This window comes from Dendropsophus ebraccatus, chromosome 9, assembly GCF_027789765.1.
Source record: "Dendropsophus ebraccatus isolate aDenEbr1 chromosome 9, aDenEbr1.pat, whole genome shotgun sequence".
NCBI classification, from domain to species: domain Eukaryota; kingdom Metazoa; phylum Chordata; class Amphibia; order Anura; family Hylidae; genus Dendropsophus; species Dendropsophus ebraccatus.
Window position 1 is genome coordinate 63,405,781 of NC_091462.1, and position 60,948 is coordinate 63,466,728.

The 60,948-nt window shown below is 42.7% G+C and overlaps 2 protein-coding genes across 2 annotated transcripts; one reads left to right on the forward strand and one right to left on the reverse strand.

The window, feature by feature from the left end:
• Positions 1–3,788: 3,788 nt before the first annotated feature.
• On the reverse strand, positions 3,789–4,055 carry C9H2orf88 (chromosome 9 C2orf88 homolog). The gene has a single exon (XM_069984883.1). The coding sequence runs from the start codon at positions 4,053–4,055 to the stop codon at positions 3,789–3,791; it is 267 nt and encodes an 88-aa protein (XP_069840984.1).
• Positions 4,056–47,993: 43,938 nt separating this feature from the next.
• On the forward strand, positions 47,994–60,021 carry MSTN (myostatin). Its single transcript, XM_069985328.1, has 3 exons — positions 47,994–48,354; positions 52,288–52,655; positions 59,590–60,021. The coding sequence occupies exons 1-3, from the start codon at positions 47,994–47,996 to the stop codon at positions 59,968–59,970; spliced, it is 1,110 nt and encodes a 369-aa protein (XP_069841429.1). The 3' UTR covers positions 59,971–60,021.
• The last annotated feature ends 927 nt before the right edge of the window (positions 60,022–60,948 follow it).

Sequence of the window (60,948 nt, forward strand, 5' to 3'; positions counted from 1 at the left end):
GAAAGTCCTTTTGAATGCAGATAATGGCATATTTGCCTAATAAACCCAATTACAAAGTTTCATAACATCGCCTGGACTATTGATTTCTGCAAAAAAAAAAAAAAAAAAGAACAAAAAAAAAACCCCGACAGTGACAGCATAATTACATATAAAAAATTTCCCTCAGAATACTTGTGTGTAGAGAGGTGCAGCTTTCAGTCTGGAGTGGGTTGAAAACACAGAAGCTGTTAAAAATCTTTCTTTTATAATTCTCTGTCATAATTAGCATAATTTAATAAAAATATAATTCATGTACAATTTTTTTTTACCAATAAATAAAAAAAAGTTGAATTATTGGTAGAATGAATGTTAACATCTGGTATCAATAGGGTTAAATAATGAAAGTTCCTTCTAAAAGAATTGATACAAAAACAGGAAAACTTTAACTTTTCATTATACAAAAAAAGAGTTTGTTTGCTTTAACTTTGAAAGTAAGTAAAGTGCACCACGTTTCCAAATGTGAAGCATGTTGACTTATAACAATAACCAAGCAGCAAATCATGTGTAAAACAAGCCACTTCAGTTATTTGATGCCAAACAGGTCAGCCCTCTCTCTCACAGAGCTGTGACGTGCAGCAACATGGAGCAGTCACGTGAAGTGACCCAAATTAATCTGTTCCATGCTTGGAAACTTTTTCATGCTGTACTTAAGCAGCTCGAGCGTGCAAAGGAGCAGTGGTACAACTATTCCCAATGATGTGAGAGAAGAAAGAAAAAATATTGTTAAAGAATTTTTTTTTTGTGTGTGTGCATCTTATGCATCTTCAAAGAACAAAGAAAATGGACATGCCACTGGGCGTTTGTTTATACCACCTGTACAGTGGAATAAAATGTGACATCTTTATGCAAACAATGACAAATAAGCTTTGAAAATACAATGCAGAATGCACACAAACATAGGCCCCACCCCTTTTCTCTAGATTGGCCAACATGGTGCAAACAAAGCAAAATTTAAGAGTAATATATTTAGTATTACATATTCAGAGTGGAATTTTCATCCCACTGTGAGTTTGTAAATGCCACCCCACTTAACCCACGATGACCTGGTGAATACTTTACCAGTCCGCTCTCTGACCAATCAGTGACTGCAGCGGGACAGCACACCTTTGTCCCACAATGCTACGTTTATAGGATTGCTACACTTCTGTATGTATGTTATGTTCACACACTTGAAATTGAGTGGATGGTTATCATTTAACAGCAAATAACGGGCGTTATTTGAAAACAATGGCCATTGTTTTAAAATAACAGCAGTTATTTGCCATTAAATGATAGCCATCCACTCAATTTCAACAGGGTATGAACATAGCATTTCTGTGTTTTCAATCCACTCCTGGTTTTGGTTGCAAAACTACTGTGTGGGAAAATATAGTCATGAAGAGAAGAGGACTTGAGCACTTGTACTGTTTTAGCTTTTCAGCATTTTCAACATATTGTTTGCTGCCAACCACCAAGAAGATTTTACTTTCCTGGGCAGCAGTCCTGTACATATCTACTCCTGCTCTGGACTGTGAAATAGATACAGTGGTATCCAGCCTAGGCTACAGGGTTTTACCCTAAAGTCCAGGCTGTTTAGCTGAAAGATTTGTGTGGCTGCTGTTGGTGCGTTTCAGTTACAGCATATAGGCAGTACACTATTATACCAATTTCTCAGCTGAAAGCACAAGTAGGTCAGTACAGGTTTGTAATCCAGGGATTGGAAGGTTATTGTCTGTTTGTCTGGAACTCCATACTTTTATGTTTTCTTTATGTTAATAAGTGTGTATTCCATCCAGACCTTTGCAGAACGGCAAGAAAGTGTAATCTTGTAATAATAACAATAAAAAATGTTTCAGTTCACCTCCAACCTTTTGTTATACCATATACTGTACTGCTGGTTTCAGAGAATGTTGTGCATCTTTCTGATAAACCAGCAAGATATGGCTTAAAAAACATCTGATGTGGACTTAAATGTTGCCTTTAGTTTTTATAGTGTTTTCTTTTTGCAAATGGATAAAATAAGTGGGTATTATAATACGTAGATCTGATAAAGAACGCTTTGAGCTGTTTGAAGCACCATGACTTGCTTACTTGTAACTTACCAGTTGAGGAATCCTTATCCACAGAACACTCCCTAGATGAAGGTGTGCAATTCCATTTTTACTATAATCACTGTGGGGGAGATTTATCAAAGGGTGTAAAATTTAGACTGGTGCAAACTGCCCACAGCAACCAATCACAGCTCAGCTTTCCTTTCAGCACTGCCTAAAGCTGAGCTGTGATTGGTTGCTGTGGCCAGTTTGCACCAGTCTAAATTTTACACCCTTTGATAAATCTCCCCCTGTGTGTTTGTCTTTATCTGGTATTTGTTTCTCTGTGGATCCACTCCTCATATTTTTTAAGGCACCTGCCGTATGGGACCAATACATCAGAGTCAGATCTTGTGGCTTCTGCTTGCTTTTCTTGATTACAATAGGCCCATGTCTCAAGGTGGCAGAGAGTTAAAGGGAGTCTGTTGATTCTATATCATGTTCAGCGCTTAAATGTCAAAGAGGCAGTACCAGGCTGCAGCATGCATGCCTGCTCTCTCTCCCACCCCTCCTGCCTTGAGTCATTGACACTGCTATAGGAATCCCCATAGAAAACCTCTCCTGCTCTGGACATCTCCTGACTCGGCCAGAGATGTCAGCAGGGAGCACTGTGTCAGACTGAAAATAAAACAACATTTCCTGCATGACATACAGCAGCTAATAAGTGTGGAAAGACATGAGATTTTTTAATAAGAGTAAACTACAAATCTATATAACTTTCTGACCCCAGTTGATTTGAAAGAAAAAGATTTTCACAGGACAACCCTATAAAAAATCTTTCAGATAATCTGTTGGTGCGATATAAGACAAAAAAAAACCTCCCTTTAAGAGGATAAACCCTACATCAGCAGGTCTTCAGCACGTAAACTTTCTTTAGTTTCAGAGTGCAGGTCAAGCACTAAAGAAAAGAAAAGAAAAGCGCTTGTTATGAAACTGCATGAATTTGTGGTAGACCACTCACAGCGTTGCTGTGCCGTACTGCGGCTGAAACATGAGAACCTCGTGTAACTGACTGCAATGTATCTATCATGTTGCATCATCGCAGATCCAACAGATTTGTTAAGGACCCTGTAAAAACTTCTTCAACGAGTGTGTAGGGTCTTCGTGTTTTATTTGTTTAGTAAGACAGATATAAAAGAAAGCTAGTTTTTTTTTAACACAGATTTATTTTCTGTCATTGAAAGCTATTCTTGCCTGACAAAAAGAAGCGGCACAAAGGTGCAGTGCATGAAAATATACAGAAATAGGATATAAAAAAGGGTTGGCAGTGACAAATATACTTGTGATAAATCAGATAAGCACATATGCTGTGTCTTCTCTAACAAGAACAGAGATTATTTTTTGCCATCTGGTTTCTCTTGTGAATAAGAGTAAATTCACATGTGGAAGATTTATTGCAGAAGTCTGGAAATTAAAGGTCTGTTCCATACATGTGAATGAGGTTGTTGTTTCTACGGTATATGCATAGATTTCTGCAAACCCTATACAGGTGTATGGGAAGAAATTACTCTGTGCCTATAGACAGAGAATTATATGAAAACCTTTCTTACAGTAGCAGGAAGCAAACATCTTTGGATTTATATTAGAAAAATAGACTTGTTTCTGCAGATAAAATTATAATGTATAGTTTGTTGTGGTTGTTGGAACAGCGTATATAGCACACTTAAGGTTCATTGGATATCAAGGAATATCGCTCTCAATATAAGGGATGTCACTGTATTTGCTGTCCACTTCTGCCCATTGTTTAACAGCTTTATTTACAATTTCTTCCGACAAACGGTGAGCATATTCCAAGAGGACTGGATTAGCAGGCATAAACTCTGTACTTTCCTGAAGATCTCCGACCAAAGTAACGTTTTCTTCACCGTGCTTCGCTTCTTTGCCATGACTTTTCTTTAGGCGACTGGTCTGTACAGTATAGTTAGTTTTGGACTTAATGCACCCCATAATAGCACACAAAATGAAAGCATATACAGGTGCTCCGGGTGAATATCATGTCCATTAGAGAAATGCATGTGCTCCTAAAAAGACTTGTTTTTCATGATTTCTTCTTTTTGATAGTCTTTAATAGAAAAAAAACAGACAATGTACGTAAGCATGCATATTCAGTACCATTACATATCATCAGATAAGGGAGAAGTACGGCAAAGTTTTTTTATTTTATTGTATTGTATTGTCCCCCAAAAGTTATACAAATTACCAATATACACTTATTACAGGAAATGCACATAAAGTGTTATTTTCTCTGCACTTACTACTTCATCAAGACTTCACTTCCTGGATAAAATAGTGATGTCATGACCCGACTCCCAGAGCTGTGAGGGCTGTGGCTGCTGGAGAGTATGATGGCAGAGGGATGGTCAGTGTCCCTCCAGTGCCCTGTGTCCCTCAGTGTCCCCCTGCCATCACCCTCTCCAGCAGCCACAGCCTGCACAGCTCTGGGAGTTGGGTCGTGACATCACTATTTTATCCAGAAAGTGAAGCCTTAATGCAGTAGTAACTGTAGGAAAAAATAACTTTATGTGCAGAGACAGATGATCACTCCTGAACAAGAGGCAATCCTTTTGGATTCATAGAATTCATATTCTTGTTCTGGAGGGACTTAACGAATCAATAGAGCATGCCTGATGGGTAAATATGATTTTCATTATCTAATCTGTGTAAAAGATTATGGGGTGATATGTATGAGTGATAACAGGGAAAATGTGCATCGGTCCCTGAAAAGTTTATGCACTTTCTGTAACTCTGTGGCTCTGTAACTCTGTGAGATCAGATCCTGTCTAGGTCTAGAGGTCACACTTACGAACAGTGCACTTATGAATGTTCAATATAATAATATATTGGAAAACCTTTCCTCTTCTTCCTCCCTCTAGGTCAGGGGTGGGGAACCTCCGGCCCGCGGGCCGCATCCGGCCCCTGAGACCTCCCGATGCGGCCCGCGGCCCGCAGCTCCCCTGTGATGCTCGCCGCTCTGCTGGGGAAGAAGCCGGCATACACCGCATCCTCCGGTGTCTGTGACAGCTGGCGGACACCGGAGGATGCTGTCTGTGCCGGCTCCTTCCCCAGCAGAGCGGCGCGTGTCTTTAGTCTCCTGCGGGCCGCGCGCGATGACGTCATTTCATCGCGCGCCGCCTGCAGGAGAAGACCGGCACAGAGGACCTGGGACAGAAGAGGACCTGTACTGCGTGGGAGCGGAGGTAAGGTGAGTGGGATGTTTATTTTTTTATTTGGGGGTTAACTAGGATCCCAGGGACATGATTGATGGGGGGGGGGGGGGGGGGACAACTAGGCTACCAGGGACATGACTGATGGGGGGGACAACTAGGCTACCAGGGACATGACTGATGGGGGGGGGACAACTAGGCTACCAGGGACATGACTGATGGGGGGGGGACAACTAGGCTACCAGGGACATGACTGATGGAGGGGGGGACAACTAGGCTACCAGAGACATGACTGATGGGGGGGGGACAACTAGGCTACCAGGGACATGACTGATGGGGGGGGGAATAACTAGGCTACCAGGGCCATGACTGATGGGGGGGACAACTAGGCTACCAGGGACATGCCTGATGGGGGGGGGGGGAATAACTAGGCTACCAGGGACATGACTGATGGGGGGGACAACTAGGCTACCAGGGACATGACTGATGGGGGGGGACAACTAGGCTACCAGGGACATGACTGATGGGGGGGGGACAACTAGGCTACCAGGGACATGACTGATGGAGGGGGGGACAACTAGGCTACCAGAGACATGACTGATGGGGGGGGACAACTAGGCTACCAGGGACATGACTGATGGGGGGGGGAATAACTAGGCTACCAGGGACATGACTGATGGGGGGGACAACTAGGCTACCAGGGACATGCCTGATGGGGGGGGGGGAATAACTAGGCTACCAGAGACATGACTGATGGGGGGGGAATAACTAGGCTACCAGAGACATGACTGATGGGGGGGGGGGGGGGGAATAACTAGGCTACCAGGGACATGACTGATGGGGGGGACAACTAGGCTACCAGGGACATGACTGATGGGGGGGGGGGACAACTAGGCTACCAGGGACATGACTGATGGGGGGGGACAACTAGGCTACCAGGGACATGACTGATGGAGGGGGGGACAACTAGGCTACCAGAGACATGACTGATGGGGGGGGGGACAACTAGGCTACCAGGGACATGACTGATGGGGGGGGAATAACTAGGCTACCAGGGACATGACTGATGGGGGGGACAACTAGGCTACCAGGGACATGCCTGATGGGGGGGGGGGGGGAATAACTAGGCTACCAGAGACATGACTGATGGGGGGGGGAATAACTAGGCTACCAGAGACATGACTGATGGGGGGGGGGGGGAATAACTAGGCTACCAGGGACATGCCTGATGGGGGGGAATAACTAGGCTACCAGAGACATGACTGATGGGGGGGGGGAATAACTAGGCTACCAGAGACATGACTGATGGGGGGGGGGAATAACTAGGCTACCAGGGACATGACTGATGGGGGGGGGGAATAACTAGGCTACCAGGGACATGACTGATGGGAGGGGGGAATAACTAGGCTACCAGGGACATGCCTGATGGGGGGGAATAACTAGGCTACCAGAGACATGACTGATGGGGGGGGGGGGAATAACTAGGCTACCAGGGACATAACTGATGGGGGGGGGGGACGACAACTAGGCTACCAGGGACATGCCTGATGGGGGTTAACTAGGCTACCAGGGACATGCCTGATGGGGGGGGGGGAATAACTAGGCTACCAGAGACATGCCTGATGGGGGGGGGGAATAACTAGGCTACAAGGGACATGCCTGATGGGGGGGAATAACTAGGCTACCAGAGACATGACTGATGGGGGGGGGGGAATAACTAGGCTACCAGAGACATGACTGATGGGGGGGGGAATAACTAGGCTACCAGGGACATGCCTGATGGGGGGGAATAACTAGGCTACCAGAGACATGACTGATGGGGGGGGGGGGAATAACTAGGCTACCAGGGACATAACTGATGGGGGGGGGGACAACTAGGCTACCAGGGACATGCCTGATGGGGGTTAACTAGGCTACCAGGGACATGCCTGATGGGGGGGAATAACTAGGCTACCAGAGACATGACTGATGGGGGGGGGAATAACTAGGCTACCAGAGACATGACTGATGGGGGGGGGGAATAACTAGGCTACCAGGGACATGCCTGATGGGGGGGAATAACTAGGCTACCAGAGACATGACTGATGGGGGGGGGGGATAACTAGGCTACCAGGGACATAACTGATGGGGGGGGGACAACTAGGCTACCAGGGACATGCCTGATGGGGGTTAACTAGGCTACCAGGGACATGCCTGATGGGGGGGGGGGGAATAACTAGGCTACCAGAGACATGCCTGATGGGGGGGGGGGGAATAACTAGGCTACCAGGGACATGCCTGATGGGGGGGGGACAACTAGGCCACCAGGGACATGACTGATGGGGGGGACAACTAGGCCACCAGGGACATGACTGATGGGGGGGACAACTAGGCCACCAGAGAAATGACTGATGGGGGGGACAACTAGGCTACCAGGGACATGACTGATGGGGGGGGACAACTAGGCTACCAGGGACATGACTGATGGGGGGATAACTAGGCCACCAGGGACATGACTGATGGGGGAGACAACTAGGCTACCAGAGACATGACTGATGGGGGGGGGGGGAATAACTAGGCTACCAGGGACATGACTGATGGGGGGGGAATAACTAGGCTACCAGGGACATGACTGATGGGGGGGGGACAACTAGGCTACCAGAGACATGACTGATGGGGGGGAATAACTAGGCTACCAGGGACATGCCTGATGGGGGTTAACTAGGCTACCAGGGACATGACTTGGGGGTTAACTAGACTACAAGGGGCATCACTGGGGGTTAACTACAATAGCAGGGGCACTAGGGGAACAATACTATGCCTTGTCCTGGGTGCTGCAAACCCCCGCTACTAACTGCCGCGCACGGTATGCGGCCCTCGAATGATTTTATTAATGCCCGACCGGCCCTCGACATGGAAAAGGTTCCCCACCCCTGCTCTAGGTTATGCGGTAATAGTAACTTAGTTGTCTTGAGTATAGCAGACTATGTGAGACAAGAAATGGCTGGAAGTATAGAATCATGGATCATCACCTTTGTATAATGTAAAATACTATTAAATGTAAGTTGTCTTGGTGTATTGTATACTTACAGTCATGTGTTGGTGCTCACTTCTGACATGAAGGTGAGTATTTTTGCTGTGACTTCTGCACAATATCGGTTGTTGAAGTGCCACCTATTTGTTTAGTCATCTAGGCAGGCATGCGCTACAAGGATAACATATGTAAGGGTCCCCAAAGACAGGCGTGTTATGGACACCTCTTTGCGTCTATATTATGGCCTTAAAGGGGTAGTCCAGTGTTTAACATTTATTCACTAAATAACACACATTACAAAGTTATACATAGTTATTCTCAGCCTATCACGGCTGAGCAGCTGATGACGCAGGAGAGGGGGGCCGGTATGAGGGAGGGCTGGAGCGGTCCGGCCAACCTCCCGAAGATGATGTTGTCGACCCAAGATGGTGGCCGGGGTCGACAGCAATTGAGTAAGTATACTGCACCATACTTTCGGGGTGGGGGGAACACGGGGAAGGGGGCCATTCACTTAAATAACACACATTACAAAGTTGTACAACTTTTAATTGTGTGTTATTTAGTGAATAAATGTTAAATGCTGCCCCTTTAAGGCCCAGCCAGACTGGCCAGTCAGCTCGTATGATCCTGGCATAATATCTCTCAAGGGAAGGGATGCACTTTAAAGGGATATCCTGGAGAAAAAAAAGTTTTTAAAGCGATATTGTTACCCTCTTGCCATATAAGGAGTTCTTAGCTCCTTTCTTAAGCTTATATTTTGGACATTTCATATTTTACTTGATAAAGGATTTCTTGGTGGTCTCTCCCCTCAAAATGCATGTTATTGCTGGTGGACAGTGCCGAAGGGACAGGCTTAATGGCTGTCGTGCCCCATATCCCAGCCCACATCTGGGCCATAGACCACGCAATATTCATGGCATCATCACCATCTAGGCCCCTCCACAGTGTCATCAGAATGGGCTTACCTAGAGGCACAGCCTTCGCCCTCTCTGTGACAGCTGGATCAGAGGGGACAGAACCTAAGCCTCTCGGTTAGCCCATTCCAATGAGGCCTCCAGGGGGCAGAGCCTAGATGGCAATGACGTCATGAAGGGTGCGGGCCAATGGCGCCAATGTGGGCAGAGATACTGAGCATGACAGCTGTTAAGCCCCACCCCTACGGTACTATCCACCAACAATAACATGCATATTTGGGGGAGTACTAAGAAATCCTTTATATGGTAAAATATGAAATTTCCAGAATATAAGCTTAAGAAAGGTACTTAAAACTTCTTATATGGCAAAAGAGGGGACAATATCACTTTAAATGAACTGGTATGAGAATGTTATATAGATTTGGATCTTACTTCTATTAAAAAAACTCAAGCCTTCCAGAACTTATCAGGTGCTGTATGTCCTGCAGGAAGTTATGTATTCTTCCCAGTCCAACACGGTGTTCCCTGCTGCCAACCTGTGTCATGAACTGTTCACAGCAGGAGAGGTTTTATATGGAGAAACGACACGGACAGAGGTGGCAGCAGTGAGCACTGTGTCAGACTGGAAAGAACACAGCATTTCTACTGGGCATACAGCAGCTGATAAGTACTGAAAGGCATACGTTTTATTAAATAGAAAAAGTTATCTGTATAACTTTTTAGTGCCAGTTCATAAAAAAAATAAATCTCCAGAGCCATACAGTACAGTGGCACACAACACATCACCTATCTTTCTGTAAAGGAAAATACAGCCACCTATGCTATCCTATTCAACTGAAAAAAAGGAACATGCCAGGAAATACTACCCTGACAGATGTATAGAACCTACCCATCATCCTTCCTCCTTCCATCCATCCATCCATCCATCCATCCCCTTCTTGGGTGAACATGTCTCTTTTTTTCAAATGTACTAACTATGTAACTATGTAATCTCCAGCAAGTAAAAGTTTAAACTATTAATATCACAGAAATAGTGTTTTTTTTTGTGGTTATTTTAAAGTGGTTACCTTGAAAAATATTTTAATGTTTAAAACTGTTCAGGGTAGTGGGAATAATTAACCCCTAGGCGACTCTGGGCGTACCCGTACGTCCAGGGCCGCCTTCATGCGTTTAGAGCGGGGCCGCGCGGTCCTGGGTGCCGCTCGTAGCCCGGGACCACGGCTATTAGCGGGAACGGTCCGATCGCCGTGCCCGCTGATAAAGTAATCGGATGCAGCTGTCAAAGTTGACAGCTGCATACGATTACTTGATGCAGCCGTTCCCTGGTGTCTAGTGAGGAGGATCGCTCCTCCAGGACGTTGTCCCGGAGGAGCGATCCAAACATCTTACCCCGTCCGGGGTCAGCGCTGTAATGGCGCTGATCCTGGCTCGGCACTCGATTGCTTCCAGCTGCAGCAGCCGGAAGCAATCGATGTGCCTATCTCATCGATCTATGCTGCATATCTATGCAGCATAGATCTCAATGAGAGATCAGTGCACTTATACTAGAAGTCCCCCAGGGGGGCTTCTAGTATAAGTGTAAAAGTAAAAATAAAAGTTTTATTATTAATAAAAAGCCCCCTCCACTAATAAAAGTTAGAATCACCCCCCTTTTCCCATGTTATAAATAAAAGTAAATAAATAAACATGTTTGGTATCGCCGTGTGCATAATCGCCTGAACTATAAATTTATCACATTCCCGATCTCGCAAAAATTGTAATAAAAATCGATCAAAAAGTTGCGAATGCGCAATCAAGGTATCGATAGAAAGAACACTTCATGGCACAAAAAATGACACCTGACACTGCCCCATAGACCAAAGGATAAAAGCGCTATAAGCTTGGGAATGGAGCGATTTTTAGGAACATATATTTGTTAACAATGGTTTGAATTTTTTACAGGCCATCAGATACAATGGAGGTTATACATGTTACATATCGTTGTAATCATAACGACTTGAGGAACATATATAACAAGTCAGTTTTACCCCAGGGCGAACGGCGTAAAAACGACAAAAAAAAACACACTTTGAATTTTTTTCTGGTTTCGCAGTGTACTTTATGAAAAAATTCAGCCTGTAATTGCAAAGTACAATTAGTGGCGCAAAAAATAAGGGCTCATGTGGGTTTCTAGGTGAAAAAAATGCAAGTGCTATGGCCTTTTAAGCACAAGGAGGTAAAAACGAAAACGCAAAAATTTAAATTGGCCGGGTCCTCTAAGGGTTAAGGTCTGTACCTTTCTCACTGTCTGATTCCCTACTGGGTCATATGTTTTTCGTATTCCTCTATCTGAAGGCTCTGATTTACCTCTGCTCCCAAAGATGGAGCTAATATCGGAGCCCAAAGGAAGCTGCAGCAGTAAGGGCAGCATGATTTGGAGACCAGGAGCGCTAGCACTGTTGCCTTGCACTGCTGGAGTCTTTAGATCAATTCCCACCAAGGACAACATCAGTAAAGTGCTTGTATGTTCTTCCTGTGTTTGTGTGCATCTCCTCCCACACTCCAAAGCATAGTGATAGGTAAATGTGGAGTTTAGCTTGTGAATCCCCATTGAGGAAAGTGACCAATGTGAGGGATGACAATCTCTGTACAACACTGTGGAATTAGTTGGTGCTTTATAAATAAAGGAATTCATATTTTTATTGTTTTCATTACTATTATTTTTGCAAAGATCTACAATGGCGGGACAGTGATATCTGTTTGTAATATGGAGAGAGGTTAAAGGACAAGTGCCATGTAATTGAAGCACATTACAAAGTTATATAACTCTGTAATATGCTTCAATCACCTATCTGCCTCCCTTCCCTGTCTTTTCCCCCCTCCACCCCCACCAGGAAATGTCCTAACTCACACAGACCTAATTACTGCCGTCACCGTCACCAGGCAGCTCCTTCTTGTGAGGTTGAGTCATCAGCAGGAGGGCTGCTCTAGGTCCTGTTACACCAGCCCCCCCTCCCCAGTCCAAGTGATGGCTTGCAGTTGTTCAGCCAATGGGAGCTGAGCAAGCTGAGTCACCTGACAAGGCAGAGGAGGGGGGGCTGCTGTAACAGGAGAAGGAGATAAGAGAAAAGCTTGGTGACGGTGACGACAGTAATTAGGTCTGTGTGAGTTTCTTAGGGTCCTATTCCACAGGCCAAGAGGGCCCGATCAATGATGTAAATAAGTGGCGATCTGATAGATTGCCGCTGGTTTACTGGGCCTATCCCGGCTCATCTCTTCAGCCAATCAATGCAAGGCAGCACTGATTGGCTGAAGGGGATCCGTTTGAAATTCCCGACTCCCCTCTTCAGCCAATCAATGCACGGCAGCACTTATTAGCTGAAGAGGGGAGACGGGAATTTCAAACGGCTCCCCTTCATCCAATCAGTGCTGCCGTGCATTGATTGGCTGAAGAGGGGAGCCGGGAATTTCAAACGGCTCCCCTTCAGCCAATCAGTGCTGCCTTGCATTAATTGGCTGAAGAGATGAGCCGGGAATTTCAAACAGCGCTGAAGATGGGAGCCGGGGATGTCGGAAGACCTTCTGCGCGGAGCAGGTAACGTATGCTCTTGGCCACGGTGGCGATCGGAGCGGGGGGGGGGGCGATCGGAGCGGCGGCGGGGGGGCAATCGGAGCGGCGGGGGTAGCGATCGGGCGGCGCAGGGGGCTGCGGTTGAGCGGGGGGGGGCCGGGCTGCGGGCGTACGATCGCAAAACGATTTTTCCGTACGATATATCGTACCGTCTAAACGCTGATCATTTTTTAAAAAAAATCGTTACTTCGAAATCGTTAATCGTACGATCGGGCCAATAATCGCCTCGTGTAAACTTAGCATAATGGTGCGTTTATCTGACAGATTTTGGAAGCCAAAACCTGGAATGGATTAGAAAAGAGAAGAAATCTCAGTATTTCCTTTATGACCCGTTCCCAGTTTAGGTCTGTTTCTGGCTTTGGCTTAAAAAATCTGTCAGATAAATCTGCCTGTGTAAAAGCACCATAAGTTTGCACTTAGTTTGTATAAATGCAGACTATTGTAAATCGTAGTGATTTACTAACGTTGTTCCATCAGAAAAGTATCGGTTTTGTGCATAATTTTTCCTACCTACGGGTGTGTCAGGTCTGTGGCATTTTTGTGTCGCATAACATTAGTAAATAAGGCAGAACAGTAAACCGGTTCCGCCTTATTTAATAATGCTGTGTGACACAAAAAACAAAGTGCTTTTTTTTCCCTGCACTTACTACTGCATCAAGTCTTCACTTCCTGGATAAAATGGTGATGTCACGACTCCCAGAGCTGTGCGGGCTGTGGCTGCTGGAGAGGATGATGGCAGAGGGATGCTCAGTTTCCGTCCAGTACCCTTTGTCCCTCAGTATCCCTCTGCCATCATCCTATCCAGCAGCCACAGCCCGCACAGCTCTGGGTAAAGTGCAGGGAAAAAAGCACTTTATAAGCATTTCCCGTAATAAGTGTATGTTGGTGATTTGTATACCTTTTGGGAAGTAATACAATACTTTAACAAGTTTTCACCAGACTTCTCCTTTAAAGGCAATAGGACACATTAATAAATCTGTCGGTCTGGGAAACGAAAACTCTTGAAAGCCAGACAATTCAGCCCCAGTGTGTTTTAGTACATTTCGGTTGTATTTTTCCAGTTACAAATCATGGGACTCTTTAAAGCAAATGTACCATCAGGTACATCGCTTTAGGTTATTTACATGAATAGACCGTTGCCGGCGTGGGGATGCCGGTGGTGTAGTTTTTTTTTTTTAACCGTGGCCTGGTTCCCGCGCACATCGGTGGCCTATTCCCGGTCACTGGGAATGGAGCTGCATCAAAGAGGGGAAATGATTTTGTCACACAGGGGGCAGGTGGGCCCATCTCCAGTGCTTCAGGCTGGGCCGATGTTGTGTGCAGTAATCGTTTGCAGTTCAAAAAAGAACTGTGCCGGTCTATTTATGTAAAAAAATAAAGCAATGTACCTGATGGTACTTTAGCTGTAAATACGTGATTCTACGTTTTCTCATAAATCTGAAAAGAAAACACCACAAAACATGCAAATTTGTCACTGATCCCCCCCCCCCCCCCACACACACACATACAAATTGTAAAATTAGCATTATTTACTTATTAGCTGACTTCTAGCTGTATTTTTGCCCCAACATTTACAATTAGCTTTTTCTGGGAGTTTTTGTTATTGTTCTTAATAGACACCATTTGTAAGACCACCCTAAGACACACATTATTTCCCAGTCCTCATTGTACTTTATTAAGAAATGCCATCTAAGTAAAACTGGATATCATTGAAGTGTTGATGAACTTCACATTTACCAGATATTTCTCATGGATCATGAGAGATTTTTAGGAATGTATGTTAGACATCACACATGCCCCTTAGATAAAGTGGCACTGGGCCTGGTCTCCTGTGAATATAGCCTGTATATACAGCAGGCATAGACACTACATATAAAGATGTTTGGAGTACAGTAAATTGCATGTAGCCCATGTAAGTCATACTGTATATCAGCCATATAATCTTACAAGTTCAGAAAAAAAGGATAGTATAGTTGAAAAGTCCTAGTTTACCCCTATTTGAAAAGATAAATGCAGGTGATTTGTATACATCAAAAATCAATTATTTAAGTTTTACAACAATAAGATCTTACCTAGAAAGGATTGTCAGGTTGTCTCCACTGTAATAGAAAATTCCAAGCCAAGGCACTTAATTTTTCAGGATCAAAGAAGATTTTGTGAATACAATGCTATTTAAAACGGCATACACATTGCAGCTCGAAAAGGAATAACTGAATAGAGTCAGGAATACTGGTGGTTCAGTGATTTGGGTTAAAGCTGCATAGGTCCAGTTCTCTTTATCTTGGAAGAGACAAGGTGGAGTGCCAGGGTTGAATCTGGGGAGCCAGGTGTTTTGCTTGCTGCAAGACTTCTTCCTCTTCCTGCACCTGTGCCTTGTTTCTTGTTTCCACAGAAATCCTGTTTGGCATGGCTAGCAAACAATGATTGTACTTACTAGATTACCTCCAGAAGAATAATCTAATGCTTCTGCTCAGCTCTCTTGCCAAAACTGATACAGCTGACTGATTTATTTTGACTGGAAAGCTGCATCTTGTAAGCAAGACACAGAATAAAAAAATAAAAAAAATACAAAATGTCAGGGCTGTGCTATGTTTAGATGATACACGACAATGGGGCCACCTCCTGGACATAACAATTAATACACACTGTAATAGTTATAAACGTCAGGTCTCACATGTTAAATATTTTATGGAATATTTGATATATTATAACAAGTAATAATATCTACAATATATCATAAACATTCCCAAAATATGTGATATAAAAATTCTAAGAATTTTATTTTTATTTTTCAAATGAATAGGAACGGGCTATCATTTAGTGGGGAAAAGCGATCAAGATCATTATTCGTTGTCATTGTTATCAATAGACAGACGCCTTTTACCAATAAAATCCCATAGCCTTAAAGAGGTTGTTTTAAAGTATTAGTTTATATTCCCCAATAAGGGCCTGAATAGCATATTTAAACATTACATGGAGCACCGATTATGGTAAATAGACATATACGTCTGTTAAATGGGGGAAAAAATCCTACATTGCCAAAATAGACCTAAATTAGATTTGAGGTGCTGTATTCAAAATCTGGACTAACCATCTTTATTTCCCATAACTTCACCTAAAGGGGTATTCCTATATCAGAAAGTACACACCATTTCCCTTCTGCAGAGAGACTCGGCAGCTGATTTCCAGGAGTGTGAATGCAGTAACTCAAAGAAGAGGAGTCGACATGTGCACTTGGGTGGTATGTATTTGTATATGAATGACGACGGGCGTAGCTAGGATTCACGGGGCCCCATAGCAAAAAATTGTAAGGGCCCCCCCTCCCCTATGAACAACACAAAGCACTGTATATATAGCCACAAGAGTGACTGGCAGAGCAGAGACCCAATAGCTGCTTGTTTTGTCAGTCCACTGTTTTTACCTATAAGGGCCCTTTAGGAGCCCTTATGGTTAATTACATAGGTTAAGGAACAGACTTTGTTTTGCTTAAACCCTTATATACTGCAGTGTGTAAGTGACACGATGTTCGGAAGACAAGGAGATATCTGCTTTACTGCTGGTGCACTAATAACCCCTGACCTCTGCACGGAGCTCTGCATAATTTCCTACTTGATTGTGGCAGACATCTAGAACAGAGGTCAGAGGTTATCAGTGCAGTAAAGCAGAGATCTTTTTGTCTTCTGCTTGTTAACCCTTTTTTGTGTTGCAGCATGTAAGTAAACATTGGGTCACTTAAACACTGCAGTACATAAGTGGTTAAGCAGAAGGACACAGGACAGCTCTTACCTCCTCCCCCGGGCCCCCCTCCTGCGCGGGCCCCATAACAGCTGCCTACCCTGCCTTTATGGTAGCTACGCCACTTTGAATGACTAAGACTTTTTATACATTTATTCAGAATATTTGCAAAATACAGCTTGCAAAGTCACTCCTGTACCTAATTCGCAACAATTTTCAACAATGCAGCCAGCCAGAATGCCATGGCAGGCCTGCCAAGAGCCCACCAATTAACAAACTTTTGCTACTGAGAAATGTAACAAATCCACCACACATTTTAGGACTTTCCAAGAGTTTCAACCTACTTTCCTGCCAACCCCTCACACACTGAAATCTTTACATAAATGAACTCATTACATTGAAAATCAATGTCCTTGTGACTTTTCCTTGATCTCCTCTTTGTGCTGCATTATATCAAATTTGGGAAGATTTATCAAAGCTGCACCTTGAATGGATCCAGAAAATATATTTATGTCAAAATTTAGAATATCTTTTTGCCAGATCTGCATCATGCTTGTTAAATAGGTGACCATGTGGCTGCATGGCTTCCCCCTGTGCCAAGTTTGCTACAATGTGTAAGTCTATACCTGCCCAAAGCTGCTGTAGCTTTCTAAAGTTACTGCTCAGGAACCCTTAGATGCACCATTCTTTTGTTTCTGTGTGTAAACTAAATGAATTAGCAACATTTCTGGTGGAGGTGCATGCTCTGATGGACTATCTTTTAACTGCTACACCATCATTTTAGGCCCATCTGGCCTAGCCACACACACACACACACACACACACACAGAGATCTTGTAACTTAGGAGCCCTAGTTGCAATGACTGACCAGCCATGTTCTCTGGCCTTCCATTGCTAGCTGAAAGGGGTTGTCAGGGATTTTTCAATAAACTAGCATTACACTGACTTCAGTGAGTGTTGTATATTCTACATACACTTCTATTTTTTATTTACTAGCACTTATTGTGTTCTCAGGCTTAGTCACATGATCTGCCTGTGTTTTCTTTACGTCTTGTGATGTTACGTTCCCTTTTTGTTTCCTGTTCCTGCCAGTGAGGGAACAGTGAGTCATCAGGTGGGTGGGGTTATGCATCCACATTGATTTAGCCCCACCCCTGTAGGAGGAGCTACATCTGAGCCCAGTGCTGCAGCAGTAACAGCAGCATGACCTGGAGGAGACCAGGAGCTGTTAGCCATGCTGTGGGGCACAGAGGTTATCCATAATGTGGGGGCACAGAGGTTAGCCATGATGTGGGGGCACATAGGTTAGCCATGTTGCTTTGTAGTGTTGGGGTCCTGGGATAACAGCTTCATGTATGTCCCCTAATGTCTGCATACATTTTATTATACTCTCTAAAACATTGTGAGCTCCTATAGGGACAGTGACCAATATGAGTGACTACAATCTCTGTACGGCGCTGCAGAATAGGTTGAAGCTATATAAATAAACTATATGGGGGGGGGGGGGTGACTTATAAAAACTTGTGCAGAGGAACAGGGGAACAGTTGCCCATAGCAACCAGTCAGATTCTAGGTTTCATTTTTAGAGGACTTAAGAAAAAAATAAACAATCTATCGGACTTTGATAAATCTCCCCCTATATTGTTATTATTGTACTGTATGTACAGTGTTAGGGCAGTGCTGCTGCTGTTTGTAATATGGAGAGGAGAGAGGAGACTTCACCTCGTGTCAGCCACCATTCTATCTATTGCTGAGGTAAACTTGCCACAGATTTGATTTGATTTGATAATGTAATTGGCAGAAATTGAGCCACCATGCTGCTCACAAGACACTTGTAGTAATACAGACATTTCACTGCCTATTTGTAGAGGGGGTGGAGCTATATTTAGCGAGGAGGGGGTGGAGCTATAGGCTTGCAGAGCTGTGATGTCACTGCTGACCCCTGTGACCTGGAAGTTCTTTATGTAAACAAACAAACACAAATCCAAAAAGCAGCAACAAAGGAGGATGGATGCCCGGGGACACAGAGGCGAGAAATCAACTAAAGGAAAGGGACAGATTACATATGATTTCCTTTTCCAATAAGAAAAAATGTTGGAAACCTCTTTAACCCTTTCTGGACCAGGCTAATTTTCGTTTTTTGCGTTTTCATTTTTTCCTCCTTGTGCTTAAAAGGCCATAGCAGTTGCATTTGTACACCTACAGACCCACATGAGCCCTTATTTTTTGCGTCACTAATTGTACTTTGCAATGACAGGCTGAATTTTTGCATAAAAATGAAACTATTGAAACTAGAAAAAAATTATATGCGCGGTGAAATTGGGGGGGGGGGGGGGGGGGGGATTCGTTTTTACGCCGTGTGTCCTATACAGTAACTGACAAGTTATATATGTTCCTCAAGTCGGTACGATTAAAACAATATGTCACATGTATAACTTTTATTTTATTTGATGACTTGTAAAAAATTCAAACCATTGTTAACAAATATATGTTCCTTAAAATCGCTCCATTCCCAGGCTTATAGCACTTTTATCCTTTGGTCTATGGGGCTGTGTCAGGTATCATTTTTTGCACCATGATGTCTTCTTTCTATCGGTACCTTGATTGCGCATGTGCGACTTTTTGATCGCTTTTTATTACAATTTTTCTGGATTTGATGCGACTAAAAATGTGCAATTTTACACTTTGGGATTTTTTGCGCTTACGCCGTTTACCAAGCGAGATCAGGAATGTGATAAATTAATAGACCGGGCAATTACGCACACGGCGATACCAAACATGCTTGTTTATTTATTTATTTTTATTTATAACATGGGAAAAGGGGGGTGATTCAAACTTTTATTAGGGGATGGGGCTTTTTCTTAATAATAACACTTTTTTTTTTAAATACATATACTAAAAGCCCCTCTGGGGGACTTCTAGTATATGCACACTGATCTCTCATAGAGATCTATGCTGTATAGGCAGTGTCGGACTGGGGTATCTGGGGCCCACCAGAGGGAATGATCCTGGGGGCCCACCAATGAAGAACCAGTGAGAAACAACATGTCAGTCAGTGTTTTTGTAGGCTCTAAATCTGGGGGCCCATCGGAGGATTCTCCGGTGCTCTGGTGGGCCAGTCCGACACTGTGTATAGGATATACAGCATAGACCGATCTCCCCACTAGACCACCAGGAAACAGCTGCAGTAAGTCTTCAGATGCAGCTGTCAACTTTGACAGCTGCATCTGAAGACTTAATTAGCGGGCACAGCGATCAAGCGGAATTTACAACAGAGGCGCACACTCCTCCACAGCCACCGATCGTGCGGCCGGGGGCGATCGTGTGGCCGGGGGCGATCGTGTGGCCGGGGGCTGGTGGCGATCGTGCGGCCGGGGGCTGGTGGCGATCGTGCGGCCAGGGGCAACGGTGCGGCCGGGGGCCGATGGCAACGGTGCGGCCGGGTGCTGGTGGCAATGGTGCGGCCGGGGGCTGGGGGCGATCGAGGCTGCAGGGGGGCGGGCAGGATATACATTACCTGATCCCGGCTCCTGCTTGCTTCGGCGGCTCCCGGCACATTCCGCCCGGCCAATCAGTGCGCTGCCTCACCGCAGCGCACTGATTGGCCGGGCGGGCCGTGAAGACACCGGGAGCCCAGAAGCAAGCAGGAGCGGGGACCCGGTAATGTATAATGTCTGGCGGCTGGGGGGTTATTGGGGCGGGCTGCAGACAAAATCGCAGCAGGGATGTACATCCCTGCTGCAAGTTTCTCTGCTATTGAAAGTATAGGGCCGGGATCTGCAGCGAGTTTTGCTGCAAAAACGCAGCGAGGGGACTCGCTGCAGATCCAGCAGGTGGGTTTGTACCCTAATAGTGTGTTTTAATAAATAGTTTTTACTTTTGACACCTGTTGTGACCTGCACCCAACTTTACCTATGTTGTGGAGTGGAGTTTAACAATATTAAATATAAGGCCATGTTCACATGGCGTAAGAGACCGGCCAGATGATCTTTGCTGCTGCTGAATTTGGATGCGGACGCACGCTCCATTGTATGAACTGACAGGGTTTCTTTCAGGGCCGGACTGGCACTGAAAAGCAGCCCTGGCACACCAACCCCACCAGCCCACATATAAATCTCCCCGCACCCATTGCACCAACTGTGCAATGGAAAAATAGAACATTTTTCAGATACCAGGTGTACGCAGGTGCTGAAGAGTAATATCACCCAGCAGACTATAGAGAGTACAGCAGCGATCAGATGCAGAATATAGAACAATAACTTAAGATCTGTCTGCTCTCCTGTCATCTGTCATTCATAATAATAAAGGTATATTTGCCCTGAAAACTATTCAGTCCATTCTTCAGGAAAAACAGCACCTCAAGATCTTAAAGTTATAGTACTGAAATAATTCAGGGGCATCTTTTTTTCCTGCCTCCGTATTGTGCTCTTCCCCTGTTATTCCTCCTGGAAATCTATCTACTCCCATTATTTATAGTGTGCACCTCCTCACCAAACTATAGGGACTGAGAAGGTGATGCACCATTAAGGATGGGGGAAGTATATAATAAACAAGTATAATCCCACACATGGTACCATCATACTGACCATATCCAGTACACACAGACCAACTGTACAGTATATAAGGGTTAAATGATAACACCACACCATTACCAGATATTACCACCACATAATAACTATATGTTACCATTATAGTCTTACTAAATAAAAAGGTAATATTACCAATAACACTATACAGGGAGCAAATAATGCTGCCATGCCATGACCACACTTCACCACCACATAATGACTAATACCATCATACTGTGTATAAAACCCTTTATGCAGACCATTTATACCTCCATACATTGAGCACAGTTACAGTACATTCAGTGACTCACAAGGGACGTCTTCTCTGATTGGAGTCTTCCTCTTTTGTTATCTTCCCCACTTGGGCCAGGCCATTATGATGACGTCTTCTGATCACGATTAATCTCCACAGAATCTGTCAGACACACATTTTAGGCTCTACCATTTTATAACACCACCTACCCACCTCTATACAAGCTGCCCATCCATAGTGCCCCAAATGCTAATAATGCCCTCCTCTGTAGCCCATGCAGTATTAGCTCCCTTAACAGTATCCCTTATTACTGCCCCATACAGAAGTTACCCCATAATAGTGCCCCTGCACAGTAGTTATCCAATAGTGCCCCCGTACAGCGCCCAATATAGTAGCTAACTCCTCCCAGTAATGCCTCATAATTCCCCCCCCAATAGTGCCACCCATAGTAGCCATTCCCAAATAGTGTCCCATATAGTATCTATTACCCCATAGTGCCCCATATAGTATCCAATCCCTCACATAGTGCCCCGTATTATATCCAATCGCCCGATAGTGTCCCATATAGTAGCCAATCCCCCCAATAGTGACCTACGTTGTAGCCAATTCCCCAATAATGTCCCGTATAGTATCCAAACCCCCCCCCCCCAATAGAACCCCATATAGTATCCAATCCCCCAATAATGTCCCATATAGTATCCAATCCCCCCAATAGTTCCCTCATAGTAGCCAATCCCCCAATAGTCCCCCATATAGTAGCCAATCCCCCAATAATATTATTGCCCCATATAGTGGCCAATCCACCCCCCCCAATAGTCCCCCATATAGTAGTCACCCAATAGTAGTATTGCCCCATATAGTGGCCAATCCACCCCCCCCAATAGTACCCCATATAGTAGTCACCCAATAGTAGTATTGCCCCATATAGTGGCCAATCCACCCCCCACAATAGTCCCCCATATAGTAGCCAATCCCCCAATAGTATTATTGCCCCATATAGTGGCCAATTAAACCCCCCCAATAGTCCCCCATATAGCAGTCTATCACCCAATAGTATTATTGCCCCATATAGTGGCCAATCCACCCCCCCCAATAGTCCCCCATATAGTAGTCACCGAATAGTATTATTGCCTTATATACTGGCCAATCCACCCCCCCAATAGTCCCCCATATAGTAGCCAATCCCCCAATAGTATTATTGCCCCATATAGTGGCCAATCCACACACCCCAATAGTCCCCCATATAGTGGCCAATCCACACACCCCAATAGTCCCCCATATAGTGGCCAATCCACACACCCCAATAGTCCCCCATATAGTAGCCACCCAATAGTATTGTTGCCCCATATAGTGGCCAATCCCCCCCCAATAGTCCCCCATATAGTAGCCATTCCCCCCAATAGTATTATTGCCCCATATAGTAGCCGGTTACCCCCAAAAGTATCAGTGCCCCATATAATAGTCAATCCCCCCATAGTATTAGTGCCCCATATAGCAGTCAATCCCCCTCCCCCAATAGTGCCTCATATAGTAGCCATCATTGCCGCCCCACCCCCACAGTATGCAGTGCAGTGCCCCCACCAGAAAAATAACAAAACAGTAACTCACCTGTAATCCGATCCCCAGCAGCTCCTCTGCCGGCAGCCTTCTCCTCTGCCATCTTCCTCTCCACGTGTCCTCCTCGGTCTCTCTCCGCTGTCATCTTCCGGCGCAGGCAGAGAGGTACAGACACTCTGTCCTTCCCTGGAGGTCCCTGCAGCCTCTATTGTTTATCTGTGTCTGTGCCAGACACACGTGACACGTGAATGATAGAGGCTGCCGGGACCTCCAGGGAAGGACAGAGTGTCTGTACCTCTCTGCCTGCGCCGGAAGATGATAGCGGAGACCAAGGAGGACACGCGCAGAAGAGAAGGCTGCCGGGAGAGGAGCCGTGCTGCAGGGTGGCATAGTGTACGGCAGCCGGTGGCCCTCTCAGTTTGACGGCGGCCCTCAGCCGCCAATTAGTGGCCGGTGGGGGCGGGCCGTGTGGCCTCCAGGTAATCTAGGGACAACATTTTTGCAGTCCGGGCGGCCCCCGGACTGGCAATCTGGGCAGCCCAGCGGGCATTTGGCCGGCATGCCAGATTGCCAGTCCGGGCCTGGTTTCTTGTCAGTTTCTTGCGGCGCCGATATGGATCCCGGCCTAAGTGTATACTATGGGAGGCATTTCTCATTTGCACCTTTCTTTGTGAATATTTTTATCACTGTGCACTGACTTATGTGTTTGCTTCCTAGTCAAGTATTTATGAATATGCGCATGTTGGTTCATAAATCACCTGCCATAGCTTCCCTGGCGCTGTGCATTTTACTACAGGTATTCATGAATTGACCTTATGCTGCGTTTACACGGAACGATTATTGTTAGAATTTTCGCAATAACGATCGTATTTGAGTGATAATCGTACCGTGTAAACACAGCGAACGATCAAGCGACGAGCGAGAAATCGTTCATTTTGATCTTTCAACATGTTCTCAAATTGTCGTTCGTCGTTCACTGAAAATTCGCAGATCACTTCATGTAAACAGTCTTTCACCAATTTACCTTATGTAAAAGATGGGCTTAAGCGATCTTAAAAACGATCGCAATAACAATTTTTCTTATGAATTTTCAAACGATTCTTCTAACGATTTATTCGTCTAAATGCTGATCGTTATAAAAAGCAAATCGTTGCTTCAAAATCGTTAAACGATCGATTGGGCGAATTATCGCTCCGTGTAAACGTAGCATTAGTTAGGAAAATTCCCTGGGGCTGGAGTACAGATGCAAATGAATATGTGAATATTCCAAAATGCGCACATGATAAATCACAGCTAAGAAAATTCTTAAGAAAAACTACGCCCACATAAGTCGAGAAGGAAAAAAACAGGCGCAAGCTGTCATATTCACACATACATCGAGCTACACTGTTTAGTAAATCTGACGAAGGTCTGTGCACATCACACATATGCCAAAAAATGCTAAGGAGCACAAGGTACACTGCTTGATACATGTCCCCCTATGTGTATAAACTCCAGCTGGGATTCCAAAGAAGGCAGCACTACATAAGGTACGTACAGTAGCAATCAGTAGCTGTTGTTGCAAATATACAGCAATGGCCGTGATTACTATGTAAGCTACGTAGTGTGAACATAGCCTAAGGCTGTATTCAGGGCAGGTACAAAGGGTGAAGTCTCTGTTTTAATTCAGTCTATTCTGTATGCTAGAGAAACCTTTGTACCTTCATCCTTGTATGTAAATTACCCTCAACTAGTCATGTGGACGTTTCTCAGCGCCCACAGTTTCACAGGTGTCACGCTTGAGTTGGCTGTAATCCCACCTCTCTGAGAGCATTGGGTGCTCAGGAATGGCCCCTCTGTGCTGTGCAGCAGGATCCTGCATTGAGAATTATGCTCACAGAGAATTAGTATTACAGCCAATCCATGACTAGTTTAGCGATGAGGTTCCATCCAACATGACTAGTTAAGGGTGATTTCTTACGGCGTCAGACATTTACATATTCATAGGTGTCCCATACACAACTGGAAACAATGCAGGGGGCTTTATTACGCTGTAATATAGCTTCCTGGGCATTATGGCAGTGATTGGTTCCTTTTAAGTAGTGACTTGTGTTACTACTAGCAATACCTACTGTAGGCAGTAGATGGAGCTTTAGGACCAGAAGTAATGTGCAAATACCTTTGGGTTCTGTTACTGTATCTTGGTTCTGACATCATTTTTATACATTCAGATGTATGCTAGTATTATAAACAAAAGGGATGGTATCTTAGGCACTTGACCTATTAAATATAAGGCTGTGTCTAGGGCTGATCCAAAGGATGAAGAAACTACTTTAATGCAGTGCATATACTGGAGAAAACCCTTGTTTATTCATCTGTGGAAAATATTTAGAGATGTAGGCAACCATGATTGGTGGGATATAACTGAGAAACATTTACAATGTGTATGCAGTAGGAGTCTTGGGGTATGTGCATACTACAGAATCCAAGCGGATCACCTGCGGTGGATTCCGCAGCACACCCCTGCTTGCAGCCGCGCAGCCATAGACTCCCATTTTATGGTCGGGTGGATTCTGCGGTCTGTCCAAAGAATCATCCTGTCCATACCAGTTGATTTTAACAACAACAACAAAAATTGGGGTGAATTACCCCTTTAACCCCTTAAGGACCGTGCCAATTTCGTTTTTTGCGTTTTCGTTTTTTCCTCCTTGTGCTTAAAAGGCCATAGCACTTGCAATTTTTCACCTAGAAACCCACATGAGCCCTTATTTTTTGTGCCATTAATTGCACTTCGTAATGACAGGCTGAATTTTTTCATAAAGTACACTGCAAAAGCAGGAAAAAAAATGTGTGGTGAAATTCAAAAACAAAAAAACAAAACGCATTTTGTTTATTTGAGGGGTAATTCTTTTTACACCATTTGCCCTGGGGTAAAACTGACTTGTTATATATGTCCCTCAAGTCGTTACGATTACAACGATATGTAACATGTATAACTTTTACTGTAGCTGATGGCTTGTAAAAAATTCAAACCTTTGTTAACAAAAATATGTTCCTTAAAATCGCTTCATTCCCATGCTTATAGTGCTTTTATCTTTTGGTCTATGGGGCTGTGTCAGGTGTAATTTTTTGCGCCATGAAGTGTTCTTTCTATCGGTACCTTGATTGCGCATATGCGGATTTTTGATCGCTTTTTATTACAATTTGTCTGGATTTGATGTGCCCGAAAATGCACAATTTTGCACTTTAAGATTTTTTTGCGCTTACGCCGTTTACCGTGCGAGATCAGGAATGTGATAAATTAATAGTTTGGGCGATTACACACGCTGCAACACCAAACATGTTTATTTATTTATTCATTTATTTTTATTTATAACATGGGAGAAGGGGGGGTGATTCACACTTTTATTAGGGGAAGGGGCTTTTTATTATTAATGACACTTTTTTTTTTTTTTACACTTATACTAGAAGCCCCCCGGGGGACGTCTAGTATAAGTACACTGATCTCTCATTACGATCTATGCTGTATAGATATACAGCATAGATCAATGAGATAGGCACTCGATTGCTTCCAGCTGCTGCAGCCGGAAGCAACCGAATGCCGAGCCGGAATCAGCACCATTATGGCGCAGACCCTGGACGGAGTAGGATGTGTGAATCCACCCCACTAGACACCAGGGAATGGCTCCGGAAGGTAATCTGATGCAGCTGTCAACTTTGACAGCTGCATGTGATTACCTGATTAGTGGGCACGGCGATCGGACCGTGCCAGCTAATAGCCGCGGTCCCGGGCTACATGCGGCTCCCGGGACCGTGGCGGTTCAGAGTAAGGTCGCCGCACGGCCCCGCTCTGAACTCCCTTACCGACCGCAGGGCGTAAATATATGCCCACGGTCGTTAAGGGGTTAAGATCTAGAAGAAGAAAAAACTAAATTCCTGCACATTTTCAACTTTATAATTGTTAAATCAGATTGCTTCATAGAAAATCATTTTGGTTTGAAATTTTTGTACGTCATGCTTACTTTAAGCTTATACACATGAAGCTTGGTGCATTGCATTATGAGACTGATCTTTATTCTTTATATTTTAAACCGTTAAATATTTTTCAGGCATTATTCACACTTCAATAAGTTTCTGGATATGTAGTTAAAACGGATGTGATGTGAAGAAAAAGCGCAGTGGCAGAACCTAAAAAATGCCATAATAAAGGCAATATGTACATGTTCTATACGTATAAAAAAATTAGCAAAAGGAAAAGGAAGAAGAAACCACTATGATTTACTAGAGATGGGAAAAAGGCAGCCTATAGGAGGGATAGAAGACTGGAAAAGTATAGAAAGATGTATAAAATTATACAGAAGGAGGCAAAGCAGATTATAAATGCTGCTAAAGCCTCAAAAGAGGAAGAAATGGCAAAATCTTTTAAGGAGGGGAATTAAACTGTCTTTAGGGTGAGTTCAAAAGTACCAGATGCGCAGCGGATTTAATGCTGCAAGTTCGCGAAATTCGCTGCAGATCCTTCCCTGTCACTTTTAATGAGCTTACACTGTCTTCCCGCTGCGAGTATGTAAAAGTCAGCCCCCTTAACCCCCATACTGGGAAACTAGCCCGTATTAAAGTTAAATAAGGCGATGGGTCCAAATAGTGTCCACCCTAGGGTTCCTAAAGAACTCGGATTTGTGATTGCTGCCCCCTGACATCTGTATAACCAATGCCTCTCAAAAAACAGGTGATGTTCCAGATGATTGGAGAACAATCAATGTTATACCCATTCACAAGAAGGCTAGCAGAGAAGAGCCCAGTAACTACAGGCCAGTTAGCTTAATATCTGTAGTAGTGAAAAAAAAAAAAAGAAGATAGTGTATCACCCAAGAATCAACAATGGGTGCCGTGGGTATCGCCTATTTGGACTTCGGCAAAGCCTGTGATACAGTTTCACATAAATTGCTAATAGAGAAGTTAAAGGACAACTCCCGCGGGACCCCAAAAAAAAACAAAACACAGACACACACAGACACATACTCACCATCTCTCCGGTGACGATCGCCACTCGATTCGCCCGCCGTCCGCCTCTCCGTCGCCGCCGTCCGCCATCCAGCGATGTCTCTGACTTCCGGGTCCAGGGGATGGAAAAGGCTGCCAGTGCGCTTGCGCACCGGCAGCCTTTTCATTGGCTGGAGCGCATCACATGGCTTCCAGCAAGCTCAGCCAATCAGGGCTGAGCAAGCTGGAAGCCATGTGATGCGCTCCAGCCAATGAAAAGGCTGCTGGTGCGCATGTGCACCAGCAGCCTTTTCATCCTCATTCACTTTGCATGAAGACGCCGAGGAGGAAGAAGACCCGGACCGCCCCTCGGCTCTGACGTCGTCATCACCAGATGCCGCCCCGGAGAAGAGGACCGTGACGATCGTAATAGGTAATGTATACATTCTTTAACTTCCAGGGTGGGGGGTCGGGGGTCCGAAAGTGGGGGAAGGGGGCCAGACCGGGTATTTAACCACATTACAAAGTTATATAACTTTGTAATGTGTGTTAAATGAGCAAAAAAAATTTTTTGTGGGAGTTGTCCTTTAAAGTGTCACTGTCGTTATAAGTTTGCAATTTACATTCGTTATTTTTTTTTTCATGGAAACATGGCATTTCCTGTTTTCTGACTCTTTTTTTCTCAAAAAACAAAACAAAACAACAGAAAATAGTCAGGAAACAGGAAGTCCTGTGCTTCCTGGGTCATCTGAGTGCACACAGAGAGAAAGCAGTCATGTTATTGACGGACACATTGAGCCATGACTCTCTGTATTTCTGGAATTCCTGTGTTTAGTCTGTTTCTTTTCAAACAGCAACAACAATAATTAAAGTGACTCTGTACCCACAATCTGCCCCCCCCCCCCCCAATCCGCTTGTACCTTCAGATAGCTGCTTTTAATCCAAGATCTGTCCTGGGGCCCGTTCGGCAGGTGATGCAGTTATTGTCCTAAAAAACAACTGCAGCGGGGCCAGTTATGTCAGAAAAAAAGGAAGTCCTTGACCACTGTGCCTAGGGGGTCTACGGTGTCCCCTTTGGAGTGCACTAAGGTGGAATTTTCTTCTCCTCTTCTTCCTTTGTCTTTTTCTGTCTTTCTCCTTCTTTTCTTCTTTTTTTTTTCCTGTTTGTTGTTTATTTTCTTTCTTTCTTTCTTTCTTTATTTGTTTATTTTGTTTCTTGTCTGTTGTTTGTCTCCAGTGTGTGAGTCCAGTCTTGTGCTTTGTTTGCTTGTTGTCTGTTCCCAGTGGTGTTCCTTGGTGATCTTTCTCTAGACAGCTAGCCTGATGAAGGTGGTCTCCTGGAACGTGAAGGGGCTGCGGTCCCCCAACAAGCGCATTCAGATACTGCGTCATTTGAAACGCCTCCGTGCTGATGTAGCTTTGCTGCAGGAGACCCATCTTGCCGAGGATGATATGGTGCGCATGAGAAAGCTCTGGGTGGGTGATCTTTATGGCTCTCCGGCCGTAGCTGGCAAAGCGAGAGTGCTTATTTTGCTTAATAAAAATTTTGGCCACACGGTGCTTTCTCATGAACATGATCAAGATGGTAGGTGGATCCGGGTAACCCTCAATGTAGAGGGTATTGATTATAGCTTACATAATATCTATGGCCCTAATGGCGAAAACAGGAAGTTTTTTGATGAGATGAGAGCTAGACTGTTGACAGATGGGGTAGTAAACAGGATTGTTGGGGGTGACCTCAACACGGTTGTGCATGTGGGGGAGGATAGAAAGGGACCGACTGACAGCCTTAGGTTAACACGCTCCGCGGATAAAGTCCTCCCGTCTTTCTTGACCTCGGCGGATCTTCAGGACCTTTGGCGGTTGCAACACCCCACGGATCGTGAATATACGCATTTCTCCCACGCTCACAAATCATGGTCACGAATCGACTACCTGTGCACCAATGCTTCATTGGTGGACAAGGTAGAACGATCAGAAATTCATGAGTTGGTGATCTCAGATCACTCACCAATCTACATAGAAATTTCTGGCTCCTACAGGAAGGTACAGGAATTTGTTTGGAGGTTCCCCGGTTACATGGTGAGGGATGAGAAGTTCGTTAACATTCTAAAAGGGTGGTGGGCTGAGTTCCTATCTGACAACTCAGGTCATCTCTCCGACCCACCATTGTACTGGGAAACGGCTAAGGCGGTCCTGAGAGGCAGAGTAATGGCGTATATGGCGGCTTTGAAAAAAACGCACCTGGGCGGAATACAAGGCCGCTAGCGATAAGCTACGCAATGCTTACTCCTCTTATCTATCTTCCCCCACTTCTGCTAAATGTGATGAATGGAAACTAGCCAAGTCAGATTTTGACTTGTGGGTGGAACGAAAGGTAAAGGCCTCAGCCGATCGCTTGAGGGCTGAATACGTCCAGACTCTCTCCTAGCTTCCCCTTGTGTAGGGGGACGAGGCAAGGCTGCCCGCTATCTCCCTTTCTCTTTGATTTGGCCCTGGAACCTCTTGTGAGGCATCTAAGACAAAGTAATCTATATCAGGGGATCAGGGTAGGGAAAGCAATAGCTAAAGTAGCTTTTTTCGCTGATGATGCCTTGCTTTTTCTCTCGGATCCCAGGGCCCAATTGGATGGGGTGTTGGGGGATATCGCCCGGTTCGGCTCCTTCTCAGGGTATAAAATCAACCCAACTAAGAGCGAAATTCTAGAGCTGGGGCGTAAGCTACCTACTGCCTTTTGGGCAGCGCGAGGCCTATCAGGAGCAGTGAAGCCACACCTCACCTACTTGGGCATTAAAATTGGTGCTGACCCTCATTCTCTTTACCAAATGAATTACCCCCCACTTAAAGATAAAATTTGCGCTGAACTAAAACGGTGGTTCCATTTACCTATCTCTTTCATGGGCAGGTGTCATCTGGTTAAGATGATGAGCTTCTCTAAGCTTCTCTACCCCCTCCCAGACCATTCCGGTGTTACTTAAACGTAAAGATATTCAGAAGTTACAATCTGCTTTCGTTCATTATGTGTGGTCCGGCAAGAGGCCGAGAATTTCCTTACAGAAGCTCATGTTAACTAAATTCGATGGGGGAACAAATTTCCCTAACATACGGGGTTACAATTTGGCGTGCTTATTGAGGCATGTTATGGATTGGATCAATGACACCAGTTACTACTCCAATTTACCCATGGAATCTGAATTGGCTGCCCCCTGGTCCTTACTCTCCTGTCTGCACACTAAAGTTCCCTCCTTACCACCCCTCCTCAAAAAGTTGCTGATTATACGAGATACGGTACTGGCGTGGAGAGCTGTCAGAAGGACCTTTGGCCTCCCATTTCTTATGTCCAAGAGGTTGCTTCTTTGGCAACACCCTGAATTTCCTCAGGGACGGTCTAACCCTCTATTTAGAGAGTGGAGGGAGAGGGGCATAGAGTCAGCAGGGCAGCTAATGCATGAGTCGGCAAAACGGTGGCTTACGGAGGCTGAGATCCGGGAACAATATGGTCTGGATGGGCATCACTTTTTGACAATAAGGCAAGTAACTTCCTTTTGCAGGAAAAGGCTTGCAAATCTTACCGCTGAGCTATCCTCTAATACCTTTGAGGATTTTATGGCTACTGACCCGGGGCAGGTGACCCTCTCAGGAACATACAGGGCCCTTAATGACCATTTCCTAGCCATTGACAAAAAAGCCATCTTCTCTAAATGGGCTGGCATACTAGCGGACCCTGATGTCCAAGACAAGATCCTGGAGGGCTGGGATAGTGTTAGGAAGCACGTCATATGTGAAGTCTGGAGGGAAACCTTTTTTAAGGTGATGCACAATGCTTATTTTGGTTTCAACTTACCAGCTTCGCCTCTGCACCCTAACCGAATCCTCCACTGTCCTAAATGTCGGATTCTGGCCACGGACTTTTGGCATGGCATATGGTCCTGCTCACTATCCCAGTCCTTCTGGAAGGAGGTTGTGATATATATATAGCCACACATTGGAAACTGGTACTACCTGAAGAACCCCTACCCCTGATCTTCCAATCTATTGAATCTACTATTATTGACTCCTCCGGGCTGAAATTGGTTCCGCCTTTGGTGCATGGTATATTACTGATAGCTAAGAGAGTGTTGCTCCGGGAGTGGCTCAACCCTTCCCCGCCCACGATCTCTATGGTGGTTGACGACCTGAAGGTCTTTTTGGCAGCAGACTACTTAGAGGCGGAACGCAATACGGAGAAACACGCAAAGCAATTTTTTTCTAAATGGAGGACGTTTCTTCTGAAGCATTTCACGAGAGAACAGGTCCACTCCTTTGTTTACCCATATAGATTTTCTACCTGGTACCTAAAGGAAGACCTTAAAGATGCGCTGGGCCCTCTTAGGCTGCCTCCATGAGGTTGATGCAGTCTATGCTGGGAGGTTGGCTCCTATAGGATTACATTCCATGAGACCCCTTCAGTGACCTTTTCTTGTGTCCCCCTTTTCCGCTCCCCCCCCCCCCTTTTGTCTTGTGTGTGAAGTGTGTTGTCGTGTTATGTGGTAGTGTTTGTTTTTTTTGTTTTTTTTTTCTTTTTCTTTTTCCCTACACTTTTGTCTTCTTTCTCCTTTATTGGACTTGGTGGGTATTCTGGGGGTGATACCGTTATTACTTAACACCCGGTTTATGACCTACTGGACATGTCTGGAGACGCCCCTTTTCTTTAAGGTATACTAGATCTCCAAGACCATATTCAGTACTAGCTATTTGGTGTGTGCCTGTTAAATTTTGACTTAGTGAACCTTTTTTTTTGTGATGTTTTTATTGGTTCAACCAAGGTTTGCGTTGATCTTGCTTTGGAAATTTGAATTTGAATCTGTTCTGTGATTTCTTACTCGCAATATTGCTACGATAAAATTATAAAATGGGCGCTGCGACGCCAACACGGTTTTCCACTGTATTGTCGAAGCACTAATAAATATATATTTTTTTTAAAAAAAAAACAACTGCAGCCCTGTGCCAAACGGCCAGGGCTTAGATTGTGTATGCATTAGGCTGGCACAACCTCTCTATCCCTCCTCCCCACCCTCCTCATCATAAGGAATGCTCCTATTCCTCAACCGGGCACATGGGCTGGATAGTTAAGGCACCTGTGCAATGTTCAGACATGAGAAAATGTTCCAGTGGCATTCCTAATGATAAAGTGGGTGGGGAGGAGGGACGGAGGGGTTGTGCAAAGTTAGGGCACAGATATTCTAAGCCCCGGCTGTTGGGCACGGGGCTGCAAGTTTAAAAGTTGCTTTTTAGGACAATAAATGCATGACCTGCCAAACAGACCCCAGGACAGATCTTGGATTAAAAGCAGCTATCCTAAGGTACAAGTGGTTTGCAGTGGACAGATTGTGGGTACAGAGTCGCTTTAATGTATATTGCAAGCTTGCTTTATATCACACATACTGTTGATTTAGATTTTGAAAGTTATAACGACAGTGACACTTTAAAAAAGATTGGACTTAATTCCTGGATAGTTCAATGGATTTGTTGTTGGTTGAAGGATAGATATCAGAGGGTTGTTGTTTAAGGTATTAATCTTCCGGGCAGAGGCTGGTTACAAGTGGTGGCCACAACGGTTTGTTCTCGGTCCTGTTCTTTTTAATTTATTTGTTAAGTGACATAGAAGAAGGTTTGGTAGGTAAGGTTTGTCTGTTTGCCGGTGACAAAAAAGTGTGCAATAGGGTTAATATTCCTGGAGGTGTCAGTAAAATAGAAAATGATTTAGCTTTGCTAGATAAGTTCAATGTTTTCAAATGTAAAATAATGCACTTGGGGAGGAGGAATCCTTTATCCTAGTATTATATTGGCAGTACTGTGTTGGCAAAGACTTCAGAAGAGAAGGATTTAGGGGCAGTGATTTCTGATAGCCTTAAAATGAGTCACCAGTGCAACCAGGCTGTGGGGAAAGCAAATCGTATGCTGGGGTGTATAGCTAGAGGTATAACCAGTAGGAAGAGGGAGATTGTGATACCGCTGTATAAGAGCTCTAGTGAGACCACATCTGGAATACTGTGTCCAGTTCTGAAGACCTCACCTAAAAAAGGATAATGATAAAATAGAATGGGTCCAGAGATGGGCTACAAAAATGGTGGAGGGCACCAGGCATAAAACATATCAGGAAAGACTTAAGGATTTGAATCTGTATTGTCTGGAGAAAAGAAGAAAAAGGGGGAATATGATCAAATCCTATAAAGATGGTAAAGGATTAAATAAGGCAAAATATAGTAAAAAAGTAATCTTTATTATGTATGTAGCATTGGGTTCCATAAGGATCAGTGTATTTTATTTTTTGCACTAAGCATTTTATATTTTTCAGGTCTTGTGGGACTTTACATGTAATAGGCTCCTTACTTGTCAGCAACTGTTTATTACTGGTGCATTTACTGTCTATTTACATACATTGTTTACATATCAGTTGCTTATAATCATGTTCTTATGTCCTAATGCCACTTCTTATCGGTGCTGATTCTTCTTCTCTCTCCAAATATTTTTTGCTATATTTTGTAGTAGTGTGGCAATTTTTGGTAAATAGGTGTTATATACTATATGGGCCTGTAGCTACACAGAAATATATTTTTTAAAGGTTTTATTTATTGCTTTTAAGATTTAACAGTAAAAGGCATAAACTGATAGCAACAGAGACAAAACATCCATACTAGTGAGCAAAAGGGTAAAGCAGTAGTAAATTTCAACCCTCAGATCAAAGGAAAATATGCAGGTCAACCTCACTATTATACAGCGGCCTATGCAAGAGAGTGTCTAACGAAGCAAGGGTGTCCAGGATGTGGCAGCAAGGTATAAACCAAATCAAAGTCCTCAACATTGTATAGGGCCTGTTCTACAATCAGAAAAAACACATGTACTATTCATTCGCTTACTCCATTCATACATTGCTCGGGAGTTGTGCATCATCCCTCAACCCAGCCAAAGTTGTTTTAGCAGATAACCAAGGTACTCAAATGTGATAGAACCTTTTAGGGGTGCCTCTAGCCGAATATGAAACATTATACATTTCCAAATCGTCATCTACCCGTTTCAGCCAGTGGGACAAAGTAGGATGCTTAGGAGGTTTCCAATTCAGTAGAATTGTTTTACGGGCATTATATAGCAAGAATCTATACAGAATACGGCTATATTTAGTAGGTACCAAATCATTTACCAGACCAAGCAGACTATTTTCAGGTGCGCATACTCCCGGAAGCCCCAACTCCGCATTCAGTAAGTGATGCGCTTTGGACCAGAAGTTTTGAATGACTGGACAAAGCCAAATCATATGGATCCATGTACCCTTCCCCCCACCACACCTAGAGCAAGTGTCCACTGAAAGGCTGCCCATCCACACTAATTTAACTGGGGTAAGGTACACTCTGTGATGCGACTTAACCTGGATCAGTTGGTCTCTAGCACATATTACAGATTTTTTCCAAAAGCTTACCAATTCTTTAAGATGATGGTCTTCAAGAGAGGGAATATCAGCCTGCCATTTGGCAAATGAACTGTCAATCGGGGCACTCTGCATGGACATTAACGTTGAGTATAATGATGATACCGGTTCCTGCAGAGGGTCCCTACATATCATCCCTTCAATGGGGCCACAATCCAATATAATGTGTTCCCCCCCAAACTGCAAGCGTGTCTTAACTGAAAGTATCGGAATAAGGCAGACTGAGGAAGATTAACCCCTTGCCTCCGCAGCCTGTTTTGTCCTTAATGACCAGGCTCATTTTTCGAAATCTGTCTGCCTGTCTCACTTTATGCGCTTATAGCTCAGTGATGCTTTAATGTATGCTAGCGATTCTGAGATTGTTTTTTCGTCACATATGGCACTTTATATTAGTGGCAAAATTTGGTCACTACTTTGTGTGTTTTTTGTGAAAAACATCAAAATATCATGAAAAATTAGTAAATATTGCATTTTATGAACTTCTGAAATTCTCTGCTTCTAAAAAAGGAAGTCCTAGCATATACATTAGTTAATAAATCACATTACCGATATGTCCTCTTTATTCTGGCATAATTTGGAACACATATTTTACTTTTTTAGGGTGTTATGGGGCTTAGAAATTTATTAGCAAATTATCACATTTTGTGAAAGTTTCCAAAACTGATTTTTTTAGGGACCAGTTCTTTTTTTAAATGGATTTAGAAGTCTGGTATCCTGAAAACCCCCATAAGTAACCCCATTTAGGAAAATAGACACCTTAAAGAATTAATCTAGGGGTATAATGAGCATTTTAACCCTACAGGGGCTGGAGGAAAGTATTCACAATTAGGCCGTAAAAAATCGAAAATGAAAATTTTCAAATAATATATACGTTTAGATTAAAGTTTCTCATTTTCAAAAGGAACATGAGAAAAAAAGCATGCCAAAATCTGTAACGCAGGTTCTCCTGAATACAATGGTACACCATATGTGGGCGTAAACCACTGTATGGGCACACAGCCGGACTCAGAAGGGAAGGAGTGCCAATTAGCTTTTTTAATGCAGATTTTGCTGAAGAAATTTCTGAGCGCCAGGTGCGTTTGCAGAGCCCTTGTAGTGTCCTCAGAACAGAATCCCCCCAAAAGTCACCCCATTTTCGAAAGTACACCCCTCAAAGAATTTATCTTTTGGTAGGATGAGCATTTTGACCCCACAGGTATTAGAGGAAAGTATTCAAAATTAGACAGTAAAAATGAAAAACACGAATTTTTCCAATAATATGTTCGTTTAGTTTGAAATTTCTCAATTTCACGAGGAACAAGAGAAAAAAAGTACCACAAAATCTGTAAAGCAGGTTCTCCTAAATACAACAGTACCCCATATGTGGGCATAAACCACTGTATGGGCACACAGCCGGGCTCAGAAGGAAAGGAGCGCCAATTAGCTTTTTTAATGCAGATTTTGCTGAAGAAGTTTCTGAGCGCCAGGTGCATTTGCAGCGCCCCTGTAGTGTCCGCAGAAGAGAACCCCCCCAAAAGTCACCCCATTTTGGAAAGTGCACCCCTCAAAGAATTCATCTTGGGGTGTGGTGACCATTTTGACCCCACAGGTATTAGAGGAAAGTATTTAAAATTAGACAGTAAAAATGAAAAACTCTAATTTTTCCAATAATATGTTCGTTTAGTTTGAAATTTCTCAATTTCACAAGAAACATGAGAGAATCCGCACCCCAAAATTTGTAACGCAGGTTCTCCTGAGTACAACGGTACCCCATATGTGGGCATAAACCACTGTATGGGCACACAGCCGGGCTCAGAAGGAAGGGAGCGCCAATTAGCTTTTTCAGTTCAGATTTTGCTGAAGTAGTTTCTGAGCATCAGGTGCGTTTGCAGTGCCCCTGTAGTGTCCGCAGAGTAGAACCCCCCCTAAAGTCACCCCATTTTGGAAAGTAAACCCCTCATAGAATTCATCTTGGGGTGTGGTGACCATTTTGACCCCACAGGTATTAGAGGAAAGTATTCAAAATAAGACAGTAAAATTGAAAAACTCAAATTTTTCCAATATGTTCGTTTAGTTTGAAATTTCTCAATTTCACTAGGAACAGGGGAGAAGCTGCATACCAAAATCTGTAATGCAGGTTCTCCTGAGTAGAACGTTACCCTATATGTGGGCATAAACCACTGTATGGGCACCCAGCCGGGCTCAGAAGGGAAGGAGTGCAAACTAGCAATTTCCGTGCAGATTTTTCTGAAGAAGTTTCTGAGCACCAGGTGCGTTTGCAGCGCCCCTGTAGTGTCAGCAGAATAGATTCCCCCCAAAAGTCACCACATTTCGGAAAGTACACCCCTCAAAGAATTTGTCTTGGGGTAGGATGAGCATTTTGGCCCCACAGGTATTAGAGTAAAGTATTCAAAATTGGCCAGTAAAAATGAAAAACTAGAATTTTTCCAATAATATGTTGGTTTAGTTTGAAATTTCTAAATTTCACAAGGAACAGGAGAAAAAATGTACCCCAAAATCTGTAATGCAGGTTCTCCTGAGTACAACGGTACCCCATATGTGGGCATAAACCACTGTATGGGCACACAGCAGGGCTCAGAAGGGAAGGAGTGCCAATTTGCTGGAGCAAAACCGCAGCTAGTAATAGTTATTAGAATAGCGCAGTTACTAAAATAAAATAAAAAAATTAGATTACAGGTAATGTGGGGTGGTTCCGGGTAATCTGGAGGTGGTTACGGACAGTCTGAGGTGGTTACGGCTAATCTGGGGTGGTTACGGGTATTCTGGGGTGGTTACGGGTAATCTGGGGTGGATACGGTCAACATGGGGTGGTCACGGCCAACCTGTTGTGGTTAAGGCAACCTGGGGTGGTTAGAGGCAACCTGGGGTGGTTAGAGGCAACCTGGGGTGGTTACGGGCAACGTGGGGTGGATACGGACAACCTGCTGTGGTTACAGACAATCTGGGGTGGTTACGGACAATCTGGAGGGGGTCACTGGCAACGTGCGGTGGTTACGGGCAACGTGCGGTGGTTACGGGCAACGTGCGGTGGTTACGGGTAATCTGGGGGGGTTAGGGGTAATTTAGGAGTAAACTGCAATTATTACTATAATAAAAAGTGTGTTTTATGTTTGGTATGTTTGTCACTTTTTGTACTTTATACATTCATTTTCACTATATTACTATGATTACTGTGATATTTTCTATCACAGTAATCATAGTTTAGTGACAGAAACCAAATTGGTCTCTGTCACTTTAAATTTTCAGAGCTGGCTGGTTGTGGGGGGGGGACGCTATCACTTTTTATCCCCTGTCACCAATCATTCATGGTGACAGGGGATAAAAAGTGCCTGGAGCACATGGTACAAGTGATCACTGCCTCCGGTGGCGGAGAGCATGGGGCTTTCATTCATTTTTACTTTAGATCACTGTGAACAGACAGTCTGTTCACAGTGATGGCGGCGGCCATCTTTGATCTGATGGCCGCCGCGGGGAGGGGGGTTATTGATCGGGGCACTAGGGGGGCTGATCTGGGGTCTGATTTTACTTATTTTATCTCCCCCCACCGTGGATTCACGATGGGGGGAGATGAAATGCAGCGACGGCATCGGCACGTTAGTGACCGCCGTTTCGGCGGTCACTAAGGGGTTAATGGGGGTCAGCTGCGGGATCGCAGCTGATTCTCATTATCTCCGGTGCTTCACTCAGATGAGAGCGGGATCGCTGTCCCTGCAGCGATCCCGTTCTCATCACAAACCCCCGTCAGTAACAGGAACGTATATGTACATTCCTACTGCACGGGGCATGTGCAATAGGAACATATATATACAGATTGCTGACGTGAAGGGGTTAATGGTGTTCATCGGGTGGTATATTTAATGTACAGGTTAATAGAGGGGGTCATTACGGACGCGGCGATACCAAATATGTGTATCTTATTTATAGGGGGTCATTTATAAAGGTAGGGTTGGTGAATGTGTATATTTATTTATTTATTTTAACTATTTATGTATTTATTTAATTAATTTGTAATTAATTGATTAATTAATTAATTAATGTATTTGTTTGTGTTTACTTTTGCAGATATATATATATCATGCATTACAGCACATGATGTGTGCTGTAATGCATGATATAGTGAATGAGCTGTCAGCTTTACAGCTGACAGCTCATTCAAAGCTGAGTACGGGGAGAGAGCCAGAGCCGGATCCGGGCAGGGGTGAGACAGGGGAGGGAGAGGGAGGGAGCTGGGGGGGACGGGGAACGGGGGAGCCGGAGCAGGAGGGGGGGGGGAGAAAAAAGTGGATGAATGGGAAGCCGGATCGGGGGAGGTGGGGGCAGGGGGGGGCTGATCTCATGGATGGAGAGGGGAGGGGGCCGGATCACATGGGGAGGAGGGGGGGGCCGGATCGCATGGGGAGAAGGGGGGGGGGCGGATCGCATGGGGAGGAGGGGGGGGGGGGCCGGATCGCATGGGGAGGGGGGGGGGGGGCCGGATCGCATGGGGAGGAGGGGGGGGCGGATCGCAAGGGGAGGGAGCAGGATCGAGGCGGGGGGAGCTGCAGCACGGAGAGGAAGCTGGAGAGGGAGCTTGACTGGGGCGGAGGGAGCAGCACGGGGTCAGAGCAGGAAGGATAGAGGCTGGGGGAGGAGATCAGCAGAGGTGGCAGGAGGAGGCAATGTCCGTAGCCTCCTCATGCCGCCCTGATCAGCCGGAGGCATCAGATCTCCCCGTAGACGCAGCGGTCGCAACGACCGCGGCGTCTATGGGGTTAACTGCCCGGGGGGGAGCACGGCTCCCCTCCGGGCAGTGGCAGCGGGAGGAGACTGTGTTACACAGCCTCCTCCCGCTGCCCGATCTCAGATAGGGAGAGCGGGGGGAGGCAGAAAAGGCATGACGTCCAGGGACGTCATGATGCATTCTGGCACTGCTTTTCATGACGTCCCTGGACGTCATATTGGGGGAAGGGGTTAAACTTTTGCTTAAGGTCTGCGAATGTGGAGAAGACACCTTCTGGGTACAACTGAGCCAAATATTTAAGTCCCCGCTGGGCCCAAAAGGTGAAATCTGGAAGACTAAATAGTTCTGGCAAATGGCCATTCATCCATAAGGGAATATAGGGCGACCAAGAATTCTCCTCACCATTCCTGGGGTAAGGTTCAGCTAGTTTATTCCACACCTGAAGTGTGATGGCCATATTAGTAGTAGGGTACGGAATATACGCAGTGCCCTTTATGTAAATAAGGTTTGTGAGCGTCTCATATGAACCAGTTAAGGCTGCTTCTAGTACCACTGCAGGGTTATTTGCATCTACCCTGACCCACCATGCTGCATATAACAACTGGGCAGCCATGTAGTATGCATACATATTGGGCAAGGCTAAGCCACTCTTTTCCCATGGGGCCTTCAATGTGGCTCTAGCTAGTCTGGGTGGGTGCCCACTCCACAGGAATGGTGTCAGGAGTCTGTCTAGGGCTACAAAGTGGGCAAAGGAATCTGTGTTGCCCTGTAGAGATACAACAACTTGGGTAGCAGAATCATTTTGAAAATATTGAAACGACCTATCAGAGATAATGGAGACTATCCCAGGCTTTTAGTTTACATGTGACCACCTGCATTGTAGGGATGATATTCAGGGAGGCGAATACACAGAAATATATATATGGTTCGCTCATCTCTATATATAATCCATTTCTTACCCAGCAGTTCTATACCTATCACTAAGTTGGCGTAGCGGGAGCGCCTCTCCAGATAACATGTACATTTTGGTTGCTAAAAGGGCAGACTAGCTGGACCAAGTGGTCTTTTTCTGCCATAAAACAAAGCTGAACTTACCAGAAATCCAGGTCCAGTCTCCTGAAGGCAGATTTTCTCACTTGTGCTGGTTGAAAAAATGGACTAAACACAGGAATTTCGTCCAGTACACAGAGTCACAGCTCAATATGTCCATCAAACACATGACAGCCTTCTCTCTGTGAGCACTCAGATGACCTGGGAAACACAGGACATCCTGTTTTCTGACTATTTCCTGTTTTTTGAGAAAAAAAGAGACAGAAAACAGGAAGTGCTGTGTTTTCCATGATAATTAAAAAAAAAATAATGAATGTATATTGCAAACTTGCTTTATATCACATCTACTGTTAATTTAGACTTTGAAAGTTATAACGACAGTGACACTTTAAGTATAAGTAATATGTACATGGTATGTATCATATATTTTGTTATGTGATTGTTTAGCTTCACATTGTTTCTACACTTCTAGTGTAGGGGATTTATTGTGGCTGCTTTGGGTAGCAGCTCATGCCGTGTCTCAGAACCCTAGTGTCCACTGCTGCTCTGTATATGCATGAAGGGTCGGCACTGCTATTATCTTTATTACAGGCTTTAAAGGGGTAGTGCGGCGCTAAGAAATTATTCACAAAATAACACACATTACAAAGTTATACAACTTTGTAATGTATGTTTTGTATGTGAATCGCCCCCTTCTCCGTGTTCCCCCACCCCCGCACAGCAGAGGGGGGCCGGCATCAGGGATGGCTGCAGTGCTTCGGCCGGCCTCCCGAAGATTACGTCGTTGACAGAAGATCATTGTTTTCTTAATTTAGTTTGTTTTGTTTTACTTTAACCTCTTAATGACCAAGGCCAAAATGGCCAAAATGACTACATCAATTTTCAATTTTGCAATTTCGTTTTTGTTTCTCCTCGCCTTGTAAGAGTTATAGTACTTTTATTTTTCCATATACATCGCAATGTAAGGACTTATTTTTTCTGGGACAAGTGTACTTTGTAATGGCTGAATCTATTATAAAATTTATAACCCAAAAATTATTATTTATGAGGTGAAAATGGGAAAAAAGCACAATTTTGTAACTTTTGGGAGGTTCCTAAGTCTACGTAATGCACTTTACAGTAAAAAGGTAATGATATCTCTATTCTATATATTAGTCCGCATACATTTAGTTTACACTGTTCACCATACGAAATATTGTAACAATGTAAAAGATCAGAAAATTTTGTGCACTATGGTATATAAAATGCCTATTTTTTTTTTAATTATTTTTATGTGTTTTATTTGTATAATGGGTAAGGGGGTTAATCTAAACTTTTTTTTAGGGGAGGGCCTTAGTCATATTTTTAAATACATTTTGAGTTAGTCTCTATTAGAAGATTGGTGATCAACTTTAATCCACTTTGGATAAGTCTCTATGAACTTGCTCAATGTTGCCACTGGGATGTTTGCCCATCCCTCAAAGCAAAACTGCTTCAGGTCCTTCCAATACATTTACACATTTCCCCTTAAACCACATGGTTGTTGCTTTAGCAATATGCTTTGGGTCATTATCCTGTCGGAAGGTTAACCTCTGTAACAGTCTCAAATAACTGACAGAATGAATTATGAAAGAATATCCCTGTATTTTAACACCATCCATCTTCCCCTTAAATTGGACCAGTTTCCTAGTTCCTGCTGCTGGAAAACATCCCTGCAGCATGATGCTGCCACCACCATGTTTCACTGTGGAGATGGTGTTCTTGGGGTGATACGATGTGTTGTTTTTGCTCCAGACATAGCATTTTCCCTGGTGGCCAAAAAATTATATTTTGGTCTCATCCGACCAGAGTTTCCTCCCTACATTTGGGGAGTCTCCCACGAGCCTTTTGGTAAACTCAAAACAAACCTTACTTTTTGCCATAAGTAAAAGTTTTTTTTAGCCACTCTTCCATAAAGCCCCTCTATATGAAGTGTAAAGGGTACAGCTTATTATGGTTGTATGAACACATATTTCAGTCTCTGCTTTTGAACCCTGTAGCTCCTTCAGGATTACCTTTTGTCTTTGTACTGCCTCTCTGATTAATGCCTTCCATGCCCGCTCTGAGAGTTTTAATGTGCGGCCCACTTGGCAGGTTTTATAGCGGTACGGCTTTAAAGCGTAACTGTCATTTCAGGGTAATTTTTTAAAAAACATTAAATATCAACAGTACAAGCGATTTTAAGAAACTCTGTAATAGGTTTTATGTACCAAAAGAGTTTCCTTCTGTACTGAAAAAGCAATCTCCCAGCCTCCCCCCTCACTGCAGAAGGAGCAGGATTTCTGTGTCTATATGTGGCTATGGAGAGGGGAGGGGCTGTTAGGAGTGACGGAGCACGGAGCAGTCTTGCAAAGCACAACACCCTGCAATCTTCTCTCAGTAAGTTCATAGATAAGCACTGACCTTTCTGACCTCAGAATCCTGCGGTTTAGGTGCCCAGAGAGTCTACAAACAGCTGACCTTCATGTCACCTCTTCCTGCTTCCTCATCTCCCTCGGCCCCTCCCCCCTCTATAAGGATAGAATGGAGAGAGCAGAGCCCATCTTCACTGGCTTCTCTGTAATGAAGACGTGTTTGCCTGATAATGCACAGATAAGAAGTCAGGGGGAAGGCTGGGACATTGCTTCTTGAGTACAGAAGGAGGCTTTTTTGGCTGATAAAACCTATTACAGAGTTTCTTAAAATCGCTTATACTACTAATTTCTGCAATAAAAAAAAATGTGACAGTTACGCTTTAAATTCACCCATCTTACCTCCTATTTGTTGTCTGCGGTATAACACAAGTCCCTGCCAATTGCCTATTTTTCTCTTTTTCCCTTGTCAGAAATGAGGATCATTGGTCAGTTTGACAAGTGTTCAAGACATGTCAGGAATATCTTGACTAAATATTGGAATCTACTAAATATTGACAGGATGCATATGCTAGACACATTTTGCCTGATAGATTCCTAATAACTTACAAGGAACGTATACGTTTACAGGATAAAATAGTAAGAAGCCATATTGTGACCTCACAAACAGATAAAACGTAGTTACATAGGAAACCCCTTGGATGTTTCAAATGCAGAAGTCATAAAAATTTTAGATATTAGATATTCAACCCCCTTGTTAAGCACAGGGATTGAATATCGTATAAAGGAATTCATCAGTTGTAGGCCTGTTGAGGTTGTCTACCTGGCTACATGTACATGCTCTATGGGTTACATAGAAAAAACAAGGAGAGAGTTCTGCTGCAGAATAGGGGAACATCTGGGCAACATTAGGAGAGGCACAGACACCCAGTTCCTTGCTGTATGCATGACAAACACTCCAAGAATTTATGTTTCAGGGGAATGAACTTGTGAGACCACCGGCTAGAGGTGGGAATTAGGACCCAAAAAATTCTGCAAGTAGAATCAAATAATACTGTGTTAGCCAGAAAAATCCATATGGTGGTTAATACTTTCCATCAAAGTATTTTTGGAGTGATACCTTTATTGGCCAACAAAAAAATTGTAAGAACTGTGAGCTTACAAAGAATTGTTAGTTTACAACTTGTTTGACAAAGGGATCTTTTGAATCCTAAAAGATTACAATTCTTACAATTTTTTGTTGGCCAATAAAGATATCACTCCTAAAATACTTTGATCGAAAGTATTTACCACTATATGCAGGTAGATTCTTAATGGATCTTCACATCTCAGAGTGTTAATCTTGAGGGTCCAAACAAATGTTTGACAGTCATACACCTATTTTTTCTAAATAAACTCCAACAGTCAACCAATCTTTATGTGATCTACAAAGTAGTATGGAAAATAGAATCCAGCACTTTGAATAGAGTCAAAACAACATGCGTTTCTTTTAAAACATTTCTATAAAGGCTTTGAATAGTCTTCACATGTTTTGGAGATTATTTACGCATGTCTGGTAATTATACATAATGATTTTAGTGATGTAAGGGCAGATATCCAATATCAAGATGGCCGTTTGATGTTTCCTGTTACTATGGAATGCTAGGTGCCAGACACAGGAGCGAAATCAAGCTTTTCTTGTTAATCTGATCTAAGAAAGGGCAAATGTCAATTAACCCCATAATGACAAGGCCTGAATAGGCCTTAATTAACAGCTTTTTTTGTTTTTGATATTTTTTTTGTTATTTTTAATACTTTTTTTAACTTTATTTTTTTTTTACTTTTTTTTTATCCCTATAAGGGATTACCATTTTATAACCTTATTTTATAGTTATAATGTATTAATGTAATCCTGTATACTCTGTGACATAGTCTGCTGCTAGGGCTACACATACTGTGCCGTAGCAGCAGTAAAAACAAACAGATAGTCCTGAGTTTCTTTCTGGGTTCCTTTCCCATGTCTAATTGGGTAACTGGGAAACCCAGACACCCGATCAGGGCGGGTGTCTGATCATGGACCTCAACACTGGAAGGGTTAAATAGCAGGATTGCATGTGAGGTTCCTCCAATCCTACTCATGCTCCAGAGGATGTTTAAGAACTATAGCTATATGTAACAGCTCTGGTTTTTAACGCAGGAGACGCCTCAGAGCCACAACCCCCCTCTACTGCAGCGACACCAAAAGATGTCACTGCAGACTAAGGGACCTGCACCCCTCACTGTCAATAGACCAATGGGTGGTCATCAAGGGGTTAAGTTAGAATAGAAGGCTGTATCTTACTCCTGTGGGCTGGTTACACATGACCAAAAGTGATGGGTTTTTTTTAAAGTGAGCTTTAACCGTTTGTTATCATATGTGAAAGAACAGGAACAATTCATATACATTGGGATTCCTATATGCAGCTACTGGGAACATAATATATGTATTAGAACTGACGCAGATGAACTTGAGGTGGCATGATCTACTAAAGTGGGAGGAAATGAGGGGAAGGAGCGTGGAGAGTGATATTTAAACATCTCACTAGTTTGCACCAGTCACCCAATGCAGCTACATGCATTTAGGGTGAATTATGTTTTTTTCCTAGTATATCCACTGATGATTCCCATCTAATTGGGAAGAAATGCCTATGGGTTGTGATGTAGGGACTTTGGTTTGGAGGTACATTAATGGACAGATTTGAGGGTTGCCCTTTTTAGGGAAACTTCTCTGCTAAGGGTGAGAATTTGGGGACAACATGTAGGGACTGGATGTTGGAATCCGGAGTCTGAGCCTAAAAAGTTGTAACTAATGGATCCTACTGAAAACATCCTATCACCCTCCAGGTTTGCTGTAACAAGATATCTGACTGTCTACTAAAGATATGGTGAGTTAACTGCCTTATTTTCACTTTTTGGTAATCAGTAACGAACCCTAGTGGCCATGTATTGTAACTGCATACATTGAGATTTTCTGTAAGGGGTATGTGCAATATTTCGTTGGATGTATAAACTCTTGTACTGATGTGGATTGATGCATATCAACAAATGATATATTTTAAGATGGATTTTTTTGAGTATTGTCTACTAATACAGTCCCCCCATATTTGAGCTGTGGCAGTACATTTTTGGACTTCTTATGTATGGAAGTGATACTTCATCAGTGAGTGCTCAAGACCGTTATAAAGACATAGAGAATCATTAATGCTCCACTGGAAATTCTGGGAAGAAAGGATATGCAAAGATGCTCTCTAACACTACCTCGAAAAGGTGTCTCTTTCTTAAAGTCATAATTGATCTACGTTGATCTAATAATTATTTTTTTTTAATGATTTGCCATGTTGGCCAAATTACCTTGAACCTGCCCTCTTTCCATGTACCCTTACGGTGCAGTATGATATGGCTATAAAAGAATTATACTAGACTAAGTGTGATAGAGAAAGCATAAGGTTATGTTCACACTGAGCAAAATTGGCAGAATTCCACAGCAGAGAGCTTTAACGTGGAATTCCGCCTGCCTCAGTGTCAAACAGTCTCTCTATGGGAGGGCTCAGGCGCCTCTGCTCTGGCGCGAGCCCTCCCATAGAGAGACTGTTTGACACCGAGGCAGGCAAAGCTCTCTGCCGCAGAATTCCACTGATTGTGCTCAGTGTGAACATACCCTTATTATGCACATTACCATAATTATGCATGTATGCAGGAGAAACAATCATCTTAAATAAAGGTATTTAATGTTTTGCTTATGTGGCATTAACATACTCTGCAGTGCTGAACACAGATACCCACATCCACACGCACAAATATATATGTACACACTAGGGTCAATTTCATATGTCAATGAAAGTATTGGGCTATGTTCCCACAATGTAAAAATAAGAGCAAATAACGGTCATTGTTGCAAAAACAACGGCCATTATTAATCAACATGAACGTTAGTAACTGCCATTGTTTTGCAGTCATTTTTACATTGTGGGACCATAGCAGGTTTTATTACATTATTTTAAAAAACATATTTAGATTTTCTGTTGGATAAAACTTACACATCACTGCATTTATTACTCATAATTCGCAACAATATAATATTATAGCATTTCATAGTGTGAATAAATAGTGATGATATAATAGCACAGTTAAAAGGCTTTAATTAAATTATCATTTGCATTCATAGCTCATATAAAAGCACAAAACCATTCATGAAAAGCTCTGTATTTTATGCATTCAGTAGATGAAATCTTTCTATGCTGTATTGAATATCCATCCTCTGACAGAAAGCTCCTGCCAGTTAGATTCATTGTCTGTGTAAGAGCCAATCACTGGCTCCGATGACAAAATCATAGCCCAAGTTGGAGTATAAAAGTACACCTAAAAATACATGATTTAACACAGCAATTTTTTATTTTGCTGAATTCTTAATTTTCTTGGGACCACTTAATTAAACAATATAGATACTAAGCAAACAAAAGAATAATATAATTTGGTTTAAAGGGAACATGATAGAGGTACGTGCTTGTAGTTATGTCTTGTGTTTTCTGGTAGTACTTACTCCAGTGGATCTGAATAGCAGCAATCAAGCAACAGAAAAGGACACCCATTGCAGCTCTTGTAACTGGAGGCAGAACAGCAAATCTTCAAGAATAGAAGCTATAAAAATACAGATACTAAGCAAACTACGCCTGGAACAAGCACCGAATATCAGTAAGGATGCAATAAAACATCTTTTGCCTAAAGCTCCGCCGTTAGAAGAGCTAATTGATCAGTATGATGTCCAAAGTGATGACAGCAGTGAAGGATCTTTGGAAGAAGATGATTATCATGCCACCACTGAAACCATTATCACCATGCCCACAGAGCGTAAGTAAAGAATGCCAGTAACTCGAACAAGAAAACTTCAAGTTCTTTCATTCATTAGACAAGGCAAATGCTGTGTTTTCCCCACTGTATACAACCATGCTTCTCTCCCAACACTGCACGACTTCATAGTGTTGAGAAAGTAATGCATTTTTGTGGATTGTATTACACAAGTGGAACTCGCTCTAAATGCCCGTGTGAAATCACATGGGAAAAGGTTTAAAAGTAAGAGGATATGATTTATAAGTTGCAGACTATTTTTGGTTAGCTAGAGCAGCTGAGTCATTTGGGAAAAGGGCTGTGGTGTGCAGATATTATACATGAACAGAAACCTGGCCTTATTTCTTGATAGTGAAAAATAATGTATTTGTAGGAAAGAAATGTAAATTGAATGCAAATGTGTCTGCCTAGAAAATTGGAAATGCTGCAACTTCCTTTTTTGTACATTTTGATTATTATTTGATGCAATACATTCTTGTGAATTTTCGCCACATAATGTAAAGTGTTATAGTTTATTGTATAAAATAATTTTTTCCCAGACAGATTCTGAGACTATACTGGGCATAACGGGAAAATAGCTACATCATTCTCGGCAACTTGGGCCATTTTTGGCAGTATTTTTGGTCAGTATTTGTAATCCTAGAAAACAAGTGAAACATTAACTGAGAAAAGCTATTAAGGAAGGATTCTTCTGTGTTTTGGATGCACTCATCTTTCTAGGTTAAAAATACAGATGCAAAGTACTGCCATGTGATAGTGGTCCTTCCCCCTTCAAAGGAAGGTTTTTAGCCAACTGAAGGTAAATAAAAAATAATTTGATCTATACTAAGATACAGATATGCCCCTGGTATCTGTGTTAACTTATGAGAAAAACCTGTTACTGACAGTTTCTTGTGCTAAACGTTGAAAAAATGTAACATAATGCAAAAGAACACATTTATTTCTATTATTATTATAGTTATTTTTTCAGTTTTTTAAATTCATTTTATTCACCAAAATCTAATTGAAGGTAAATGTTGTAAAATTTGAGATCAGATAGAAACTTAGACAATTTCTTGTCGTGATCAATACTCCTAAAACATTGCATCAAAGATAAATAAAGGGATGCATTTGCTCTCTTCTGTGGAAGTAAAAAGATATGTTTAGGTAAAAAGCACATTAGTGGTTGGTAACTGCTTTGTAGTGCCAGATTGTAATGGGATTGAAACACTCCTTCATTTATTCAGTTATTAGTGGCAGCTTTCTTGGATTCTAGACAAAATCATCTCTTTGTAATGTATCACAGGTATGAGACATGGTCGAGGGCTAATTTCACCACCAGCTTTGTAATACTTATTATAATACAAATCATGTAGCATACCTTTATATAAAGTAACTAGTATGATGCTGATGAACTATGGTAAGGTATCTAGTAATAACTGCTTCGATACATAGTAGTTTAGGTTACTTTTTCTTAGTTGATTGAAACATGTATTAAACTTTATTTTCATTTCCCTGTAAGTTTTACATACATAGTTGAGGAAAGAAGAAATGTTTGGTATGTGCCAAACTCTACTGATTGTTACACATCACATTACACTTGACATCTAATAAAATCCATGTCCGGTGGATACATTATATTGCAGAGTTTGATTTCATCATGCCACACTCACTTAGGTATATTTATACTCTCATAGGGCATCAGGAAATGTTCCTAATCTAAATGTCTAAGGTACCAATAGAAATCCATCGGCCAGACATATGCACTTGGTGCAGGAGTACCCTTTACCAGTTGAATTGAAAAGCAAATGGGCTATTTAATACAACCGGATACTGTAAAAAAAAAAAAACATGTAAATGTGTAAGGATTTTTTATAAGGCGAGTCAATGGCAGATCAATAAGTTAAACAGGTTGCAGAATTTGGGCACCACTATTCAGACATGGTGAACATACAGTCAGAGCATTATGTTTACAGTGTTTTTCTTTAACTAACAAGGTGCCTGTTTAAGATTTAAAAAAAAAAATCTGTATTTTTCAGGGCAAAAATCTAACTGCAACACCCCATCAGATTTCTTTTTTTTTTTTTGTCTTTTTATACCTTTCTTAGACTTGAGGATGAGCTAATACAAAAATCACTAGTTAGCGATTTTTCCCTACCAACACTCACCTTTATGTTTAATGAAATGTATACACTTCTCCATGTAAGCATCTATTTCCATCAATAATTCTATGAATAAATTGCGTTGTGTGGTTTACTTAATGCATTTCATCATCTGCCATCCATCTTTAATGTGCTTTTTTTATATTAGTATTGTCTTATAGGAAAACATTTTTAATACATTTGTCACATTAATCATAAGGCATTTCTACTGAACAGTATTTTCCCCTATATACAGTCATATACAGTGGTACCTCTGTTCTCAAACTTCATTGGTTCAGGAAGGCAGTTTGAGAACCAAGCAGTGTCTTCTTATAGGAAATAATGTAGTTGTGTTTAATTGGTTCCAGCACCCACCAATAAAATTCAGTACTCATTTATTACATTGATAAGTGCCCAGTTTAATCACTGCAGTACATTACAGAACAGCACTATACTGTACAATACATTTTAAACTAGAAATTTTCAACAAAACCAGCAATCATAGTAGAGTAGTCACTAACTCCTCACTCATCCTTTACTGTATAGTGCCCATCCCAGCACTGTAACGGATGGGAGATGGTGGTGCACTGGCTGTACTACTACTACTACTGTACTGTAAATGCACTCCAGTAATCTTATACAGTACTGTATTGTATGTGAAGGCTCACTACTGCTAAACCCACAACCTACACTTACAAAAAACACTCGGATTCCGAGCAAAGTTAGAATTCAGAACATTACTTCCCAGTAAATTTTCATTCTAATACTGAACAGTTAAAATTCTGATGCATTCAAACACTGAGGTATTAATGTAATTCAAGACTGGGTCCCAGAAAAGTGTTTGAGAACTGAAGCAAACTTTCCTTGAAAATACTGTTTGAGAACTGAACTGTTTGATTTCAGAGCAGTTTGAGAACCGAGGTACCACAAGGTATGCCAGTTTTTTTCTGCTACATGCAAATATACTATGGCTGGGTTCACACACTGTATACTTCAGGCAGTATTTGGTCCTCAAGTCAGGTCCTCATAGCAACCAAAACCAGGAGTGGATTGAAAACACAGAAAGGCTCTGTTCACACAATGTTGAAATTGAGTGGATGGCCGTCATATAACGGTAAATAACTGCCATTATTTCAATATAACAGCCGTTGTTTTAAAATAACAGCAAAAATTTGCCATTAAATGGCGGCCATCCACTCAATTACAACATTATGTGAACATAGCCTTTCTGTGTTTTCAATCCACTCCTGGTTTTGGTTGCTATACAGCCTCACAAATACAGCCTCAAATATACATAGTGTGAACCCAGCTTCAGGGCAGAAACTTTTGCTTACACTTTGAGATCAACTCACCTTCCACATTGTATACAGTAGCTTTTGTGCAGAGATTTCCTTACACAGTTTGCCAAGTTGCCTTTGATCAACTGAATCAAAAGCTAAAATTTCAGGCTCGGCTTAGAGTTTCCATTTTCCTCATTTTTATGCTTAGAAATGGTTGTGTAAAGATACAAGCCCAAAGCCACAACATATGCTGTTCTGATTCTTGCTATCATGCTAATCTTATGTGGATCTAAATGACCAAATATTTGCCAATTTTACACAAAAAACATGCTCAAGCCATGAATGAAATAGGTTTTGTTGTATTTGGAGATTTAAAGCTATACAAGGTTGCCATGAAAACTTGTGGTAGGTTTCCTTTATGTACATGTAACATAAGCACCAAAGGCCTTCCAGGTAAAGTTTGTATAGAATAAGCCACTTATTCTACAATTAATGTCTTTTAGTGAACATTTATTCTTTCTTCTCTTCTTTTACAGCTGATTTTTTGACACATGAAAAGCAAAAATGCTGTTACTTCAAGTTCAGCTCTATAATGCAATCTAATAAAATAGCAAAGGCTCAACTATGGGTATATTTGAAACCTGTTCAAAAACGCACCACCGTTTTTGTACAGACCTTCAGACTACCCAGATATTTGAATGATAATTTACGGTCTACTGGAATCAGACCAATAAAGCTTGAAATGAACCCTGGGCCTGGGATATGGAAAAGCATTGATGTGAAATCTGCTCTTCAAAATTGGCTTAAACAACCTGAATCAACTATCGGTGTAGAAATCAAAGCTACAGATGAGAATGGAAAAGATATTCCAGTTGGTCATCGTGGTTCAAATGAAGATGGACTGGTAGGTTATAGAAAAATTATAATAATTTTTATTTATATAGCGCCACACTTTTTTTATTTATATAGCGCAGCACTTTTTTTAGAGGTACATACGTAGACAAAATCTGCTCTTATAGAGATTCGCATGTGATTATCAAGCCAAACATGAGGAGGGAGGGCCCTGCTCACAAGAGCTTACAGACTATGAGGAGAGGGTTGGAGACAAAAGGAAGAGGGTAGAAGTGCTCCATTACTACAATGCTCTGGCCATCTTTAAAAATAGGACAGTCTAGGTAAGGGTGGTTGAACCAGTCACCAACCAATGCCTGTGTGTACAGGTTTAAGTGCTTAAGTGAATGGTGTGTGGTTGTATGGGTGTGTGTGGGATGACCAAATTAGAGAACCTGATAAGTCTGCTTTAAAATGAGTTGTGAGTGCACGTTTGAAGTGGGGGATAGCTAGGATTCATTCACCCATAGCAAAAAACTGTACCGGGCCCTATGAATACCCCCTATACACATATCTGGTACAACAATGTCCCCCAGCGTTCTTCTTTTCTTCTAGCTCTGAAACGCACAAGAAGCACGGGAGGAGGCATCAGTAACGTGGCTAGATAGAGAGATCAACCCAGCTGCTGCATTAAACTACAGAGTTTAGAGAAGGGAAGGCCAATTAGAAAGGAATTTGGGCAATTACGCACGCGGCGATACCAAACATGTTTGTTTGTTTATTTATTTATTTTTATTTATAACGTGGGAAAAGGGGGGTGATTCAAACTTTTATTAGGGGAGGGTTTTTTTTTATCAATAATAACACTTTATTTATTTTTTTCATATACTAAAAGTCCCCCTGGGGGACTTTTAGTATATGCACACTGATCTCTCATTGAGATCTATGCTGCAGCCGAAAACAACTGAGTGCCCAGCTGGGATCAGCGCCATTATGGCGCAGACCCCGGCCGGCAGAGGATGTGTGGATCGCTCCTCCGGGATAATGTCCCAGGGGGACGATCCACCCCACCAGACCACCAGGTATGAGGGACAGCAAGCAATCAGATTCAGCAATCTGATTGCTTGATTAGCGGGCACGGCGATCGGACCGTGCCCGCTAATAGCCGCGGTCCCGGGCTACATGCCACACCCGGGACTGCAGTGGTTCAGAGCGGGATCGCCGCGCAGCCCCCCTCTGAAGTCCCCGAGGCGACCACATGGCGTAAATATACGCCCTGTGTCGTTTAGAGGTTAATTTTAAGAGCCTGAATGTAGTCACCTAGTGACTCTGTTCCGGCCATTGAAATGATGGTGCCACTGCTGTCCACCACAATGTTAGCATCCAATTCTTGGAGGGATGTTAACGGATACCTGTAATGGACAGGGAAAATGCAATGTGAACCTAGCCATACTATAATACTAATCAAGATAGGTAGACAAAGCACAAGGTGATGAAGCTAATGCAGGCGGTCTAGTGCAGGTGGCTTGAGTCTTCTAATAGAGGAGGCAGTGCTATTACAACCTTTAATGTTTGTCTGGTATAGTATTATTGGAAGTAATGATAGAAAACAGACAGCTGTATGCTTCCTGTCCTGCAATAAATGTCTGCATTGATGATAAAATCCTTCCCTTGTATCCAGGGAGGACTATGCTAGCAGGTGCCATGTCTTTACCCCAGGGAAGCCCCAAACACCTCAGCAACCAATTTTGGACAGATTTAGAATGGACAAACTCTCCTTAAAGCCACTCTGTACCCACAATCTGTCCCCCCCCAAACCACTTGTACCTTCAGATAGCTGCTTTTAATCCAAGATCTGTCCTGGGGTCTGTTCGGCAGGTGATGCAGTTATTGTCCTAAAAACGACTTTTAAACGTGCAGCCGTGTGCCAAACGGCCATGGCTTGGAGTATCTGTGCCCTAACTTTGCATCACTCCTCCGTCCCTCCTCCCCACCCTCTTTCCTATTCCTCTGCAGTTAAAACTGCACAGGTGCCTTAACGATCCAGCCCATGTGCCGTGCTGACACAGGTGATGAATAGTAGGAAAACTGCCTGGAGCATTCCTAATGATGAAGAGGGCGGTGAGGAGGGACAGGGAGGTTGTGCCAGTCTAATGCATATACACTCTAGGCCACGGCCGTTTGGCCCAGGGCTGCAAGTTTAAAAGTTGTTTCTTAGGACAATAACTCCATCACCTGCCAAACGGATCCCAGGACACTTCTTGGATTAAAAGCAGCTATCTGGAGGTACAAGCAGTTTGGGGGGGGGGGGGCTGTCAGATTGTGGGTACAGAGTCACTTTAAAGTACGTGAGTTTCCTTCTCCTTAAGGTCAGCAGACTGCAGACAGTTTGAAACAACTTCCCTCAATTTTATAGCCTATGTGATTTCTAACATATATGTAAATAATTTAACTTACCAAAAAGGACTCCTTACCTCAGATGAAAATAAAAACGTTAAGTATTGACAATTTAGTGTCTCACTTTCAGGGTTTATTTTGACATTTCCCTTGCTTTAATCCTCTTCTAATAATTGGTACCTTTCAGCTACTTTAGCACCTTATAAACACAGTACATCAATAGCCCTCTTATGCTATGTATGGAAAACTGTACTGTTAATGATCCTCTAACACAGTGCCAACCCGTGCAGTCTAGGAAGTGCACTTTTTCAGCACTTCAGCTGTCCTGTCATTGTCCACAGAAGGAAAAGAAAGTACATGATGCCTTCTGGCAAATCTCTGGTCACACCCCTGAAATAGAGAGAATGAGAAAAGGCTGGGCACTATGAAGGAGTCTCTCTGGGACTCAATAACCACAGTAAGAGCAGTAAAAATCACCTTGTCTTAACCCTGATGGGTGAATGTAACAAAACCATGCATGTTTAAAACTGCTTTGAAAACACAGGTACACTTTAAGTTATACCCTGTTTTTTTTTATTAAGCCTTTGCTTATGTTTGGCATCCATGTAAATTAATGAATCCTCAAAGAAAATTACAAAAAGCAGTAACTCAAAGGGGCAGTTAATCATCAGGTACCATTGGTATCAAAGGTTCAAACCATCGCCAAATAACTGATGATTTTTTAAAGATTTGTGACTTTTAACCCTTTGAGGACCAGGCCCTTAATGACCCAGTGGACCGCGCAAATTTTCTTTGCGCTTTCATTTTTTCCTCCTCCCTTTCTAAGAGCTCTAGCACTTTCAGTTTTCTTTCTACAAGGCCATGTAAGGGCTTGTTTTTTACAGGAATAGTTGTACTTTGTAATGGCACCCCAAAATTATTATTTATGAAGATATAAATTGGTGAAATCGTAAAAAAGAATGCAATATGGTAACATTTGGGGGGTTCCTGTGTCTACGTAATGCACTATATGGTAAAAGCGACATGATACCATTATTCTATAGGTCAGTCCGAACACAACCATATGCAGGTTTACACAGATTTTCTAATATATTTTTTAATGAAATCCTTTTTTTGGGCAATTAATTATTAATAAAACGGCCCTATTGTGACGCTTATAGCGCTTTTATTTTTACACCTATGGGGGTGTATGGGGGGTCATTTTTTCCGCCATGATCTCTAGTTTTTATTAATAGCATATTTGTAAAGATCGGACGTTTTGATCACTTATTTGATTTTTAAAAAATATATATAATGTAACATAAAATCGGTAATCCGCGCACATTTTTCCCTCTTTTTGTGTACGCCGTTCGCAATGACGGTTGTTATATTTTAATAGATCGGACAATTACGCACGCTACAGTATATTATATGTTTATTTATTTTTATATGTTTTATTTATATAATGGGAAAGGGGGGTGATTTCAACTTTTATTGGGGGAGGGGCTTTGGGGTAGTGTATTAGTGATTTTAACTTTTTTTTTACACATTTTAAGTCCCTTTGGGGGACTTGTACATACATTACTTTGATTTTTACACTGATCATTGCTATGCCATAGGCCTGTGCAGGCTCAGTGAACAGATCGCCGATCAGACCGCACGGAGGCAGGTGAGAGACCTCCGGCGGTCCGTTTTAACGATCACACTGCGGGGGTCCCGATCGGTAAGAGACAGGGGACTCCGGCGTTTAATTGATTGCAGCCGGCCCCCACCTGCTAGCTCAGGACGTACCGGTACGTCCTTGGTCGTCTGGGCACAGACTTCCAGGACTTATCGGTACATCCTAAGTCATCTAGGGGTTAAGGAACATCTGTATGCAAGGCAAAAATGCATTTAGTACATGTTGCAACAAGCATTTGGCATTTACAGTACTGTGCAGTATATTTTTCATACCTGCCTAAACTAATGCAAAGTAAGAAGCTTTCAAACTAGAAATGCTAATAGTTTATTTTTATCAGTTAATTAAATGGAAATTAATAACCAGAAGAGCAATCTAAATCATATCAGTCTTTAGTGTGACCATCTTTGCCTTCAAAACAGCATCAATTCTTCTAGGTACACTTACATACAGATTGTTGAAGAACTACCCACAGATCTTCTGTGGATGCAGGCTAGCTCAAATCCTTCTGTCTATTTACATAATCGGGGAATGACTGGATGATGTTGAGGTTAAGTTTTGGTGGGGGTCATATAGTATGATGTATAAATAACCAATTATACCAAAAAGGTCATAATGATCATGGTTTTCATATGTACAAGGATGAAACACAGTCATTTAACTGAAACAGAAACAGCTTAAAGTGGGTGAGGAACAGCAAAAGTGAGAAGACAGTTTCATATCACAGGTAACAAATCAAGGCATGACAGAACACAGCAACAAGACACAGTGTAGTTAATGCAGCATCACCAAGGCCTCCCAGGCAAAGACTTCAATGCAAATTGGGATTTCGAGATGTGCTGTTCAAGCTCTTTTGACAAAGCACAAAGAAACAGGCAGTGTTGAGGAATGTAGACACAGTAATCGGCCAAGGCCATGATGTGCAGCAAATGGAAGACACATCATGCTTACTTTATGTTTGAAATCAGAAGATGCTCTGTAGTGTCATCAGCTGTCAGTGGGACCCAGGTATACCCATTTACTGTCCAAACAAGTCTGGCCAGAAGTGAAAAATTGAGACCGAAAAGCAATACCTTTGACAAGGTGAATCTATGAAAACATAGAAACCTGGGCGAAGAAAAAGTGTCAGCCGGTTCTATGGGCTGATAAGTAAAAACTTAACAACTAAGGGCTGGAAAGCAGTACAGTAATAAGTACTTGTAGGTATGTTAAAGCATAGTGGATGTTCCCTGCAACTTTGGGGCTGCATTTTAGCCAATAGATTAGAGGATTTGATCAGGATAGTGTACGTAATGCTGAGGCTGCATTCACACACCCGTAGTGCAGTCCACGACCGCGGCCCGCACTACGAATGTGCATCCGTAGTGCTACTTTTACCCTAGCGATCTGTGCCGCAAAAAATGGTCTGCATTACAACATGTCCATTTTTTTATGGCACAGATAACTGCCTCGTATACACGTGTGAACGTGTGGCAGTGGAGGAGGCTTATATGCTGTGAGAGTGAGATCACAGAGGTCTATCCAAACACAGTGCAAAGCGCATTACACAAGTTTGGAATGGTGGTCCGGAAATAGGTGAAGAAGCCTCAACTTCAAAAGTATGAAAAGTAGATTAGAAATGGTTGATTTGGAGCGATGATACTTAAGTCAATAGACTGGTCTCTGCTGGGCACAAATGGGTCTGGAAGAATCAAAGGAGAATGGGGGCAGCAGATTGTTCAATAACAATGAAGTATAGTTACTGCTTTTGCTCCCACAGGCCCAGAACTAAACTCAATCAGACCCTTGTGGGTAGAGTTTAAGAAGAAGCTGTATTCGTACCCAAGTGAGTCAATCAGGATGCACCAACATTGAGAACGTGTGGAAGAGGCCTGGAATCAGATTTTGCTTGAGACATGCTGGAATCTGATCTACAGCTTGCCCAGAAGCATTTAGGCATTGTTGAAAGCCAAAGAAAATACCAACAAAATTATAAAAATTAACATTTAGGAGTAAAACATTCACAATGCAGTTACATGACAAGAATCTGCATAACTAAGCTGAAATTCAAACATTCTACAAAAAAATTGTTGCACAGAAAGTGTACTCCATCATAGCAATGTTCTTCTCCATTGACAACAGCCTATTGACAATGGCCAATTCATCTGTGGCCTCTTCAATGGTTTAGGAAGAAGGCCCTATCTAGCAACCTACAGGACCGAAAGGGTTTAGAAAAACACTTATTATCTAGAATAGGATTGAGGATAAATGCACTGTGTTATTGTTGGGGGATCAGAAACTTGGGACTCTGAGCACAAGAATAGGGTCTCAAGTTCCCAATTTAAATAGGGTGACAATGAAGCATGTACTGTACAGCTTTAGGCTGGGTTCACACTATGTATATTTCAGGCTGTATTTGGTCCTCATGTCAGGTCCTCATAGCAACCAAAACCAGGAGTGGATTGAAAACCCAGAAAGGATCTGTTCACACAATGTTGAAATTGAGTGGATGGCCGCCATATAACGGTAAATAACTTCCATTATTTCAATATAACATCCGTTGTTTTAAAATAACAGCACATATTTGCCATTAAATGACGGCCATCCACTCAATTACAACATTATGTGAACATAGCCTTTCTGTGTTTTTAATCCACTCCTGGTTTTGGTTGCTATACAGCCTCAAACATACAGCCTCAAATATACGTAGTGTGAACCCAGCTTCAGTCACTATGCAACTGATAGAGCTGAATGTCATAGTGGTTTCAGAGATGTTTTGGCTATACACGGGGGACCTACACAATATTATGGGGATGGCTTTAATGTTACTTCTAATCTATGAATATACTTTTTATGAGTGAATTATAATGTATGTATAATATGTATATGAATCAATTTTTATAGGAAATAAACTGTTCTGTTAAAAAAAAGTGTGCATGAAATTCTAACTATTATAATTGTTTTTTACCTTCAGAATCCATTTATTGAGGTCAAGGTTATGGACACTCCAAAAAGATCCCGAAGAGATTTCGGACTAGACTGTGACGAGCACTCTACAGAGTCTCGGTGCTGTCGCTATCCACTGACTGTAGATTTTGAAGCCTTCGGATGGGACTGGATTATTGCACCAAAAAGATATAAAGCTAATTACTGCTCTGGGGAATGTGGAGTTGTATTTTTGCAAAAATATCCTCATACTCATTTAGTTCAGCAAGCAAATCCCAGAGGCTCTGCAGGGCCCTGTTGTACACCAACTAAAATGTCCCCTATCAACATGCTGTATTTCAATGAAAATGAACAAATTATCTATGGTAAAATTCCTGCAATGGTGGTAGATCGATGTGGCTGTTCATGAGTATTAATGAATTAACCTCTGAAATGACACAGCCTTATTTTTTGTTTCAAAGTTAACAGACTGAGACAATTTGTAATATAATTTAGGAATAATACTGAAACTAGACTTTAAATTGTGGGGGTGAGGGAGGGGGTGTTGGCATTACAGAAAGTACAATCTGTTATACTTTATCCCTGCCAATGTAAGGTCAATCCATTGGAAAAAAGCCAGTCAATCCTTAAAATATCTATATGTAAATGTCAGGAAAAACATTGCACACATATTGACACCCACATCATAAAGTGGTAACTACAATATAATAGTACCAGCAATATTATTATTAAAATATTAAGGTGTATACTACTAATAATTAATTCCAGTTAAGCTCATAAACCACTGGCAATCATAGTATCCATATACTTATGCTGAAGTGCTCACTAAACAGTTTTAACAAATGTATCCACAATATTGTTCTAGCAATGGTATCCATACAGTTTTCCAGTAAAAAACAGAAAGCCACATGTATGGAGCATCAACTGCTTTTCATGATAATTTTCTGTGCCATAGTTGATCTTTGCTATGTTAGATAAGCACAAGTAAAATGACATTCTGCTTTTTGACAGCAGTCTATAATTAACCCCCCTACCTGGATACAGTACATTTGTTATGTTTTAGGACAATGACACAGTGACTCATGGATATTTGAAACATTATGCCAAATTCTAAAAGCTGGGAATAGCACACTCACTGCCCAGAGTATTCCCAGTTCACAATAATGTTTCTATGTAACCAATGGAATACTGATAAATAGCTTAAATGAGAAAACCCAGCACCACCCTCCTCCCTATGATGGTGTATCATTACCACTCTATACAACTCTACAAGAAACAGTGAGACCTCCAGTGGTTTATGTCTTATGCTTCCTTAAAGAGAACCAATCATGGCCGAAATTCAAAAATTTTTTTTTTGCTAATTAGCTGTACATTTAAATTTTATTAA

What these genes read in the sequence shown, in the direction of transcription:
- C9H2orf88 (XM_069984883.1), bottom strand. Translation starts at nt 4,055, where the DNA reads ATGGGGTGCATTAAGTCCAAAACTAACTATACTGTACAGACCAGTCGC.
- MSTN (XM_069985328.1), top strand. Translation starts at nt 47,994, where the DNA reads ATGATAGAGGTACGTGCTTGTAGTTATGTCTTGTGTTTTCTGGTAGTA. An exon ending in TATCACCATGCCCACAGAGC is followed by an intron (nt 48,355 to 52,287) that starts GTAAGTAAAGAA and finishes CTTCTTTTACAG; the next exon opens with CTGATTTTTTGACACATGAA. An exon ending in GTTCAAATGAAGATGGACTG is followed by an intron (nt 52,656 to 59,589) that starts GTAGGTTATAGA and finishes TTTTACCTTCAG; the next exon opens with AATCCATTTATTGAGGTCAA.